The sequence below is a fragment of the Toxorhynchites rutilus genome, chromosome 3 (assembly GCF_029784135.1).
Source record: "Toxorhynchites rutilus septentrionalis strain SRP chromosome 3, ASM2978413v1, whole genome shotgun sequence".
In the NCBI taxonomy this organism is placed as follows: Eukaryota; Metazoa; Arthropoda; class Insecta; order Diptera; family Culicidae; genus Toxorhynchites; species Toxorhynchites rutilus.
Window position 1 is genome coordinate 255,500,056 of NC_073746.1, and position 62,134 is coordinate 255,562,189.

General features: G+C 40.1%; 3 protein-coding genes across 4 annotated transcripts; 1 reads left to right on the forward strand and 2 right to left on the reverse strand.

Annotated features, from left to right (window-relative positions):
* Window positions 1-26,768: 26,768 nt before the first annotated feature.
* On the reverse strand, window positions 26,769-49,578 carry LOC129774143 (transmembrane protease serine 9-like). The gene is made up of 7 exons (XM_055777840.1): window positions 49,028-49,578; window positions 48,647-48,972; window positions 44,535-44,714; window positions 27,803-28,103; window positions 27,491-27,721; window positions 27,330-27,433; window positions 26,769-27,274 (listed from the first exon to the last, which is right to left on the reverse strand). The coding sequence occupies exons 1-7, from the start codon at window positions 49,430-49,432 to the stop codon at window positions 27,082-27,084; spliced, it is 1,740 nt and encodes a 579-aa protein (XP_055633815.1). The 5' UTR covers window positions 49,433-49,578; the 3' UTR covers window positions 26,769-27,081.
* Window positions 39,458-41,756, forward strand: LOC129776884 (trypsin delta-like). Its single transcript, XM_055782797.1, has 5 exons — window positions 39,458-39,476; window positions 39,577-39,660; window positions 39,721-39,998; window positions 40,049-40,371; window positions 40,427-41,756. The coding sequence occupies exons 2-5, from the start codon at window positions 39,585-39,587 to the stop codon at window positions 40,617-40,619; spliced, it is 870 nt and encodes a 289-aa protein (XP_055638772.1). The 5' UTR covers window positions 39,458-39,476; window positions 39,577-39,584; the 3' UTR covers window positions 40,620-41,756.
* Window positions 49,579-53,374: 3,796 nt separating the features above from the next.
* Window positions 53,375-55,487, reverse strand: LOC129776883 (glycerophosphodiester phosphodiesterase 1). 2 transcript variants are annotated; one of them, XM_055782796.1, is made up of 6 exons: window positions 55,242-55,482; window positions 54,904-55,182; window positions 54,653-54,825; window positions 54,394-54,592; window positions 54,130-54,314; window positions 53,375-54,062 (listed from the first exon to the last, which is right to left on the reverse strand). In XM_055782796.1, the coding sequence occupies exons 2-6, from the start codon at window positions 55,147-55,149 to the stop codon at window positions 53,900-53,902; spliced, it is 966 nt and encodes a 321-aa protein (XP_055638771.1). In that variant the 5' UTR covers window positions 55,150-55,182; window positions 55,242-55,482; the 3' UTR covers window positions 53,375-53,899. The 2 variants fall into 2 exon arrangements, with proteins under 2 accessions (XP_055638771.1, XP_055638770.1); XM_055782795.1 differs by having other exon boundaries at window positions 54,904-55,487.
* Between the last annotated feature and the right edge of the window lie 6,647 nt (window positions 55,488-62,134).

Below are 62,134 nucleotides of genomic sequence, written 5' to 3' on the forward strand. Positions count from 1 at the left end.
GCCAAATTCACATACTCATCATATCCTGGCAAACAAATTATGAAAAAATCAATTTGTGTTTTATTATTATTTTGGATATTGTTTTAGAAAGCATTGAACTGTATTTCCTAAACTCTTTTTTGGAAGGTTTAATGGCCCTGAAAAGCGCCTTGTTTTATGGAATGGTTCCAATTTAGAAAACTTAGTACTCGTGGTTTTGAAAAAAACCATTTCGAACGCCCTCGATGCCGCCTTGTTCTGGATTTGCCACCAAAGCAGTTTGTATAAAGAACAAACTTTTTTCTTCTGCTACCTGATGCCGTTTTGCGATTGCGTTTGACACTCGCCACTCGCTGCAACTGCCTGTTGTTGTCTTGATGTGTTCTGTTCTGAATGCGGGTTGGTCTGGTGCACTAACGCGCTTGGCCTAGCTACCCTTGCTGAGCAATTGGCGGATACACTTACGGGGAACTGCACACCTGCTCGGTTCGAGTAAGACTTTGCCTTTCCCTTAACTTGTCCTCCTTTGTTACGTCCACGATGCCGATGCCGTACAACCACACGGGTTTACGGTTTGAAAGAAAATAAGATATTTTTTTGGGGTCCGCGTGTTTTATACTCTAGCGGTACACACTCACAGGATAGAGACAAATCGGCAGACTCAGCCAGAGGGGCGAGTCCAACGAGACGAACGAATGAGCGTTAAAAGGGAGCGATGGCAAAAAAATACATCACGGCGCTTCTGGATCTCGGACTGGAACGTCACCTTCTGGCGCCTTGGAAGGAGTTTGCAGATTTTACCTGTTTTTTCACACCTAAAAAACTAACTTTTGCTTCTAGCAGCCTTTCTGAAGGCTAAGTTAGTCCTCAATATAGTTTTAGTTTACAGATTTGCTGCAGCAGACGACATCCGTTTACTTCGACCGCAGTGAGCGGTGCTTACCGGCGTGCCGGAAAAGCGCGCGCTTTTCGGCGTCACCAACGCCACGCCCCCTTTTTTCTTTTGGGCAGTGTTGGCAGTTTATTTGTAGCGATTAGTGATTTTAAATATAAAATATAATTTAAAAAGAAGACGTGCACTTACGGACAGTGAAGTGACTGGTGAAAACAATTTCAAAAGCTTATACGCGATATTGGTGGTTTTACAAGTGCTCTGGTTAAAAAAGTGTGAATTTCTGGGCACATATCCCTAAGTGTAAAGCCCCCATAAATATTATATAGTGTTTTAACCCGAAGAAAACCCCAGTCATTTGCTATACCTAGGGTGTAGCCAGACAACTGCATGGCTTCAAGTAGCTCCGGGCCTCCGGGAGGCCGAGCTACAAACATGTACGAGGGTAAACCTACCCAACGTACCGCTCCAAGGTGGGCCGACCTATAAACGGAAATCTGCAAATCCTGCTACTTCGTGCAACAGGAGAGAACGTAATCCCGACTAATCCGTTCGTAGTAAGTAAGACGATCGCCAACGCTGTAGGAAAAAAATATTACACAGCGCGACCGCAACGAGACGACAAGAAGAGGACTCATTATATCCTTACGGCCAAGGATGAGGATATCATTGGTAAGCTCCTTTTAATTAATCAACTGATTGACGGAACCCCTATTGAAGTGATTTACTACCCAACCCTTAACCAACGTAAATGTGTTGTTACTTGCCGTGATGTCATGGACATCAAGGAATCCGAACTGGTTACAGAGCTTTCCGATCAAGGCGTGATCGATGTCAAGCGCATCACCAGGAAGGAGAATAATATTGTTGTGCCAACTGCCACTCTCATTTTGACTATTCGTGGAACTGTAGTTCCAGACTTTATTAATTTCGGATTTATTCGGGCTGGGACTAGAAATTTCTATCCCAACCCAATGCAATGCTTTAAATGCTACAAATTTGGGCATACAAGCAAACGATGCAAACGCGATAACCCGCTTTGCAGAAATTGCGGTCAAGAACATCCAGAACAAAAGGATGGAACTCAAACCTGCAACGCTTCAGCATTTTGCGTGAATTGCCAAGGGGACCATTCCTCTTCGAACAGGAAATGCCCTGTATGGCAATGCGAAAATAATATTACCAAAATCCGAGTCGACTATGGTATCTCCTATAAAGAGGCAAAGGACAAATACAATGGACAAATTAATGGACCAACATATGCAAGTGTCTTGCAAGACAAACTCTCCAACTTGCAAAAATCAGTAACCAGCTGCAACTGTAAATGCAACTGCGCTGCAACTGCCTCGGCCGTTTCGGCCTCTTCCAGCCGCGAAAGCACCCCTTCAATTGATACTACACTCGACACTACCATGACAGATTCGACAACTGATAGTTCAACAGCTGAATCTGAGAGCGAATCAGTCATCTCCATGGATACTTCCGATGTTCCAAACAAAAATAAAAATAAAAGAAAGATTGCGAAAGGCTCATCTTCAGATTCAGATCAAAAATCCGAAGATGAAACCCTAACTAATAAAGACAAGAAAAGAACAAGAAATGAACAAAAACAGACACCAACAACAAATAACAACACAACCCCAACAGAAAACAACAACAACAACACTCATCAAACAAAAAACAACAATAACAACAACAGCAACGCACATTCAACAAAAAACAACACAAACACAACAAACACCCCAAAGACTTCTACACCAAACAAAAACAACACCAATACCAAGAAAGCTTCTCTTTCCAAGGGTAAAGGAACATCGAACTAATTCTCTTTGAATAGTTCAAACATACACACAATCAAGACTTAGGAATTAGAGTTAAAAACACCAACACATTCACTCCAACACAGAAATTCGGGATACAATGGAACATCAGAAGTATCCGACAAAATATTTTAGAACTAAAAATTCTTATTTCGAGCTCTAATCCCACAGTCATAGCCCTTCAAGAAACTATGACACCAAACAATTTCAACAAACACTTCATCCCAAAGTACATCACATACTTCAAAGAGGGTCCCAACCCATCTAAACACGAAGTTGCAATCGCAATCAAGGATGGCACTCCACATGATCTTCTGGCAATTACCACCGACCTTCAGGCAGTGGTAGTACGCATTAAACACCCCTTTCCAATCACTGTCGTCAGCATCTACATCACTAATAATTCTAATCCGGCCACTCTACGAGGCCAACTGGACCATCTGTTCTCCCAACTTCCCGCCCCAATCATAATTATGGGTGATTTCAACGCCCACTCATACGCCTGGGGAGGCGCATACCTCGATCAAAAAGGATCTATAATTGAAGATTTTATCTCCGACCATTCCCTACTCCTTCTAAACAACGGCCAACACACCAGAATTCATCATACTGGTACTACTTCGGCCATCGATCTTACTATGGTATCACACAAACTCTCTTCAAAACTTTCTTGGAACATTCACGATGATACCTGCGGTCATTTTCCAATTCTCATCTCCTTCGGCCAATCTTCTCCAGAGTTTCCAACAAGGCCAAGATGGAAATTTGAATATGCTGACTGGGCTGGCTATCAATTTGATATTGAAAACCGCCTTTCCGCCAAACAAGACTGGACAGCCGAGGAATTCTCCAAAGTTGTCCTTGAGGTTGCAATGTTGCACATCCCTAGAACCAGTGGCATCCCTGGCAGGAAATGCGTCCCATGGTGGTCGCCTGAGGTGAAGGCAGCGATCAAAGGTCGACGTAAGGCCTTGCGCAAACTAAGAAAGGCCCATCCGGATAACCCCCATAAGCCCACTCTGCTCACAGAGTTCCAAAGGGCTCGCAACGAAGCTCGAACTGCCATTAATTCAGCCAAACATAATAGTTGGGCTAAATTCGTCAGCGAAATTAACCCTAACACGTCGACAAAGGAGTTATGGAGTAAGATTGGTAGGCTTCATGGCAAGAAAAGAAGCAAAGAGTATAATCTTCTTATTAACGGTCAATACACCAATGACCGGAAAATCATCGCCGAGGCGTTCGGAGATTTCTTTGCATCTGCCTCCTCCAATCAAAATTACGACCAAACCTTTCAAACCCACAAAACGGAATGCGAAAAAAATCCCATCGATTTTCATACCGATGTGGAATTTGACTTCAACAAAAACCTCTCCCTCAAAGAGCTCGATTGGGTACTGAACAAAGTCAAACAAGGATCCACCGGACCCGATGACATCAGCTACCCGATGCTAAAGAAACTACCTCATCTCGGGAAAAAAGCACTTCTGAAGCTCCTCAACAAAGTCTGGGACAGTGGAACCCTCCCCAGTTGCTGGAAAGAGGGTTTAATGATCTGTATCCCGAAACCAGACATGAACAATCATCTTCTCGACAATTTCCGCCCCATCACTCTTCTAAGTTGTGTTGGGAAAGTCATGGAAAAAATAATAAATCGACGCTTAACGACCTTTCTCGAGTCAAATAAGCTGATTGATTCCAGACAATTCGCATTCCGCCCGGGGAAAGGTACAGAAGATTGCCTCGTAGCAATCGAAAAAATCCTAAACGACGCAACTGAAAAATTACAGAACATAGATATCGTTTCACTTGACCTATCCAAGGCCTTCGATCGGGCATGGAGATACCCAGTGCTGAAAAGCCTTTTCAACTGGGGGATTCGTGGGAAGTTAGGCCTCTTCATAAAAAGTTTCCTTGAAAACCGGTCTTTCAAAACCATCATCAACAACCATAGGTCTTCTTTGAAAATCCCTGAAAACGGTTTCCCCCAAGGCTCAGCACTTTCACCTACCCTTTTCAACATTGCTATGCAATCCATCTTCGAACTAATTCCCGATCACATAAAGATCATAGTCTATGCAGATGACATAACTCTCATCTCTACGAGCTGCTTCGGCTTAAATCAGAGAAAGAGGCTTCAAAAAACCTTAGACTCCATCCAAAACTGGGCTCTAAAAACAGGTTTTAAAATTTCCCCGGAGAAATCCAAGCACATGTACATTGGAAAACATCTCAGTAGAAGAACCTATCTTCAACTTAACAAAATCCCGATCCCCACAACGAGGACATTGAAAATACTAGGAGTTACTTTTGATAAGAAACTCAACTTCTTACCACATTCCCAAAAGACCAAAATAGCCACCAGAATGAAGCTGAACATCATCAAGGCTATTGCAGGCAACCTAGCCTCTGGTCACAGAAAAACACTGCTGAATATTGTAAACGTTTGGTTGGTCCCAAAAATCCTATACGGAATAGGCACCTTCAGCCGCGGAGGGGACGGTGTGTTAAACACCATTCAACCAGTTTACAATAAAGCAGTCAGGATTGCAATCGGAGCTTTTCCCACTAGCCCCACTCTTGCCGTAATGGCTGAAAGTGGTCAACTTCCCTTCAAACACCTGGCGACAAAAGCCATCACAAATAAAGCCATCCGTCACCTGTCACTTCCCGACAGTGACCACAATGTCCCACTAATACGCAGGGCCAAAACATCATTCAACAACCTCACAAACAAAGACCTCCCCAATATTTGTGAACGGCAATCTGCTACGGGAAGAAATTGGAACGTCAAACCGCCGAACATTAACCTTGATCTTCTTAAGGCTGTCCGAGCGGGAGACCCTTCTCCAAAAATCAAAGCTTGCTTCAATAACCTCATTGCATCCAATTTTCAAATTAATCACCAGGTATATACAGATGGTTCAGTCAATGCCGATGGAGTTGGATGTGGAATTTTTGAGAGTAGATACATAGGTAGCTTTTCTCTTCCACCGCAATGCTCCATCTTCAGTGCGGAAGCTTTCGCTCTTTTAATAGCTACCCAAGAATGCACCCATGATTTCCTTCCTACCACAATATTTTCCGACTCAGCTAGCTGTCTCCATGATCTGCTAAGTGGAAACAGCAAACACCCATGGATAATACAAACAGAAGAGGCTGCTTCAGATAAAAACATCTCCTTCTGCTGGGTTCCTGGTCACTCAGGAATCCGCGGAAACACAGCCGCCGACATATTGGCCGGCAAGGGCAGCAAAATGGAACCCCCAGACATGCCCTGTCCTCCATCTGACATTGTCCGCTGGGTAAAACAGCAAGTCCGTGAAAGTTGGGACATAGACTGGATAAACAGCCGTCCCACTCATCTTCATCAAATCAAAAATTCCACTCTCCCTTGGGAGGACCGTCTCAATAGTAGGGAAAGGCAAGTCCTTACCCGTCTTCGAATTGGGCACACTAACTTCAGCCACTCACACTTGTTCTACAGAGCCGAAAAACCCCAATGTGCTTGCAACGTAGCACCCGTTTCCGTTAGCTATCTTCTATTAGAATGCCAACATACCAAAGATGCTCGAGCCCGACACAATATAGGTCAGAGTCTCCGAGATATCCTCAGTAGAGACGAGACCCAAGAAACCAATCTTATTGCGTTTCTGAAAGAAACCGACTTCTTTGGTAAAATCTAAATCGAAATACTAAATACTTTTGAAATTGTTTATTTATTACAGTTCGCCACTTCACGGTCATGTATGCGTGTTCATGTGTGTATATACATGTATGTAACTACATACATATATATACACGCATCTATTAATACATATTCTCACATATATATTCCATTTATTACATTACTTAACTGATTTCCTAACTTTACAGCCACACTCACCAAGGAGGATAAATTCATTAAATAAACCTCTCCATTTTTCAGCTCTACTATATACCATTAAATTCAAAACCACTATATTTTATTAAAACTGTATTTCATTTCATTTCACACCCACCCCACACCCCACTCCTCCCCTCTTTCCTTCCCATGCCACTCCCACCCCCTTCCACTCCTCTAATCCCACCCAAATCCTTTCCACTCCTTTCCTTCCCATCCTCCTGAGAAGGGCCTTTTTTGTGTTTTTTTTGTTTTTGGAACACGCCCTGCACTTGGAGTCTAGGTCATTTGTGCTTCGTCACTGCTCGGATCAGTAAATATTTACTTTTTATTACAGCATATATTAAATATCTTATGAAGCATAGGATCCCTTCCTACCTTCTTCTTTAACCGAGAGTCGAGCGGACAGATCTGATGAGTGATTTTGTTGGTTTCCCTTTCGCCAGTCCCCTCTGGACTGGTTTTATTGTGGCCCTTCACTGGGCTAGAGGCGAATGAACTGCAAAGTTTAAAGCCTCTTAAAAACAAAGAAAGAAGAAGAAAAATACATTCATTACGATTTGTTCACTCGTTTGATTCACATGCAGGCTAAAAAGGGTCCTTTTCAGGATGACAAAATTATCTTCAATCTAAAGAGTTTATTGTTTTGTTATCACTCGATATCCCCATCTTGTTTGGCTAAACCTTCCTGTTTAGCGATTTGTTGCCACTCGCCACAGCTTTCACAGTTGGAAAATTTCTTCCCATCCAGCTTTGTGACATGTTGTACAGTAAATTACATTCAATGCGACGTGCCGAAGCGCCACTCAGTGTCGCATTGGAGGCGATTTTAACCTGTAATTGAACATTTGCGATGACAGTGGTACAGTGTCGACTTTCAATGTGGGGTCATCATTTGGATCTCTATGTTTACAAAAATGTCCAACTAAATAAGTCGCATTACATGTCCGTCTAATTAGTTAAATGTCGAACTAATTGTAAATTACTGTACGTTCAATCTGGAAACAATTTAAGAATTGGTGAAAATTGAATAATCAGGAAAGTCCCCAACTATCAATAAGCTCAGAACAACTGCCAAATTCACATACTCATCAGATCCTGGCAAACAAATTATGAAAAAATCAATTTGTGTTTTATTATTATTTTGGATAATGTTTTAGAAAGCATTGAACTATATTTCCTAAACTCTTTATTGGAAGGTTTAATGGCCTTGAAAAGCGCCTTGTTTTATGGAATGGTTCCAATTTAGAAAACTTAGTATTCATGGTTTTGAAAAAAAAACCACTTCGAATGCCCTCGATGCCGCCTTGTTCTGGATTTGCCACCAAAGCAGTTTGTATAAAGAACAAACTTTTTTCTTCTGCTACCTGATGCCGTTTTGCGATTGCGTTTGCCACTCGCCACTCGCTGCAACTGCCTGTTGTCTTGATGTCCACCGAACCGAATGTGTTCTGTTCCGAATGCGGGTTTTCTTATCGTCGCGAGCAGCTTTGCCAGCTAACTCGATCACTTCGGCGGCCGAAACTATATAACGCCGGCTAGGTGGACTGGTGCACTGGTACTAACGCGCTCGCCCTAGCTATCCTTGCGGGGAACTCCAGATCAACACGGTTCGAGCGGGATTTTGCCTTTCCCTTCACTTTTCCTCCTTTACCATGTCCAGACATGGCTGCTTGGGTTGGTTTGTTGATATGTTGTGATGCGAACCGATGTGGTGTACGGTTTGAATGAGAATGATCGTTACGGAAGGAAGGAAGGAAGGAAGGTCTTGTATTATAGAGAGAGCAGTTCATTCGTCTCTAGCCTTGAGAAAGGCCCTTTGAAAACTCTACTCTACTCTACTCCAGCGCTACCACCTCCGCCCTCTTGCCTTGAGAAAGGCACTCGATCCCTCGTCGTCCAGCCCGTCCAGCAACGATGTTGTCCAGTCGGTGTCCACACAAAGAATGTGATCGTTACGGCAGCGGAGCGGGGATTGACTGACTGGCCGGCTCGAGAATTACGCATGTGTGAGACTGCGACCAATGTTTCGTTCATTTTTTTCTTTTTCCTTTCCAATCGTGCTTCATTCTATTTCGCTGCTGCTCTGGTTGCCCGTTTTGGTCGGTACGATTTGAGGAGCACAAAATGGACCAATCAAAAATGGGCACATATGGCATTTTGACAATGCTTGATATTTCACAATTATTCAATTATTTATCTCATGAAAAATGAAATGTTATTCGTTATGATAGATGCGTAGATATATTTCCTATCAATTGATGCAAAAACCTTTGCGATCTATTGAGAAATGCTCGAGTTATAAGCGTTCCAAATCTTGCATTTTTTCCTACTTGTTCAGTGCCTAGATTTCCATTTCACCCCCTATATCTTCCGGTTAGACGTAGTCCTACGTCAAAAAAAATTATGATAATAATATTAAACAATGAACAAATGAATTGAATAATAATATTAATAATAAATATGTGTACCTTAATATATAAGTTGTTCCAATAATGCGCTCTACTGCCCTAATCAAGGAGAGACAGAGGCTACGCGCTACGGAGAAAACACAATATGGCAAGAATAGCTTACGCAGCCACGTGATGATGAATCCCGTTTGCGACAGTCACGCGATGGCGATCCCGTTATGCCGAATCAGTTCAACAGCCGCAATCCGGTTCGCTGCAAGAGCGCTGCTTCCTTTGTTCCTTCGTTCCACTTCACAAAAGGTCAGGTCGAAAGCGGACAGCAATGACCTTCACTCGTACACGATTCACTCGTACCAATAGCACAATAGCAAAAGTGGCAACGCACAATACCGACACTGAACTTTACTCGTCAAGAGTTGGATAGCGAATGATGCCATTGATTTATGTATAAGTGAATGATGAAAAATTCAAAAAATAAGGAACATTTCTACTCCCTTTTTCCTTTTTCCATTTTTTTTCCATTTCTCTTTTTTTAATTTCCCAACATTTTTCTACTCCCTACTTTTTCTACTCCCATTTCCCTACATGGTCATTTGAATAAAATTGTTTAGACTCATTTCTATTCATTTCTAAACCAGTTTCCACAAGGCATTCCCTCCTCCCTTCCTGAGCATGTTACGTATTATTTGAATATTTGGATGCTTCCACAAACCTCATTAGTGGCCTTTTTGAATGGCTCTACTCTGACATGAAAGCTTCAGTAATTGTATTTTTGATTTTATTGTTTCATATATGAATTCCTAACATGTAGAGTGCATTTTGCGTGTATTAGACTGCTCAACCATATCTCACATGTACCATAACCCCTTTTTCAAATAACAATTCAAATATATAGTTCCTCCAATTTAGTGTTTCATCAGTCGTAGATCAATGTTATGGTGAGTGTTTGAGTGAGAGAAAGTTCAGGAAAAAATAATAATGTTCTACAATGACATCGTTGTTAGTCCAATTGGAGTCTCAAGTAGAATAACGTGCTTTGAAAATGAAAATGATGAAAGAAATTTTACATGTTATTTGCAAATGAATCAAGAACCTTGAGCGAAAATTGTGTCTGAAAAAAAAATTATATTATAATGACGAGTTTTGGCACAAATTATAATTAATTGACAGTAAAAGAAAATTTGAAAAGGCCAATTAGAAGATCAATCAGTGAAGAGTTCTGCGATTGAACCCACGAACGTTCGCTTAGTAAGAAAACGTGAATGTTTGAAAGAATTCACATCAAAAAAATAATTTTGGGTGGGACGGAGAGTTCGACGGGTCAGCTAGTTTCTAATAATAACGAGGTGACGGCTTGTTAGTTATGTTTTTGACAAATAACGGTGTAAATTTGGTTCAATAGCCGATGTTGGTTCGAAAAATATAACGCACTAGCTGACCCGGCAAACTTCGTCCCGCCCAACATTCGTTTTTTGTTATCAATAACTTCAAACATTCACGTTTTCTTACTATAAGCAAGTTCATGGGTCCAATCGCAAAATTGTTCATTGATTGGGCGCAAACATCAAATGGACTAACAGCACTTGTCACTTTGTAATTTTAGAACATATGGGAATTTAATTTTCCGAATTTTCCCTTTTTCCTTCAGAGTTTTCCGAAACTTTCCATTTGTCATGGTTGGTTGGAATATTTTTGGTTGAAATATGTGTAGTATTTTTATGGGACCCCCTCTCTATTCCAGAGAAGGGAGGGGTGTCATACCATCACAGAAACATTCCCCCCTCCCTCTCAGAAAGGTGGGAGGAGTGTTGAACCACTTTAGAAAACTTTCTTGCCACCACCTCCACATGCCAGATTTGGTTTAGTTTGCTCGATTAGTTCTTGAATTATGCAGAAATTTATATTTCATGTGTATGGCAGCCGGACAGACAGAAATCCATTCAATAACTTGATATATATATATATATATATATATATATATATATATATATATATATATAGATTATTTCATTTCTTCACATTCACAAGTTATATCCCAGTAACTTTGGTAATCCAACCACGTATATCAGTATGTGCAACACGAGCATATACCCCTGGCATCCTTCCTTGACAGGTCGCTTCGCTCCAAGATACGATACCTACTTGACGGCCTTCTGCGAACAAGGGACCACTACTATCGGAAGAACAAATAGATAGATTCAACTCTTTAGCGCACATCATTGTGTACTCAAAATCAGTTTCATAATAAATAATATAAATCAGTTTCAAATAATAAATGAAAATACACACGCTAGTAACCGGTGACCGGAATAAATCGCCACAGTAAACAACTGCAACAGAAACAACCGCTTAGAAAAAGTGTAGTAGGCTAGAAATATTTGGCGCGGGAAAAACATCATGTGCCTCACATTTCTATTATAAATTTATTCTCTTGTTCTCGTTTTTCGAAATTTATTCTGAGGACAATGTAATGGGGACGAAGTCCCCATTTGGCGAGGATAAGGAATCGAGGCGGCCCATGCCGCCAAGATGACGCAATCCGAGTCCACCGCCGACCCGCCGTCGGAAGCGGCGGTGTCTCGCACGCAAACCTGGGATCCACTGATTGCCCGGTTAGTTTGAAACATAGGATACGATCCTTTAGCAATGTCCGACCGAGCTCTAGCGAGCGTCGGACGGTATACGTCTGCCCGGGGCGTTACGTTTGCCTGGGGCGATACGTTTGCCCGGTTAATTCTTGTTTTGAAATACAATACCGCGCCACAATATTTATAGCCTACTACACATTTTATAAGCGGTGGTTTCTGTTGCAGTCGTTTTCTGTGGCGATTTATTCCGGGAACCCTAGTAACCATATCATCTTCCCAATAATTTCGGCAAACGCCTTGGCTCACAAGTGGTACATTAATCATTTGCAATATAGTAGCCAACGTTCCAGGAACATTCTGACAATTAAAAAAAAATAATGCTAACATCTATTAAAAATACATAGCTACATACCAGTTTTCAGATATGACTGAAGCGCCACAATTATGGTTTCATCGAATGCGTAACGATAGTTGATAAGGAAAATCCTCAATCTGAGCATCAAGTCCTCCAACAATGCGCCCCAAACTTGTCTACCATGTTGTGAACCATGTTCCGCCAGATCGAGCGGCAACAATCGTTATCCAAAGTGAAAGCACTAAAAACTTTCGCATTTTGTGTTCCAAGAGTAAAATCTCACACTGCCTTTTTATATGTGATCGTTGCCAATTAACGTTGCATGTTGCTTCCGTAGCCGTGTGATTAGCGATGTCAGTGTAAATTACACAAACGCGTTCGATCCTTGTCCAGATGGAAGGGATCTTCGCCAGAAAGGACTTCCGGCTTGAACTGGAGTATGCATATCTCTGAAATATAAAAAAACGCAAATAATAATACGTTGAGGAAACAAAGTTCCTCTGGAACGCAAATTTATCAAAACCACGCCAATCAGCATGAGGTATCCACGTTAGCAATGCACGAGAACCGATATCCGATATTTCACTACACACAAATGACTACTTGAATCAACTGTAAACAAAACGGCAATTTTCTCTGAGTGCGAATGCTAAATTGTTAAAAGTTCTGAAATAAAATGGTTGGCCTCGGGAAAATTGTCAAAATACTAGAGGTGGGTTATATCTGTGATATAATCGCAAGGTTGATATTTTGTGAATCTGCTGAACGTTCTTCTTATAAGTGTGTGAATGGATGAGTATAAGTGTAGAATTTTTTTGGTGTACAGAAAAGTACATAAAATTCGACTCTTTTGAACTAATTGGTTGTCCTGAAGAGGAGCAATGTCAAGGATACCACTCGTAGACATTATATCTTTCGAATAAAATGATCACTCAGAATCGAATCCTCCTTGAAAATGTTCAGCGCAAATAATACCCCCCTCAGCGCCCAAAAATTATAGATCTATTGTGGGATTGATGTACATTTGGTACTATAACTGCATGATATGGTGAAACATTTTCTATATTACACATTTCGTATTCTCCGCTATCGGATAAATAATCGATGACACCAATGGCACTATATATCGTTTTTCATTAGTGGTTCCGTTCAGCTTGACAGTAGAATAGAAACAGAATTGAAATAGGGAGAGCATAGTGCTTTGGTGAGCGAGCGAGATCGTTTTTCAGTCACTTTGCAATAAAAAAAAAATAGATTTCCGAGCCTGTTTTCGAAGCAATTTTTAAGCTATTGAAACAAGTTTTCTGGTCAATAATTTACAAGCATATAACAATTGGACCTTTTTTTCGAATGAAGTGATTATCATACCACTTCGTTCAGCCGGCAAAAATATATGACAGTTTAAAGCCTTGTACTCCAAATAAAAAACGTAGTCCTACGTCAAAAACGTAGTCATACGTCAAAAATACATGTTAGCCATTGATCTAAGCGTATTACACGTAAGTTATAGAATTAAAATTCGAGTTATGCATCCACAACACGACCGCTTTCACCAAATGAATTTTTATTTTCGATTATAAACCGTGATACATTTGTAGTGGTTGAACAAACCATGAACACCAAATTCTTTGTGAAGTTTAAAATCACAGACTAAACAACAGCTATCATGGTAGATAATCATTTTAAATCGCATATTGGATTTTTGGATTTTAACTGATAATATACAGGTTCGATCGAAAAATAAACACACAATCCAATGTACGTCATTTTACTGTGGGAAAACCCCGATACTTCTTATCTACAAACGATGAATATACCATTCTGTAGTTCCTTCCATTCGTTATCGTCTTGTTCGATAAAGTACCACGCGTATGCATCTATCAGTGAAGCTCATCGGCTGACAAGCATTTGTGTTTCACTTCATGTACAAACAAAGTTTTCTGGTCAATAATTTACAAGCATATAACAATTGGACCTTTTTTTCGAATGAAGTGATTATCATACCACTTCGTTCAGCCGGCAAAAATATATGACAGTTTAAAGCCTTGTACTCCAAATAAAAAACGTAGTCCTACGACAAAAACGTAGTCATACGTCAAAAATACATGTTAGCCATTGATCTAAGCATATTACACGTAAGTTATAGAATTAAAATTCGAGTTATGCATCCACAACACGACCGCTTTCACCAAATGAATTTTTATTTTCGATTATAAACCGTGATACATTTGTAGTGGTTGAACAAACCATGAACACCAAATTCTTTGTGAAGTTTAAAATCACAGACTAAACAACAGCTATCATGGTAGATAATCATTTTAAATCGCATATTGGATTTTTGGATTTTAACTGATAATATACAGGTTCGATCGAAAAATAAACACACAATCCAATGTACGTCATTTTACTGTGGGAAAACCCCGATACTTCTTATCTACAAACGATGAATATACCATTCTGTAGTTCCTTCCATTCGTTATCGTCTTGTTCGATAAAGTACCACGCGTATGCATCTATCAGTGAAGCTCATCGGCTGACAAGCATTTGTGTTTCACTTCATGTACAAACAAAGTTTTCTGGTCAATAATTTACAAGCATATAACAATTGGACCTTTTTTTCGAATGAAGTGATTATCATACCACTTCGTTCAGCCGGCAAAAATATATGACAGTTTAAAGCCTTGTACTCCAAATAAAAAACGTAGTCCTACGTCAAAAACGTAGTCATACGTCAAAAATACATGTTAGCCATTGATCTAAGCATATTACACGTAAGTTATAGAATTAAAATTCGAGTTATGCATCCACAACACGACCGCTTTCACCAAATGAATTTTTATTTTCGATTATAAACCGTGATACATTTGTAGTGGTTGAACAAACCATGAACACCAAATTCTTTGTGAAGTTTAAAATCACAGACTAAACAACAGCTATCATGGTAGATAATCATTTTAAATCGCATATTAGATTTTTGGATTTTAACTGATAATATACAGGTTCGATCGAAAAATAAACACACAATCCAATGTACGTCATTTTACTGTGGGAAAACCCCGATACTTCTTATCTACAAACGATGAATATACCATTCTGTAGTTCCTTCCATTCGTTATCGTCTTGTTCGATAAAGTACCACGCGTATGCATCTATCAGTGAAGCTCATCGGCTGACAAGCATTTGTGTTTCACTTCATGTACAAACAAATCATGTTTCTCAAAAGTTTCACAACATTTTGGTCACAAAACGTACTGTTTCACCACTCAAAGTTCACGAGGCACACCAATCATGTTATTCACACAACATGAAAATAGCCAAAATAGTGAAAATAACTACAAAAAAAGACGGGTGGGTAATGTCGGGGACATAACCGGAGTGACGTAGGACTATACAAAGGGGACAGCTTTCATTCAGGAGTTGAACTGAGACGAACTCTACGATCTGTCGAGAAATAAACGAGCTATAAGCGTTCTGAAAAACCAACAGTAAATACAAGGACGGATGACCTTCGGATTAAAGTCCTTTCAAATAAGAACAGATCAGCAGGAAATACATAGCTCATCATGTTGCTCCTTAGTTATGTTTCTATACAATGCAGATGTAACGTCAGTCAATTTTCAACATCAGTTATCAACTAAAGAAAGCAGTTCTTGCTACCGAGAAAATTCGTTAATGCCATCCTGCATACAATGTGTTGTAATTTGAAACCACTTTCAATTCGGGAACCATGCATAGGTTTGTGAAAACTGAATGATCAATTTAAAAAACCCCAACCACCAATAAGTTCAAGAACAAGCATAAACAAAAAAAACAGTTTATATTATATGTCATATTATGTCACTTTAGAATGCATTGGTATTGTGAAAAACTTTTAATAACTCTTCTTTGAATGGTTTAATGGCCCTGAAAAGCGCCGTGTTTTACGGTGACTGGTTTTGCCACCAAATCAGTCTGTATAAACAAACTTTTTCTTTCTTCTGCCTGCTGCCGTTTTGCGATTGCGTTTGCCACTCGCTGAAACTAGTTAATGCCACCGAACCAAATGGGCTCTGTTCTGCAGGCGGGTTTTCTTATTGTCGTGAGCAGCTTTGCAAGCCAACTCGAGCACTCCGGCGGCCAAAATTCTATAACCGCTATTAGGTATACTGATGCTCCGGCACCAATCCATTGATGCGAAGCGATGTTAAACGATGCCGTACAACCACACTGGTTTACGGTTTGAAAGAAAATGAGATTTTTTTTTGGGATCCGCGCGTTTTATACACTAGCGGTACACACTCACAGGATAGAGACAAATCGGCAGACTCAGCCAAAGGGGCGAGTCCAACGAGACGAACGAATGAGCGTTAAAAGGGAGCGATGGCAAAAAAATACATTCATTACGATTTGTTCGCTCGTTGGATTCACATGCAGGCTAAAAAGGGTCCTTTTCAGGATCACAAAATTATCTTCAATCTAAAGAGTTTATTGTTTTGTTATCACTCGATATCCCCATCTTGTTCGGCTAAACCTTTCTGTTTAGCGATTGCGTTTGCCACTCGCCACAGCTTTCACAGTTGGAAAATTTCTTCCCATCCAGCTTGTGACATATTGTACAGTAAATTATATTCAATGGCACGTCGCATTACCACCACTCAGTGTCGGATTGGAAGTAATTTTAATCTGTAATTGAACATTTGCGATGACAGTGGAACAGTGTCGACTTTCAATGTGGGGTCATAATTTGTCAAAAATGTCCAACTAAATATGTCGCATTACAGGTCCGTCCAATTAGCTAAATGTCGAGATAAGTGTAAATTACTGTACTTTCAATCTAGAAGCAGTTTAAGAATTGGTGAAAATCAACAAGCTCAGAACAAGTGCCAAATTCACATACTCATCAGATCCTGGCAAACAAATTATGAAATAATCAATTTGTGTTTTATTATTATTTTGGATATTGTTTTAGAAAACATTGAACTGTATTTCCTAAACTCTTTTTTGGAAGGTTTAATGGCCCTGAAAAGCGCCTTGTTTTATGGAATGGTTCCAATTTAGAAAACTTAGTACTCGTGGTTTTGAAAAAAACCATTTCAAACGCCCTCGATGCCGCCTTGTTCTGGATTTGCCACCAAAGCAGTTTGTATAAAGAACAACATCTTTTTTTCTGCTACCTGATGCCGTTTTGAGATTGCGTTTGCCACTCGCCACTCGCTGCAACTGCCTGTTGTCTTGATGTCCACCGAACCGAATGTGTTCTGTTACGAATGCGGGTTTTCTTATCGTCGCGAGCAGCTTTGCCAGCTAGGTGGACTGGTGCACTGGTACTAACGCGCTCGGCCTAGCTACCCTTGCGGGGAACTCCAGATCAACACGGTTCGAGCGGGATTTTGCCTTTCCCTTCACTTTTCCTCCTTTACCATATCCAGACATGGCTGCTTGGGTTGGTTTGTTGATGTGTTGTGATGCAAACCGATGTGGTGTACGGTTTGAATGAGAATGATCGTTACGGCAGCGGAGCGGGGATTTTTAAGCTGAATGGCTGGCTCGAGAATTACGCATGTGTGAGACTGCGACCAATGTTTCGTTCATTTTTTTCTTTTTCCTTTCCAATCGTGCTTCATTCTATTTCGCTGCTGCTCTGGTTGCCCGTTTTGGTCGGTACGATTTGAGGAGCACAAAATGGACCAATCAAAAATGGGCACATAGTGCATTTTGACAATGCTTGATATTTCATAATTATTCAATTATTTATCTTAAGAAAAATGAAATGTTATTCGTTATTATTTGTTTTATTATTATTTGTTTTATTTCATCCAACGTTTATAGTCTAAATGAAGAGTACTTAATTCTAATTTCTTCGTAGCCTTGTGCGAAACTGAGCTGAGTTCTCATTAAAATCAAACATATAAAATACGGCATTAAAATGACGCATGATCGCTCGTATTGGTTCATTACCACTGTAGTCCTGTCTCCATCGTGGCAGGCGAAAGAATTCGAAGGTCCTAAGTGCGTAGCCAGGAACGTTTATGTCCACTAGGGCCAGAAGGTTTGGAGCGTCGAATTCGGCGTTCAGCAGCTTAGCAGCAAAAACAGCTTTCGCATTCTTCCTCCTTTGTTCTAGTGTTTCCAGTCCTAGTAACTGGCATCTGTCCTGGTAGGGCGGCAGATTGACCGGATCGTTCCACGGCAAGTTGCGAAGCGCAAATCTCACAAATTTTCGCTGAATGGCCTCTATGCGATCGGTTGCGGTACTGTGATACGGATCCCAGATAATCGAACCCGTCTCAAGAATGGGACGAACCAGACTGACATACAGCGATTTCAGTGTGTAGGGATCTTTGAACTCTTTCGTCACCTTTCCAATAAAACCAAGCTGTCGTCGTGCCTTCGCAATTACTTCTGAATGATGGTTTCTGAATGTTAAGCTCGAGTCCAAAGTAATTCCGAGATCGCGCACCGTCTGCACACGCGTTAAGGGTGTTCCATTGATAACGTATTCGAATAGCAGGGGAACTTTCTTGCGATGGAAGCTGATGATGTTGCACTTTGGAACGCTGAGGGTCATGTTGTTGGCACGGCACCACAGTGCAAACGTGTCCAGTAGCTCCTGAAGCCGGCGACAATTATCTTCGTTATCAATGATCACGAAAATTTTTGTGTCGTCAGCGTATATAAGATAGCACCCGTTCTCCAGAAGTAAAGTTGCGTCATTCATGTAGAGCGAGAATAGCAGAGGGCCAAGATTGCTTCCCTGAGGCACTCCTGAGGGATTACAGAACCAGTCTGAAGTTGATGATCCAACCTTGACCGCAAGAGCTCTATTACAGAGATACGACTCCAGCCATTGAACAAAATTTCTAGACGAGCCCATTTTACGCAGTTTACGGAGAAGAATTGAGTGGTCAACACGATCAAAGGCTGCTTTCAAGTCGGTGTAGATTGTGTCCACTTGTTTACCCTGTCCAATATTTCTGAGACAGATCGAAGTAAACTCAGTAACATTTGTGGTTACACTCCTTCCGGGATAGAAACCATGCTGGTTTGTAGAAATGTGTCCTTTCGTTCTGTTGAACATAAAGTTGGAAACAATGATCTCCAGCAATTTTGAACATGCACAAAGAGACGTGATTCCACGGTAGCATCTGACATCTGTTTTGCTTCCCTTCTTGTGGACAGGAAACATGTAGGAAGATTTCCAGTCAGTCGGGAATTTGGTCAACGACATGGACAAGTTGAATATGCGCAGCAATGGTTTCATAAGTTGGACAGAGCATTTTTTAATAACACATGCAGGTATTCCATCTGGGCCGGGACTATTCGACGATTTTAGTTTCTTTACGGCTTTTACAAATTCTTCTGTTGATACCTCAAACGTATCCAGCTCAATCACGTCATATGGAGTGAAGTGCAGTGGGTCTACGGAATCTTCATTCGCTGGCGCAACTTCAAAAATAGAGCGGAAGAATTCGGCGAAAAGTTCACACTTCTCTGAACTAGTGTTTGCAACTTTTTGATTCAGATATAAGGAGATTGGAAGCCCAGTTTCCTTTCGTTTTGAGTTTACAAAATTCCAGAATGATTTTGGATTTCGTTTGAGGTTCCTTTCGATTGATTCAGAATATTTGCGGTAGAGTTGGTCGTTCAAATGCCTGTAACGGCGGCTAGCTATATGGAATACAATTTTATCTGGAAGAGAGCGAGATCTGCGGAAGGTCCTATGAGCGAGTTTGCTGCGTCGTTTCATTCTACGTAGTTCTTCGTTCGACCACGGCGGTTTCTGGGGTGGCCGGTTCAGCGGAACACATTGAGAAATTGCTAGACGAACAGATGCAGTGAATGTGTGGACCGCAGTATCAATATCGAGACAGTTCATTACAGAGGACCAGTCGATTTGATTTAATACAATAGACAACTGTGTGAAATCAGTTTTTGCGAAGTTATACCCTTGAAGATCGAAGACATCATTAGTATAACGCGTGGGAGAGCTGCAATTTAGGGTGACCATGAACGGCGGGTGGCATTCATCGATTGCAATGAGCGGGTCGTTCATACTGTCCAGCGTAAAAGCACCGTCTATTACTTCACTGACAAGTGAAAGGTCCAAAATGTTTCCGTATCGGTTAGGAAGACTATTGATTTGCCGCATATTGCAAGAATTAATACCGTCCAGTAGCACTGCTCCTGATCGACTAATTGTCGAGATAGCAACGTCTAGTGTGCAAAATGCGTTATCCGAACTGATCCATTTTAACCCTGGCAAGTTATAGTCACCAAAAACAATCATCATATCGTCTACGTTAGTCCTGGATGCGACTGACTCCAAACAATCAGTATGACGCCTCATAACCTGCACGTCGCTCGATTTATCCGGGGGGATGTATATGACACCAACAACAATTTTGCGATTTCCAATGGAAATACTAACCCACGCATGTTCTAGAAGAAGTTCGTTTACCTCGAAGGATGATGAAGGAATGTTCTTCCTGACTGCGATGAGAGCTCCACCGGAACGTTTCTTATCGCTAGTGAGCGTAGTACGGTCCCCTCGATATACGACGAAATTGTCGCCAAACAACATCCGGGATGGAATGACATCGTCGAGCCATGTTTCGGTGATTACAATGACGTCATATGGGGAAGCAGTAACGGCAGTCATGAAGTCCTCGATTTTGCTACGTAGTCCGCGAGCGTTCTGATAATAGAACGTCAGCCCAGGATTTTTCGAATTGTTAATGACGTTAGTAGTTGCAGGAGTAGATCTGGAAACGTTGGAACGATCAGGAGACGAAATATTCATATTGCATGCATATTTGCCTGAGAAGGATTGATGGGAGATCCCGTCACCAACCACGACCGAAGGGCCAGGACGACTTCGAAAGCAGGAACTATTAGAGGAAGAACTACCTGGAAGCACGACTTGGTCGGGTGGCTCAGGGACTCCCTTAGTGCTGTAGAAAATGCGTCCTGGATAAACATGACTACAGCTAGCAATAATGTCGTCTCCATCATGATTACCGTCGTGAAACTCAGTGTGAGCAATTTGCACGTTGGCGACGTCGTTGAGATTTGATGGATAATCAGGATTTTTGTCTGTTTGGAGTTGAACGTCACATGGTACCATGTTTGCACTGTAACACGAAGAGGGATCAAGCAGATGGATGTTACAGGAATGTGCATACTTGCCTGAGAGAGGTTGGAAGGAGATCCCTTCACCGACCACAACCGAAGGGCCAGGACGACTTTGAAAGCAGAAATTTTGATGGTGAGAACTACCTGGAAGCACGACTTGGTCGGGTGGTTCAGGGACTCCCTTAGTGCTATGGGCAATGCATCCTGGGTTTAACCGATGACAGCTGATGGTGGTTTCCTTGCGGCAATTAATGGTGAGTCTGGATTCACAGTTGACAGCCTCCGAAATTTTTGTGGGCCATAATCTTCGAACTGACGGAACATTATTCCCTCCGGCCACGTCGTGGCATCAAGTGCTTTGCTCTTCAAAGCAGGATCGAGACCAACTTTGAATGAGACGAAAGACATGTTGCTGGTATCCGTCCCTCTGGCTACCAACTTCATCACGACAGGATCGCTGTCCATCTCCAAATTTGCTTTCACCATATCAGAAATTGCGTCATTCGTAACTGCCGGTCGGATGCGCGACAAATAAAGCCAGAATTTGCTAGTCGGTTTTTCGCTGACAGGTACGGATATGATATCCGAGGTTAGCTGCTTCGAACCGGATTGGCACACAGATGATAGACGTACTGATTCAAATTCACGGGGTCGTTTGGCAGTACGTACCGACTCACTAGCGGTCGGCCATCTATTGTACTGTGGGGACTGCACCGTCAGTGCGGGCTTAGAAGAAATCTTCTTTATTTCCATTTGCAAATTGTTTATGGACTCCGAGAGCATAGTCAGTGGTGATTTTTCATCCGCAGTTTTAGTTATAGCTCGAAGATGCGAATTGTTGAACAAATCGGCGCATTTATCGCACATCCAATAGAGGTTTTTCCCATGAGTCGTAAAGTAATTCATGAGAGCGCGCGTCACGTTAGTGCAATTCATGTGGAACATGCAACCACAGTAACCATGGCATGTAACACGATCGAGGCCAGTAATAGGCCGGTTGCATTTGGCGCAATTATTTTCCATGCTTGATGAATGTGATGCAAAGCGCCTTACAGTAGACTACGATGTGCACGGTTAGCGTTCGATGAAAACTTGCACGCAACAATGCTTCGAAAGCGTAACAATAGGCCCAAAAGCTGTTGGCGAGGCGGTAGCGAGGAAGTTGTTTTGAAGGCAATTTCACAGGAGATGATAGATGATAGCACGTAACACACACGATCAATGTTCAGATTGGATCGAACTTCACTGAAGACGCAACAAGAAAAACTCTAACAACGTACTCGACAATGAATTATAAATTAAAAGGACTATTGAAACGGTAAAAACGTGAATGAAAATTTGCTCGGTACAGCATACGATTACGATAACACTAACACTCTCACACTGTTATGATAGATGCGTAGATATATTTCCTATCAATTGATGCAAAAACCTTTGCGATCTATTGAGAAATGCTCGAGTTATAAGCGTTCCAAATCTTGCATTTTTTCCTACTTGTTCAGTGCCTAGATTTCCATTTCACCCCCTATATCTTCCGGTTAGACGTAGTCCTACGTCAAAATTTGAGGTGGGCATACAACGACAAGGTTGACGTAGGACTACCGTTAGCTTAGTAATTATTTGTTTGAAGTTGCATCTGAATCAATTCTCATTGAATGAATGAATATGTTGAAAGATTTCTGAAAAGTTCAAGCCAGTACACGCATAGAGCTTCTTTCGTGCATGCATTCTGAGGTGAAAAATTGTGCACGTCCGTTCAACACGGTAGCAAAATAGAAAGCGGGTTGGCCAGAGCGAACATAATTGGCTCATCGGACAATCATCAAAGATATAAATATAAATATAAACACAGAATATGTAAGAAAAAATGAAAGATTCCGAATGCTTGTAACTCGAACATTCCTTACTGTATCGGAAAGATGTTTGCATCAATTGATAGGGAATATTTCTACGCATCTATCACAAATAATAAAATGCTATATTTCATTAGATAAACAATTGAATAAATGTAAAATGTTAAGCGTTATCTAAACGTCCAAACTACTTCGTTTTGATTGGCCCGATTAACGGTTTCCCCAACACAGCCATCATAACCAAGCAGCCTTGGGGAAATCGGCATTGCAAATACATGAAAGTATGGGGATTTTTCTTATTACCGAAATGTGTTCCCTAACACAGACTTCAAAACCAAGCAGTGTTGGAGAAATCGGCATTGCAAACACATGAAAGTTGGGGGTGTTTTTGTTCCGACTGAAATGTGTTTCCCTAACACAGGCTTCAAATCTATGGAGCGTGGGGAAATTGGCATTGCAAATTCATGCAGGTCGGGGTTATTTTTGTTCCGACTTCAATGTGTTTTCCTAACACAGACTTTAAATCTAAGGATCGTGGGGAAAACGGTTTTGCTAATAAATGCAAACTGCGAGTACTTTTGTACTCGCTTGCCTTTGTGCAGACTAGAATATGTTTCCTTAACACGGTCTTCTAAACTTAGGAATCTGGGAAAATCTAGCAGACATTAGAGGCGGATGAACTGAAAAGTTTAAAACCTCTCTAATTCATCATCAGTCATCAGTCAGTCAGCAGACATTAGAGGCGAATGTGTTGGTTTCACAAATATAAATAATTGGCAGATACTGAGGAGATAAACAACGAAGACAATGTTTCTTGAATTCCAGAGTGCAGAGCTTCCGCACGGATCAACTCAAAGTGTTCAATAACGTCGGTGTATAGACCAGCACGATCTTTTGACTTCTTGTTATTTGATTACAAAAACCATGTAGTACTGAACCTTACCTAACCATTACCATATACATTCCCTAGCTGTCCCACTAAAACACAATCGGCAATCAGGAATGGTGTATTTGATTGAATGTCTTCCCTACCTGATGTACGAATTTTAAGTACTCTAGAATTATATTTCAATGTTTGGCCGAAAATTGATTTTCTGGGACCTAGCCTAGCCTAGCCTAGAAAAAAATAATCAACGAATTTAAAAAACCGATCACGTATATTTTGTTTATCGGTCCATAAAATGACCTGTGCAAAATTTCAGCTCAATCGAACATGATTTTGACCCTCGAAAATCTCCCTCAGGCTAAGTCCCAAAAGGTCGATTTTCGGCCAATATTGTTGTTTCGAGATGACACCAGGGGTGACATTGCGCATTTCGAAACGAGTGATTTTTATTCGTTTCGACCACTTTGACTTAGCTTTGTTTACGAACCCAAAAATTCTACATTTCTCTACGAGGCAAATTTTGCTCTAAATCTAGTACACTGAAAATATTAATACGGTGGGTGGGACAGGATGTCCCATTTCAGCGTTTCCAAGTATGTTTCGACCAGTTTCGCGACATGCGGCCAAGCATTGTCGTGCTGCAAAAAAATTTTATCGTGTCTTTGCTCGTATTGTGGCCGTTTTTCCTTTAGTGTACGGCTCAAACGTCTCGGGGCTTCAATTCATACGGCACCCAATGCCCTATCTTTCGGATCCTTCCCATTATTTTTAAACAATCGGATATGATTTGCCGAGCTACTCCAAGTGTATCTGCAAGGTCTTGTTGCGTTTGTGACGGATCTTGATCGAGTAAAGCCTCCAATTCTTCATCTCCAAACTTTTTTGGCAGTCCGGAACTTTCTTCGTCTTCCAAGTCAAAATTACCACTTTTAAACCATGCAAACCACGTCTCACACGTTCGCTCAGTTGGAGCATGGTCACCATAAACTTCCACCTAAATGCGATGACTTCCCGCTTTTTCTTCATATTGAAGTAATGAAGAACACTCCCCGCAAAAACACTCTCGTTGGTACGGATTTCGACATTTCCAAAGTGGCGAAAAACTATGTTGTTTGCGCTTCAACTTTTTGACATATACTGAAAAAAAGCGCAATGACAGTAGCTTTCCAATGAATGTCTGGAAATTTTATTCGGTGGAATAATAATAAAATTAAGCCATCTATGGAAAACCCGAAGAAACTTACCGGTACGCCTAATAACTTGAAGAAGATACATAATATCAAATAAAATCAATTCGATTTGAGCTCGAATTTTCTCGAAACGAGTTACTCGTTTCGAAATGCGCAATGCATGAAACTTTACACAGGTCATTTTTTGGGCGAATAAACAAAATGTATATGATCGGAAATTCGATGATGAAATGTCTTCCATACATATATTACCACCATACCGTGGGGGAATATGGACAGATTTGCAATATACGGAGCGAAGAGTTTTATCTCTCATGAGAAGAATACGTTTCAACCAAGGCCTGGCAACTCATCACGAATGTCCGTTAAATGATGAAAAAATAGAGTTAATCTACCTAGAACTGGTATTGTGTTTTTCTGCAGTATAACGGGCATGCCCTCAACTGTTTTGCTTTTGATTAAAGTCTGCTTCCAGACAGTCCATCTTTGGCGATTTTATTTCGGTTTACAGATGCAGGGCAGATGAAATTTTTTCTGCCAACGCTAGTTTGGGTTTAGGATTGAGATACATCTGCATCACAAAATATTGGTGTTGATAAGCTCTAAAAGTCGTACGAAGACAATTTGGATGTAGGATTTGAAATATAAAAGTTAAAGTAAAAAAACGTTTTTTCATGGTTACCCTAATGCAACTTAGATAGAAAGCGTCAAAAACAACTTTGTGGGAGATATTTGTACTTTAGACTAAAACTGGTGCTCCCGTGGCCGAGTGGTTAGCGTCCCGCACTATCATGCCGGGAGTTCGGGCTCGATTCCCGTTCTGGACGGGGAATTTTTCGTCAAAGAAAATTCTTCCGTCTTGCACTGTGGTCACGCGTATTCTAGTGCTTGCCACTCCAGAGTACATTCGAGGCGTGTTATTAGGCATAGAAATCTCAACCAAGTATTACTAATAAAAAAGACGCAAGTAATGCTACGTTGAGAAGGCAAAACTTTCCACTGGAACGTTAGTGCCATCCAAGAAGAAGGAGACAAAAACTATCTTCAACAAAGTTGTTACATATGATAGAGCACTCATTTTTGTGTTATGGGTGACCAAAATTGTCGATGAAATAAAAAACCTAGCTTTCTTATCTTTATGGATATAGATGAACATGTTGTAGTCATAGTTATTATAAACAACTTTATAAAACAAAGCTTTGTTCTGTCTTTTGATATACATAATCGATTTGGCGCTTTTTTTTCTAAGTTGCATTAGGGTCACCATAAAAAACAGTTTTTTTTGCTTTAACTTTTACATTTCTACTTTTTTTTTACAATTCTACATCAAAATTGTTTTCGTACGACTTTTAGAGATTGGTGTTTTTCTACCCAAAATCTCATGATTTCCATTTTTCCTTTACTCAAACACAAAAAATAACATAGTTTTGAAAATCACATATCATGTAGAGTGAAATAAGCTCTTTTGAATGCCGCTAATAAACTTTGTTTATGTTTGCCCCAGAAAGAATGACAAACAATTAAAGAAAGCGTATTTTTTGGGAAGAAATATCAATAACTTCGAGTAAAGTTGAGATATTGACAAGTTCTGCATCGCAAAATGTTTGTATTAGTGGTTTAGATAGAAAAAAATAGAACAAAGTTTTTTTTTGTCTCAAATAACTGAGACTACAACATTGTTGCACTATGTTTACATCTGCCTATAAAGATAAGCGAAGATTTGAGTGTGATGAATGTGAGTTTGAATGTGAGTGTGGACATTGTCAACATATCCTTATATCCCTTCCTATTCCTGAAGAAAATATGTCACCCTTCTAATCTCGCGTAAACCGCGAGTAATCGGGTTTCTACATCATTAACATTAGAATTAACAAAAATGTTTATATATACTTGTAACAATACAGTTAGGAGTTTGGCTCCTTTAAACTTATGTAATTGAGCCTGTAAAAATAAACGATTTAAAAAAAGTCAGCGAAGATCAAGAATTTCAGACTTATGTAAGCATAAACTAAAGGTAATACTAGAATAATCTATTCCTATTTAATATATTAGGAATGCGAAGGAATTGTTATTTATTTATTGTCTAATAAAATCCATTCAACTCAAGGCCAGCTCACACGCCCGTCACATTCGTAATCCAGGAACGGATTTGAGGATCAGCTATGCGAGTATATATCCCTGGCTGGTTCCCTTGACAGTTATTAGAGCCCCAAGACGCTATACCAACCTGACGGCCATTGACAACCAGAGGACTACCACTGTCTCCATTGCAAGTGTCACGACCTGGCTCACTCGCACACAACATTCTAAAATGATACACATGATAGGGTAAATTATTAAGAAAGCCATCTACAATCTCACTCATCGGTAATCCAATCTGCCGGCCAGTAAAGGCGACAAGTATTATTATCGATTAGTGGGACATCAACCTTTTGCAGCATAAGTGGCAGAGACCCAGGAGTAGTCTAGAAAACCAAAAAAGATATGTTGATATGAATGGAAAAAATCATTAGTTAACATACAACTAAACCCCAACCGGAAAAAATAGCGCGTGTTCCCACTGGATAATTAGTCCCAACAACATCCAACTCTATCGGATTCATGTAAAGTCCATGCATAGGACGTGCAGTACGTAGAACACTAACATCATACACTAAATTCCAGTTGTCATAAGAAGGATGATTCACGATGAACTCGACCGCATAGATTTGTCCACCATCAATACGATTAACAGAACCACCCCACAAAGAAATCTTGACAAAGAGAGAAATGTTCACAAATCTTAAAATTCTTGTTCACCTTTAAATAAGACATAAAATAAATTGATCACATACGATTTCTACATTAGGCAAAGGAAAGGTGCAATGTGCTGCCGAGAGGGCCCAGTGATCCGAAATAAGCGAGGCCCCACAGCTATGTAGTCTATTTCGCCTCAGAGAAAGTTGGTATGTAAATTCTCCAGTTTCAGCATCAATTCCACCGACTATACGCTTAGAAATTGGTTCTTCGTGCAAAGCCTGATGCGTTCTGGGTAATCGATTATTATACTGCATCCAACTAATTTCCTCAGGTCCAGCTAGAACCATTACTACACACAGTGCAAGCACTACGAAGCTCTTCATTCTACTCGGATTTCAGGTAGCAACTGAAATTCCCAGCTTTGAGTATTTCGCTGTTATAGCTGTACCTATCAGGAAGAGATGGACCAATAACTCAATGAGTTGCCTAATTTCAATACAAGCAAATGAGGCCAATTATCATGTTATCATATTGTTATCAATAAAACATTGCCATACATGAGGCATAACTAGTGTTGGTTTCACTGAATTGGATTGACTCTAATGTAACCTACAGGTTTATGATTGTTTCATTATGCGATGAGTAGATAGGCACATGGCTGAACTGTTCGATTTGAAGAAATATTGTTATAACAATTCTTGTTATTTTCAAAGTAACCTAGAGGAGGGGATCCTATGCCGGTCCTCCGAATTGTAAATGTCAAAAGTTTATCCTCAAAATGTTTCTTAGCAAATTTTAATATGTTGTCTACCTGTTGATGTGGTTCACGAGTGTAATACAAGAGAAATACAGAGGCCTAGCACCTTTTTTCTACATGTTCGAAAATTGTAGTCCTGATGGACCGCCCCTATGAATCTCCAGAATGGCGCTACCTGCCTGTTTTTGAGTAATGTCGAAGAAAATGTGATAATTTAGTTATATGGTGACAATTGTCTTGTTCACTTTATTTTTGGATTTAAGTACCATCTTGTGTGTTGAATGTTCATCCGTACGTTTGGTGCGTAAACTTGCGACCACTGGCTGTGATTTTCGAAAGCCTGACAGAACGAAAAGTTTGCATACAGCACAATTCTGAGACTAGTTTGAAACGATTTTTTATAAAACTCTGCATTTTTACTTATATAAGATCCAATTGACGCAAAAACGCAAGCCTGTTGACAGTGGCGTCGAGTGGAGCTTTTGCACCCGGGGCGGAAGAGTTGATTTGCACCCCCTTTCCGCCAGAAAAGTAGAAACATTTGCACCCAGGCAGTATCAATGACGGAACGGGACTCAACGTATCAAACATGTCTGACCCATCGTTGACCGCAAATTTATAATTAATTTCAACTCTGATAAACCTCTCCACAAGATGCCACAGAAACGTACAAGGTAAGATACAGCTTTAAATTCACTGTGAGATTTGGAACCGATTCTTGGAAGTCCCATTTCATGATGAACTGTAACACATCCAGTGCAATCTCATTAATGACATCATTAGAATTAATTTTAGCGGCCTTCAAATGTCTACGGAGTCATTGTATCTCTAGCAAAAGCTGCCTTTCCAAAGTTTCGTAGTTGCCAGTTTGCCAAATCGACTTTTTCAGTTCGCTGTCAGGTTCTCATAACATGTGTCAAGCTTGAATTGCTTTAAAAATTTCGGCTTCTTCTTTAGACGATTTTGACCGTTCTTGTAATTCCCGATGAAAATGGCCAATGCACTCCAACATTCCTTTTTCCACCGTCGGACCGGGTCCAGAACGTCATTCGCCTGGTTTGCTCATCTTGTGAGAAATTCCCCTTTTAGTAGCAAATTTCCAATCGTTGGGTTTTAATAAAACCTTCTTAATAGCAATTTCGACTAGACTGTTCCTTTCAACAGCGAAAAACAGCGACAAACTTGTACGCTTCATTTGTTCGGATTCGCCGAATGAGATAGTTCCTTCGGTGTGGATGAGACGAAGGTGCCAAATTAACATGCTGTAATTGCAATAGCAGTTATCAATTGATGTGCGTGCTGTGAGTACGCTACTATCCGACTATGTCCACAATGTTACGATTTATCAGTTGAACTTGATAATCGCTCTCTTGTCATCAGTTACCACAAAGATCGACCCTCAAATAAATATACTACACTGCGTTTGATAATTATAGAACCACTCCATTCTTTCCACTTTCCAGAGATATGTAAGACATCGGTTGAATTGATGTTCACCTTGATCAAAAAGTTCCCAGAATTTATTTAAGAAATAAAAAAAACAAGATTATAATACAATATCAATATCGATATTGTCTCCTTCAAAGTATTCCCCACCGACTGCATCGCATTTATGCCAGCGTTTGATCAAATCCTGTTTATGCGGCCCGCCGCCTGATTTGAAAAAAAATCTTATGAGTGAAATTATGAATATAGTTGGAAGTTCTTCCATATAATTGAATAAAAAATAACTTTGTGAATAATTCTTGTTAATCGTGTGTATCCAAGCTGATCATTTTCTGTTTTCTTTTCCGTTTTTCCCGTGCTAATTTTACCTTCTGATAATTGTTCTAGTTAGTAAAGGGTGTGTCACATCAAATTGCGTCACGGAAAAAACGCTGTAGAAATTCGCCCAGTAGACCGATCCTTTTGAAAATTTTAGACAGTAAAATAAAAACTATTAAACAACTTTTGGCATTTTCTTTTTATTCATACTTCGAGCCCAAGCCCGTATGCTCGCACCTTCCTTTTTACCCCGTCCATAAGGTTCTGTACAACGTTAGGTTGTAGTTTTTTTTTAACAGAAATCCATTTTCTCTTGAAGTCCGCCTCCGATTTGACAACTTTTGGGTTCTTCCGGAGGGCCTGCTTCATAATCGCCCAATATTTCTCTATTGGGCGAAGCTCCGGCGCGTTGGACGGGTTCATTTCCTTTGGCACGAAGGTGACCTCGTTGGCTTCGTACCACTCCAACACGTCCTTTGAATAGTGGCACGAAGCGAGATCCGGCCAGAAGATGGTCGGGCCCTCGTGCTGCTTCAATAGTGGTAGTAAGCGCTTCTGTAGGCACTCCTTAAGGTAAACCTACCCGCTTACCGTGCCGGTCATCACGAAGGGGGCGCTCCGCTTTCCGCAAGAGCAGATCGCTTGCCACACCATGTACTTTTTGGCAAACTTGGATAGTTTCTGCTTGCGAATCTCCTCCGGAACGCTGAATTTGTCCTCTGCGGAGAAGAACCCGGCAGCTGACGAAAGTCCGCTTTGACGTAGGTTTCGTCGTCCATTACCAGGCAATGCGGTTTCGTCAGCATTTCGGTGTACAGCTTCCGGGCTCGCGTCTTCCCCACCATGTTTTGCCTTTCGTCGCGGTTAGGAGCCTTCTGAACCTTGTATGTACGCAGGCGCTCGCGCTGCTTGGTCCGCTGGACGAATGAACTTGACAAATTCAGCTTATTGGCGACATCCCGGACCGAACTTCTCGGATCACGTCTAAACTGCTTAACTACGCGCTTGTGATCTTTTTCACTGACGGAGCATCCATTTTTGCCGTTCTTCACCTTCCGGTCGATGGTTAGGTTCTCGAGTTACCGTTTTAGTACTCTGCTGACCGTGGATTGGACGATTCCCAGCATCTTACCGATGTCCCGATGTGACAACTCCGGATTCTCGAAATGAGTGCACAGGATTAATTCACGACGCTCTTTTACGTTCGACGACATTTTTCCAAATTTACGAAAAATTGACAGTGAAGCATGGCCAACGTGATCTTTACACTCTTATCTGATTATAAGCGAAAGCTGAAGATATAATTCCTAAAAATAAAATTTCTACAGCGTTTTTTCCGTGATGTAATTTGATGTGACACACCCTTTACTCAAAGAACTTTTTCGCGTTTTTGGTTCTGTTCTGCTCACACTCGCATGATTCAGTCAAATCGTGTTTGTTTTGATCGTTATTCCTTACCGTTTTTATTGTGATTTCGCACTCAAATATTTTTTACTTAGTGACTGTCCATTGACTGTTTGTTGTGCGAATGTAAAAAAGTTGTCGATATTATCGTTCTTACGTTTGTGTTGCAACTGTAGCTGCCTAAAAGTTTTCGTTTTGTTCATCGGATTTATCATCCACTTGTGCACAAAAACAATAAACGGCACCTCTTTGCTGTTCTTGTGTTTGTGCTGTGCTGTAAGCCTACCGATAGGCGAATAAGTTCGACGGTTATCATGGAGAAGAATTGTGCAAACTGCTGCCAAATGATAAACGGCATTGAATTCGTCACATGCCGTGGATATTGTGGTGGCATATTCCACTTGTAACTTCTGGGCTATTTCTCGTCACATCGGAAAAATCTCTTTTGGATGTGCGATGACTGCGCTGAGCTGTTCAGCAATTCCCATCTCCGCTCCATTACTAAGGTAGCAGATGAAAAATCTCCGCTGGTTGCACTCACGGACGCAATCACCAATTTGCAATCGGAAATAAAGCAATTGTCATCTAGGCCCACTTCGTTGACCATGTCACCCGCAGTGAAGCGTTGGCCCTCATTAGAACCTGTTCGAGCTGCCAAACGTCTTCGTGGACCTGATGTCACACTAAAATCGTCAGTCTGGCTCTAAGCAGATTGGGAATGATGTTGTATCTGTTGCCATCAGTGCAAAACAGCACCCAAATTTTGGCTCTACCTGTCTCGCATACGTCCCGATGTGACCAATGGGGAAATTTCAGCAATGGTGCGTGCAAATTTGCAATGAACCCAGGATGTAGTCAAACTGGTCCCCAAAGGAGCAGACATCGGCAACATGACCTTCATCTCGTTCAAAGTCGGGCTTGATCCAGCTTTGAAATCCAAAGCAATGGACTCTTCGTCTTGGCCAGAGGGCATCATGTTCCGCGAGTTCGAGGAGATTACTGTCCAAAAATTTAGGAAACCTCCCGTTGTCAACCTGACGCCAACATCCATCACACCACCGGTAGATGCAATGCAGAATTGATCGATGTTCCAATGCGTTATGATGAGGACGGTGGGAACCCAAGGGTTCCCATCACAGGCGAGTATATCCACTCTATTCTCTCGACCCCAGCATTCAATCAGTCTGTGTTGCAGCATACTTCTACTTCCATCGATGATGCCGTCTGGATTCATTACCAAAATGTAAGAGGATTGAGGACCAAGCTGGACAATATATTTCTCACTGCCCTCGACTGCGGTTATGAAGTTATATTGCTGACGGAAACTGGACTGAACGATACCATCAATTCACTGCAAATTTTCGGATCATCGTACAACGTTTTTGATGTGATCGATGTTCTCTGAATAGCGACAAGCGTAATTTTGGCGGTGTACTGATAGCTGTCACCAATCGACACGTGAGCACACGCATCGACACGCTTAACGGAAATCGGCTGGAGCAAGTGTGTGTTTCTGCGAATATTCGAGGCCATCGTTTCCTGATGTGTAACATTTACATTCCACCCGATAAAAGCCGGGACGTTGTTTTGATGGAAGATCATATCGCCACCGTCCGTGAACTATGTGTGTCCGCCATCTCCGAAGCTATCATTCTCGCTTGTGGCGACTATAACCAGCCGCGTTTAGCATGGTCTAACGACGACAACAGCTTACGTCTCGACAACCCGATACTTTTGACTCCGGCGAGCGCAGCGCTGATTGACGTAATGGATTTCTTGAACATGAATCAAATTAATGCACAACTAAATCACCTGCGCCGTACTTTGGAATTGGTTTTTGTATCCGAAGGAATCCATGCTGAAGTATTGACCGCCGTTGATTCCCTAGTGTCCGTAGATCCCCATCACCCTCCTTTGACCATTCGCTTCAACGCACCAGATAAATCAGTGACTTCCAGTGGGAAATGTAGAAGAAAGGAAAATAAATTACCGCAAAATTGATTTTGACAGCCTTTCTGCCCATCTGTCCGGTTCTGATTGGAGTTGTATCTACGATTGTACGAACGTCCATGACATGGCATTAAAATTTTGCGGCATCATTCGCCAATGGCTGATTGCGAACGTTCCTTTGAAACGGTGCCCAATTTCACCTCCTTGGAGTACGCCTCTCCTCCGGAAGGCGAAGCGTGTACGCAATCAATGGCAGCGACGTATGCGAACTCATCGATCCAACTTTACAAAAGTCAATTTCAAACATGCAAACGATGACTACAGGCATCTAAATGCTGCACTCTACAAATCACATGTATTAAGGGTGCAGTTTGGTCTACGTCGTGATCCAAAATCCTTCTGGAGCTTTGTCAATAGCAAACGCAAAAACCCAATAGTTTCGTCCAATTTAGTGTATGAAGACAAGGAATCCAGTGATGAAGCCGAAGCGTGCGACTTCTTCGCGAGACATTTTGCTTCCGTTTTTCAACCCGAGCCATCTAGCGATTCCGATGCTGAACTGGCTGCGTCTAACATCGTTGCGGATGCAGTAGATTTGGATACGTTTGAAATATTACCTGCAATGATCATCCACGCCTCCAAGAAATTGAAGAACTCATTTTCTCCTGGACCGGATGGTATCCCTGCATCTGTCTTCCGTCGCTGCATAATTGCAGTTGCAGAGCCGCTTGCCTTCATTTTCAGACACTCGTTTGAAAGAGGAGTGTTTCCCATGTGCTGGAAAAATTAATATTTGTTACCTGTACACAAAAGTGGGGATCGACGTAATGTGAAAAACTATCGTGGAATAACCAGCCTCCCCGCTGCATCGAAAATTTTTGAGATTATCGTCAGTGATTAAATTCTACATGCTACTAAGTCCCACATTTCGTCCGATCAGCACGGTTTCATTCCCGGTAGATCCGTAAGTACCAATCAGTACTTGTTTCGAAGCTTTTGAACAAAAGGCACAGGTAGACGTGATCTACACAGACCTAAAGGCAGCCTTTGATAAGATCGACCACAAAGTGCTACTGTGTAAACTATCACGGATGGGCGCATCGAACAGATTGGTGTCGTGGTTGTCGTCGTACCTTACTGATAGGAAGCTTCATGTCAAGCATGGCTCTAGCGTATCATCATCGTTTGTGAGCGTATCTGGTGTCCCACAAGGAAGCAATTCGGGACCTTTATTGTTCGTGTTATATTTCAATGACGCTGCATCTTCGTTAGGCTTCAAGACCAAACTTATGTATGCTGATGATTCGAAGATCTATGTCGTGGTACGTTGCATCGGGGATTGTATACGTCTTCAAAGGCTACTCGATGAGTTTGTTCACTGGTGCCGCAAGAACAAACTTGTTATTAGCATCGGTAAATGCCATGTAATGACCTTTCATCGATCCAAGGACCCAATCATTTTTGACTATCACATCGTTGAACATGTTCTTGAGAGAGTAGATGAAGTGGTAGATCTTGGCGTAGTGCTGGATCCTAAACTTTCCTTCCATTCTCATTATACCTGGACCATATATAGGGCAAACCGACAACTTGGCTTTCTAATCAAGATTGCCAAAGATTTCAAGGAACCGCAATGCCTAAAAGCATTGTATTGCTCACTTGTTCGCCCGATCATGGAGAATGCATCTGCTGTTTGGGCTCCTAATGATGTCACGTGGAACCTAAAGATAGAACGAGTGCAAAAGAGGTTTGTACGGCTTGCGCTCAGAAATTTACCGTGGCGTGACCCATTGAACCTACCAGCATATGCTGACAGGTGTCGCTTGCTTGGACTTGAAACACTTGATCGGAGACGAAAGATTCAACAAGCGTCAACAGACGTTTGTAGTTAAACTACTCAATGGCGATGTCGACTGCTCTTATCTCCTATCGCTTTTGGACTTTCGAGCCTCGGGTAGGATGCTGAGATACCGATCCCTAATGCAGCCGGGATTTCATCGTACTTTGTATGGATACAACAAACCTGTTTGTGCAATGATCCGCATGTTTTCGTCCGTTGAATCAGTGTTTGAATTTGGAATGTCCACGTCACAATTTGTTAATAGTATATGAAGACTGCATGTATTTTAAAACGTGATAGATTATTCATTAAGACTATTTCTGTCAGATGAATCAAATAATAATAAAGAATAAAGAATAAAGAATGAGTTCGTGCAAGTAACGGCAGTACAACCGGGCTTATACGTTGTCAGTTACTCGGTTGCGAGTGAACGTCAAACGACCGGAAGAATACGAACGTGCTGATACCACGAAATTAGACATTCGAGGCGGCGAGTACCAGGCAGCATTTTCGGTTCATTATGTAATATGGACGCCCCATCGGGTGCACGAAACCATGACGAACACACGAAGCACAATGTTGTCAACGTGAATTTACTTCGTTTCGTTTTGGTTCGATTTTCTTTGATCCGGACCGACTTGTTTCGGGTTGGGTTCGGCATGATTCGGATCGGTTTTCCGCATGTCGGCAAGCCCGGTTTGTGTCACACTTATTCGGCTTCACCGGGCGGCCAAGGCCGATTGGCGTAATGTAGACGCGTCTTAAGAGAGAGAAAGTTTGGAAGAAAATTCATTCGATTTTGATGTGCTCTGGCCATTAAAGGGCAGTCGAGTTCATTCACCATTTCAGTGTTTATTGGCAATCGCTTTTTATCACTATGGCGTGCGGGAAGAACAGATCTACGAGTTACTTAAACCATTTTCTATAAATGAACGATTCGTGTTCCGTACACTACAACAGTACAAAGAAACAGCTGATGTGGGTGATAGGCTCAAAAAACGATGTCCGAGGTCGGTACGGCTGCACAATGTTATCTATGTTGTTCATGAACGCGTTCAACGCAATCCTCTTCGGAAACAAAAGCGTTCATCAGTTGAAATTAATTTAAAGTGACCATATGACCAGAGGTCTAACGCGAGATACCAACACAAAAAAACAACGTTGTGTATATAAGTTATGTAAACATGAGCTGTACAAATATGCAAAAATAATTTAACCAGTCTCGTTTATTCGTGAAATTTTTGGCATGACAAATAATGCTCAATGAAACCTTCAGTATAAATATAGTTTTCCCCAAGAACTTTCAGTTCATTTTGTACATTTAATGGTACAAACTGATTACTTACGCTTTCACGGTGCTTAAACCAGAGATCGTCAATTTCAGATGCAACTTACAACTGATTGTAATATTGCCACTCTCAATATCCATCAGTATGGAAAACTGCAGTCTAACAACCATATTTCAGATCGTGTATCTTCGGAAAAGTCTCATAGAACTCTGGGGCTGTTATCAATAGACAAAACATTAGATTTCAATGGTTAAAATATTTTGAAAACTCGATTACCCAGAATTTTCGTATACTCCACCTCTATTTCCTCTTGAAAATCTTTCAGCGTTGACGGTATAAATATTAAAATGACTGTAAACCTTGATAATTATTCCTTCAACATCTACGGGAAGTTGACCCGCAGTCGCCTGAATTGTGTTGCTGAAGATATAAGCAACGCGTCCTCCAACTATTGTCGGTATTTAAGTTGATCCTTAAGCTTGTCATAGACGTCTTGGCCTTCCCTAAGAGGGCCGCCAAGGCTCGTGTTCATATTATCTGCCGAATATGCAGAGCAATGTGCATATGATATTTGATAAAAATTTGAAAAATTGATGTCGCGATGATTTCAGACGTATGATTTCTTAACGATTACACCCTTGTAGTTGAGTTAAAGCATCTGAAAAAAATACGAGAAATAGTATTACTCCATGCTCTTCATGATCTGCCCAGCAGAACACTGAATCAGAACATTCGTTTCAATCGGTTACAATTCCCACACAGATCACGAAATAATTTTGACTCATAGAGAAAACGATCTAGAACTAGCGACTAACTAAGTTTTGACAAACGCGGGACGTTTCGCGGGACGTAATCTAACGCGGAACACTTTGCTGAAACGCGGGACTGTCCCGCGAAAAGCGGGACGTCTGGTCAGTTTAAATTAATTGGATAAATTGATTGGTGCGATTTTTTTCTTTAGTTTTTCAAAAAAAACAAAAATTCGAAATCGAGAGAAAAATCGCTAAAACTATTTTTATTGGCACCTAAAACCATACTTTTCGTCTCGTGTTCCGAAAAAAAAACCAGTCCAAGAGTGTCGATTTTTGACAAAAAAAAATTTTCGAGATGACACTAGATCTCGGCGTTCATGCAATTTTAAGACATTTGGCATGAAATTATTTTTTTTCGAAAACCCCGATTTCGTTTACTCCCCTTTGGGTGATTTCTCGATTTTCAAAAAACTCAAACTTTGACCGTTTTGCGCCACTCTCCCTTAAATCCGATTGAGCTGATATTCTTCATAGGGTGTTTTTTCGAGGTGGTGAACATTTCTATGGGTTAACTTTTTGAAATTCAAGATGACCATTTTCATTGACACCCTAAAGTCTATAAGTGGCCACCACTGATCTAGAATGTCGTTATACACCCTTCTCTTCGAAAAAAAGACCCGAAAAACATGCTACAACTGTATGAAATGTAAAAAAATATGTTTGTTTCGAGCATGCAGTTGTGGAATGTTCTTATTCCGTGCCACAAACGATTAATACGTTTTTATGTTATTTTAAAGCTCTTTGCTAATATTCAGTTGCTTACTTTCAATTAATAACAGGAAAAAAGTCGAATTTCATTATTTATGCTGGAGTATCAAAAATCACTCTTTTTTGAGGAGACCGAATTAGATAACTATTAAAAATGAATAAAAATGAAGGGAACATATTTTCTGAAGTTATTTCAATCAATTATACCCTCTTCTTCAAGTGAATACCAACAAAACCTAACAAACACTCAATAGCAATATTACAGAGAAGTTCAACTTTCGGTCTGTGACACCGTGCGCGAATATACGATTTATGATTTTGCGCGCGAGTACAGGAGAGTTAATCATTGCTCTTGTAGCTCAACTTATTGTAGCTCAAGATAGTAAGCTTTTTTTATTATGGAAATTAAAAATGGTACATTTTTCATTATCAGAAAAATGGTTGAAAAATCGAACACTTTTTAAGTGAGGAGGTAAAGTGGTCACCTGTAGGGGACAAAGGTGTCACTCGCACATATTATGCTAGAAGAGATAAATTTATGCGTGTTTTCTTGGCCAAATTTGTTTAAATCATTGTTAAAATAGTAGATACATGTATGAAATGAGCTAGGCCTATTCACCTAGAATCGTAATTGAAATTTTCTCATACGTACAAAAACGTAGTAGGAAACCCATAACTTTATTCAAAATGAGGCTTGGTATTGGTTGGGGTGGCATATTTTTCCTGGGTCAAAACCACAAAGGTACCCCTTTAGGAACAGAAGGTGATAAGGTATATCAGCTTTTAAAAACAGAACATTGTCAAAAAAAAAGCCCAAGCGTTTTTTGTTTTAATTTTTTATTTTATGTTTTTTGTTTTTATGTATTTTTTGTATTTTGTTTTTAGCGACAGCTCCACTGAAGTACAGGGTGACTCAAAAGTCATGAAATCCTTCAAACATAAGATGACTATCAATACGGTGTCAATAGTCAATAGTTATACTACCAAACAAGCAGTTGACCACTTTATCCCACTGGACCACATTACCTCCACTACCCCTACATAAATATGGTTCCAATTAAAAAAATGAACGACTCCGCCGTGAAATAGCGTACCGCTCTTTCACCATTTTGCGTGATTCGATTTAAACGTGATGGTCTATCTACGACCGTTTACAATGAACAAAATAATCATCCGCGTGTAGGCTACTTCAAACACAAATCACTTTGCTTCGACCAGCCCTTATCAACACACAGGAATGATAAGGTGAGTGTACAATAGATATGATGATGCTCAAGTACGTATAATTTAAGATAATCCAATATGAGTATGAGCTCAGTGTCCTCTCGTCTCTGGTCTTAAACAGACATCACTATGAATTCGAACTGCAACTTCATTCGAATATTCTGGATTACAACATTTGCGTTATGGATAACAGCCGAGAGAGAAAGTAAGTAATCAACACTGGGATAGCCAAACATAGTTAATCAGGATTAATCCTCCCTATCAGAATTGACTATCGATGAGGCACGAATTCGAATAAATCGAATACCTTCGGTAATGCAAAATGTTATAGCATATGCCACAAATGAAGTACATCTCAAAATGATCTCAACCAACAATAGCAATAACAGAATCATCAATGGAACTGGAACAACAATCGAACAACATCCCCATCAGATCGGTCTCCTATATAAAGGTTCACACATCTGTGGAGGCTCAATAATTTCCGATAAATGGGTTCTCACAGCTGCTCATTGCCTCGATTGGTACCCTCTCCATTCGGAGGTGAGATATTATTCGTCTTTCGCTTTTGCTACAAGTTTTCTCTTTTCCAGATATCGGTACGTTCCGGAAGCACTTACCATGCCAATGGTGGAACTGTTCATCCGGTGTTTTATTACCATATACATGAAAAATATCTTCCAACGGATTATTCCTACGATGTTGCCACTGTCAGAGTGAAAACCCCGTTTAAGGATTCTGCACGAGTATCTATTCCACTGGCGACTTCAGAATGGCTGGATGGTGCAAACGTAACTGTCACCGGTTGGGGTCAAAACGAGCACAATTCGTACCCAGATCAACTCTATATGGTTACTTTACCCGTTGTAAATCGTGAGACGTGTAATGCAACTTGGTCAGGATTAATAACGGATGAGTATGACGATCCGGCCACCTAGCTGAGGTCATATGCAAGTATTGCTTCATTTCAGCATGTTGTGCGCTGGCGATCGGGACATAGATTCTTGCGATGGCGACAGTGGAGGACCTGCGGTCCAAGATGGAGTTCAATACGGCATCGTTTCATGGGGAGGAACGACTTGCGGTTCTGATAAACCCGGCGTGTACACGAACATCGCACATTCATCGATCACAAATTTCATCAAACGTACGACGAGAATTTAATCATGTTTCATGTTAATTCATGTTAATCATGTTAATTATATTCATGATCACTTCAATTGTGATTATTCGTCCATAGGAATCATTTTGTAATTATGAAAGAGGAGTTCTGTCACAATTATTTTATTTGAAAATATTTGCATATTTTTCTCAGTATAACAGTTACGTTGAATCCATGAAGCAATTCTGTAGCGATGTACCGGTTCATCCCGATGATTAAACATGAGAAACATATATCGAAACATAACATAAGCAGCGAAAAGGGTCATGTCAAATTTCAAAAACCGAATATGTACATTTTGTCTATTGGCCCAAAAAAAATGACCTGTGCAAAGTTTTAGCTCTATCGGACATGATTTAGGGGTGCCTCATATGGCTCAAAGTTTTGATTTGGATGGGATGGGAGGTTAGAGAATAAAAATGCTAAAAATTGAAAATGCAGCGTTGATAGGTGCGACCAGTGGCGCAGCGTGACCGGCAGGGTTGCCATCATAAAATCTGTGTTTTCGACTTAAATTTTTTTTATCCTAGTTTTTTCCAGAAAATCTGTATTGTCTGTAAATCTGTATTGAATTTTTAAGCCTAAATTTTAGCCATTTTTTTATTATCATTGTTTGGCATAGTTATTATACGATGTTGAAGGTATCCACTTAGCGCTAGTCAGTGGCGTTGACTGGGGAGTGCGGGGAGTGCGGACTGCCCCCGGGTACACGATTTTAGGGGGTGCAGAAACACCCTAAATTAACAAATACTTCACCATTCACCATACACTATACACAGATAGCGAAGAGGGAGGAGGTGCAACCAGCGCTTCCGCACCGGGTGCGAAGGCTCCACTCGACGCAACTGGCGCTAGTAAACACAATGCGTAATAAAAACACAGGTGCTTGTTTTGTAATAAATGTTTAAACAGTTGCATTTGTTTATGTTTGTTTGCATTGCGCTACGTAAATACCCATATCATAACATATTCTTGAGCAAACGATTCCAAAACTGGATAACTGTCAACGAATGAAAAGGGGACATTAATTTGGCATGAAGCTATGTGCTTAGGATAAGGACAGGTTCTGATAGAATTTTTTTATGCTTAATAAATTAATCGGTATGATTTCATTTATTGTTCAACCGTTTACCAATTAATTGTAGCCTATGGTTATTTGTCTACTCTCGTCCAGTTCAATATCTGTTTCGACAGCTTCAACTCCAACGAAGATTTTGTGAGTGTTTTGGATACTGCTTAAAATTTCCAAAGTCTGATCCTGCGACCTTAGATATGATGTATTGTTCTGGGCATATATTATCCAAAGATTAAGACTGAGAGTGTGCTCCCGTGGTCGAGCGGTTAGCATCACACCTAACATGCCGGGGGTTCGGGTTCGATTCCCGTTCTGGCCGGGAGATTTTTCGTCAAAGAAAGTTCTACCGATTTGCACTGGTACACGCGTATTCTAGAGCTTGCCACTCAGAATGCATACAAGACGTATGATATGAGGTACAGATATGAGGTACAGACTAGGGGGGCGTCGCTGATCAATGGTCAGTTACACCCCAATAGGAAGTATCCCGTGTCGGCCACACATACATAGTACTGGAGACTGCAACATCTCGATTATGAGATCTTTGTAATACTAACCTCGAGCCAACCGCGAGTAATCGGTTACATATTACTAACATAGACAAAAATTGTCAAAATATTGGACTCCCGGCCCCGTCAGGCTAACGCCACATGTATTAAGGCACAAATATATATTTTGGGAAAAAAGGCGTGCTATTTGACATATGAATCTCAACTAAGTACTCATAAAAATGACGCAAAAATACTATGTTGAGACGGCGAAGTTCCTCTAGGAACGTTTGTGCCATTTAAAAAGAAGAAAAAGAAGATAAAGAGTTCTGGTTTCTCAGTTAATCTGAGTGAATTCAGTAGCAAAACGTAGTATTTAACTTGTAAATCAAAGAAAAGGTTCAGGCTACTCTACTACATTCAACGACGGATTTCAGTGAGAGCCATCTTGTTGCAGATAAATTCAGAATATTCAATAATTTGAGCTCCACTATTTACGGAATTGAGTTAAACTCATTCGTTCTTTAAAAAATCACAAACTATCGCATCGTAAATATTTTGTGATCCGCATCGTACAGCTTGATAGATCTATAGAATGTATCTTTCACCTGAAACTTATTTTCATCAAAAATTTAAACGACGTAGCTGAAATTTTTATGGTTCCCAGCTTGGTAAACTAATCAATGATGTCTTTCCTCGAATGGCTCCTTTTAGTCCTATCATTGATTTGAATCTAGATTGAACGATTCAAAAACATTAGCCACCGCAAATGGGATGTTGTTTTCTATCACCCAAAACATTGTCAGATAAGATGCTTACGCTTTGTCCCCAAAAGAATAGTTTTCAATGTTCGGATTGTCAGAATCCCTAACCTGGTCGACTGCCCCATTTGTGTAGACCGCAATACCTTTTCCTAACATAGTTCCTAGCGCCTTGCGATCTACACAAATGCTTGGGAAATTAGAACGTCTCACTGCAATGCCATTCAAAAATATGAACTATTGGAAATTTTATAATTACTTATATTGTATAACATTAATAGGAAATGTTTAATTCGATTCCAATATAGATCGACATCTCGTAAATTCATCAAGCGCTCGAAATGGACAATTTTCGTGAAGTGATCGATGTTCAGTCTTTCATGTTATACTCTTAATAAGTTCCCGAAAGACGTAATCCTACGTCAAATCGTATCAATGGTTCTTTCAGCTATTCACAGTCCTTACTACAAGGAATTTCGAAGAAAAGTGAAATGAGAATGAGTACATGAGCATGAGCGCATATTTATTTTTCATATTCACTGTGCCTTTGTATTATTTTAATTATATGTTTTTTTTATTTATTTATTGAAAGGATTGATGTGCGACGTAGACTTTTGCATTTTTTCGCCTCGGATCGAACATGAGGAATCAGGACATTATGCTACCAATGAATATCAAAGAAAGAGATTCATTCCATGGTATACGTGAGGTGGCAAAAAATGATTGAATAAAATGAATTGAATAAAATCGATTAAAAGCAATTGTTGCATAAAATTGGAACCCTATTTTTAAAAATCTGTAAATTCTGTATGAAATCCCAAAAATTCTTTGTTTTTGAAATTCTTTGCTTTAAAAAGTCTAAAAATCAGATTATTCTCCCTGGTGCTCAAATGTTTTCACGAATGGAACAGAAAAGCCCGAGCGGCTCAAATGAAATCGAAGTGAAAATTACGATCGTCAACTGAGTTGGAAAATGTTGAGATTCATCAAAGTAAACCCTGGACTGACAAATAAAGCACTATTCGAAGAATCCGTCAGGACTTCATTCGTGAGGCTGAATTTCGTTGCTGCCGAGCAAGCAAGTAACTAAACAAGGCGTTAAAGCAGATTCTAGTGACCAAAACTGGTGTTTGTATGACCAGGTTCTGATGAGGTATCGAGGATGCCTGCTTATTGACAATGAAATTTACATGAGAATGGATTTCGGACAGTTTCGTTGTCTAATTTCATGATCATGAATGATATTGTAATTGAATTGAAAAAAACTTGAACAAATTCTCATTTAAAATAAAGAAAAAATAATCCAGATCGTGACAAAGGAGATAAACTCTATTCCACAGGAAATCTCTCAGAATCGTTAGGGGATTGTTTTACCACCCCTGTCAGATATGTGATATATTTTTTCAGGCCAAAGATCGAAAACTTTTTTGACATACTTATAAAAAACAATCTGAGCCAGAATTAATGGACAGGAAGATACATAAAATTTGACTGTATCATTGACCGACTGTTTTATTCCATAAATTTACGGAACAATATAAAATACTTGTGATGTCAGTCTTTTAATGCTACGCGAATCAAACACCGGAATACTTTCGGATAAAACTGCGAACTTCAGGATCCGAGACATTTGTGAACACTGCTGGCTTTTCTTTTGCGCACTCCGGTGAACCCCAGGACACAATGCCGATCTGGTATCCGTCACAGATTAGCGGACCGCCGCTGTCACCATTGCATGTATCCTGTCCAATGACCCCGCCAGCACAGAACATACTGAAAAATAAGAACACGAATATAATGCAATGAGACAACAACAATGTGACTTTTTCTTTAGTTAATAACTCAACAGCAAAAACGTTCCAATTTGAGTTTGCAATAGAATCCGATAGATGAGGTTGTGACCTATCTTCCAAATTGCCAAATACAGCTGGGAATGTGTTTGCAGTTAACCTATGACCAAAAAGGAGAATCGATGTAGAGAAATCGATGATGTCACTTACATTCCCTTTCATTTTGAGCCCCTCAATTAGAATGTTTGTTTCTCATTTTGAATTTTTATTCATTGATTCGCGAATCCTTTTCTACTAACATTAAACGGCTTTTACCCCGTAAATAGTTTACAACAGTCATTTCCCGCATGTTACATTTTATCACATCCTCTTTCCAACGATGCTTCCCACACCCAAACTAGCGTTGGCAGAAAACATTTCATCTTTGGCAGAAAAGATGCCATTTCCTGTGCATGAGAGTCAAATGCGCAAATAATGAGCTGTTTTAAAAGCTTAAAAATGGTTTGTATGTATGCGAGCAGACATCTCTTTCTGTTTTCTTTTCTCTTTTCATTTGAGATTGTGCCAAAAAAAAGTCCATATGACGTCAATGAGGATCGAACCAAAGCCGGCTGGAATGCAAAATTACTTTACACGACCAAGCTATCCATATAGCTGCCAGCGCTATTATAAAGGAGCGTGATAATATTACACCTCATCATAAAATGAAGTTGGAAGGTTTTTTCTAAGACGATAAAGAAGAACATGAACGAGAATATATCTTTCTCTGTCCGGGCCGTATATTTGGCAAACTATACGAAAAGCTTTCATATGCTTTCATTGAAATGTGTCTCCTGTTTCACTCGCTCATATTGGCTCTACCATCTATATTATACAAATGATATACATGTATTTGGGAGTAGAACATTTTATGTTATCTTTCAGCTCATTTAATGTAATAAATCGGGATGTCAGAACAAGTGCTAAAAATTAACTTTGGGTGTACTCCATACAAACAAAGTAGATAACATTGAGGAATGATGGTCATAGGCTGGATGATAGAATGGTCAACTTTAGAAATTTTCATTTTGTACGTCAGTTGTCCGTAGAAAGTTTCATGGCTGTACCATTCCAATATGTGAGACTAGCAACAATTAGCGGGGTACGGGTAGGGGAACGAGTAACCATAGTGTATCCAGGTCGAACACCAAATCCGTAAACAACCTTGATGGGATCTTGATCGTGATGATCCTGATAGGGAAAGAGCTTATATGATCGTCTGTTCACCATAGAAGTTTCGACTCGAAACAGCGTCTGTTCCCCATATCAGGAGCGACTAAGCCAAGCCAATTCGTAAAAATACGTACAAGAAAATTCACAAAGAAATTCGAGACAGAACAATCGAGCAAAGAACACGTACTAGATATTGGAGATTCGGGACATGGAGCAACAAATTTCTCAAATATCTTGAGAGTATGCGAATTCTCTCAGGAATATTGAGAGCCCGCAATTTCAATATCGTAGCGCTACAGGAGGTGTGCTGGAACGGTTGGATGGTGCGATCATTCCAAGGTGGTTATACCATTTACCAGATCTACGTTAACACACGCACAAGCTGGAAATAGCTTTCATCGTGATGGAGGAAATAGAGAAACGATTGAGAGCACTTTTTCAACATCAATATCATCAATCTTCACAAACCCCATCTAGGTAGCACCGGTGACGAAAAAGTAGAATTCTAAGCGCAGCTAAAGCGTGAATACGATCGCTGCCCAAAACACGACATCAAAACAAAGGCTGTGTGCCGCGGGCCAAAATGTGCAGAAACAAAAAAAAAGGCATCTTGAAGCTCGAACGCGAAGTGATCGAAAGATGGAGGCAGCACTACGATGAACACCTGAACGATGCGCAGACATGAGACCAACAAGGTGTTGAGGAAGACTACACCGGTGCAGTGAACAACGACGAGGTGAAATTAAGAAGTCCATTAATCAGCTGAAGAACCACAGAGCAGCTGGTAAGGATGGCCTCACACCGGAGCTCATCAAGGGAGGTCCGCTATCGGAGGAGTGGAAAAAGCGGTAATCTGTCCCATCCATAAAAATGGTGACAAGCTGTATTGTGAGAACTACAGTGCAATCACGATCCTGAACGCTACCTACAAAATTTTGTCCTAGAGCTCCACAAATCCCTAAAGTCCAACAAATTCCGTACGAATTCCACGTACGAAGTGTACCATTACAAATCCCTGATACAACCGGTAGTCCTCTATAGGCACGAAGCATGGACGACGCTCGGAGAGGACTAGCAAGCACTCTGCGAACGGAAAAAAATTCCCGGTGTCAGTTCCAGTTCTCAAATATCACAGTGTCTCCACAATCCGACAGTTGAATTAAGCCTCAAAAACTCGTGTTACCAACCAACATTTTATCTGACTGACTTATATAGATTACAATATTGCGTGTTTGCAGATGTTGTTACGCACTCTAACGCTACGAGGCCACCGATCGCAAGCTGAATCACGTTGTTTGCCATTTTTACTGTCCAGAGCCGTATATCATTGTACTGGTAAATGTTTACCATATCGTTCATTGCGTTATCACTATGCTAGTCTGAAAACGATGAGGGCGAAATATGATTACTAATGCATTCTCAGCACTTTTTAACGTAGTACTACGCCTTCCAATAAAGATGCCAAATCCGAAACATGTCACGTTTTGATGAAATCGTTATAATATAAACAACTGTTTTGCTACGAACAAATTTTGATGGTTTGAATAAAAAAAATCTCTCTAGTTTGTTTGATATGCTAAACATTACAATTTCCCAGTCCGTGAAAAATAAGAATTGACCCAACCGAAAGTATTCTTATGTTCCATACATTTAAATATGCTTTTCAAACAGAGCCGTCGATCACGAACACCTAACGAAGCGGTGTGGCACAATTGTTATATATCAATACAATTGCGAAATCACCCATAGTTAACATGTTGAGTGCCACGCTTTCATAGCGATTGGATGGACATTTTTAAACGTATTAGGACCATCGTTTCTAATCGTGGAGGAAGGTATTTCTGTTCGAAATGGAATGCTTATGTGCTTAAATGATTATATTATTTACCTTTATTATCATATGTTATGCTGTCAGTCACCGGTGACTGACACTAAATTTTCGTTCAGGTCGCGTGGCAGTCGACGTGTTAAGCGTCGTGCATTGTCACACTCAGGCTAGGCGCAAATTGAGAGGCGTATAGCGCTCGTGAGCTAATACGAGACGGTCAACACGTAGCGTGGCGGTGCGCATATTGAGTCGCAGTTTGGTGTGAATAACGTGCCACTCGCATACAATATCTGATTCACACAGAGTTGCGCGATATATTTATTTACTGATACAACCACCTTACCGGCACAACCATACAGTGCCAGACTCACGGCGCTATATGATTGCTCACCAACACAACCATCATAGCCGGCACGACAAACACGAGAAACTGTGGTTCAGCCACAGCGTCACGCGAGTCGTGTCTCACGAGCCCTGCGCCATCTCACGTCTCCTCGTCAATTTGCGCCGTTCTATCTGTTTTCATGAGCCACAAAATCAGGGACTATATCGCGCCAAGCTACTCGCGCTATACGCGTTTCAATTTGCGCCTGGCCTCAACCAAAAAAAAGAAGGAGTGCCTTTGCTGTGACAAACTAACAGTTGTTGACTGTTGACAGTATGGAAACAAATTACGAAATATGGCATGCGCGAGAATTGTTCTCGCGCCCATGCCCACGATCAACCTTTGACCTTTTCAAATTCCAGTAAAGAGCAAAATTCTAAATAATATACACGAAGGGATGAAAAAGAGAATTGAAAAAAATATATATTGTGGAGTCCTAGGTCAACAATATCTTTTTCACCCGAAATGTATAAAAATACCGTGAACTTACTTTTTGGTAATTTGTTCAATCCAGATCTTCATACAGGTAGCCCTCGGCTGTATCCATACTTTCAGTTCCTGGAGTATGACTGGTACGTAACCGTTTGCGGCAGATCCCCATCCAACCACGGTCGCCAGATCATAACTCAACTTAAGGTTTGCATCAGCCAGTGGAACCGGTCTTAGGAAATCCACGAAAAAGTTCTCCGCAATCTGAATTACCGCCACATCGTAGTCAAATGTGGCTGGTTCGTATTTCTCGTGAAGTACAAAAAATATTGCATGGAAAATGTATCCACCTGATAACCTATGAGGGCTTCCACCACGAAATGTTATCTGTGTATAGAATGATCATGAACTAAATGAAAATTTGAAATTTTTTCAAACATACCCAAGCTGGAGAGCTTCCATCGTCCAAACAGTGCGCGCAAGATAATGCCCACTTTTGTGACAGAATTGTAGCACCACAAATATGAACACCGGCATTCCGCATCGACAGTAGATAGGGATACGAAGTTATGGTGGTTGTATCACCACCGACTATAAAAGGTTGTATACTGCTTGAAAGAGAATACTGTATAGGCACGTCTAAGGCTGGTTCCGGAGGCCAGAGAAAATATTTCCGTAGTAACGTGAACAACTGAGGTTGTCTATGATGGTACTCCAAATAAATGCTGTCGTCTGTGGAATGCTCTGTTAATCTTCTAGTATCTTCTGAATTGATACCACTCTTCAACCCTTCACATATATTTGATGCACTAATAATAAATAAAAAACATGTAGTCCAAACTTCCATTTGTAGAGTCGGCCTGACAACGCGAATTTGGAGCGTGTTTGCCAATTTAAATGCAGTACAGAAATGAACGCAGCCTCGACTCGACTACGATGGAACCCGACTAATGTAAGTAATACACCTATATATTCGTCTATCTTAAATAAATCTCATGCTGATTATCGCAAATAATATAAATCTCAGTTATCTCAGTGTAGGTCAACAAAATACTAGGTAAAATATAAACTTGATAAACACCTTTTTTTGGACGTGCCCTAAAAACTCAAATTAAGAATCGTATGTACGCGTTGGACTATCAAATACGATCTCCAGAAGACGTTCATTCATTCAGTTTGTTTTCCATTGAGGATGTTAATCTACTAAACTCATTAACGAATCACGGAAAACTTGTAGTCAGAGATGCCAACCTTCCTGATTTTTCAGGTTTTCCCAGACTTTTCGGCACGTTCCCTGATATCCTGACAAGCACCACATTTTGCCTGTTTTTTCTGAAAGGATCCTGATTTTTCCTGATTTATGTGTTTTTTACTTGATCAGAATAAAAATTATCTGCAATAGGGTAAGTGTACCAATTATGGAGGGCACATGTCACCAACTTGAAGAAATTGGCGAATACTCTATTTTAGCTCAAAAGTATACAAAAGTATACTTTTTCTAGCAGTTTGAACTCTGTTTTTGAAGATTCTCACTGATATTTCGTTGATGAATTGACAAAATTGTATAAAAAACATGTTTGAAAATGCCACTTCCAAATGCCCATTATGGTAATAGTGTTCCTGGAATTATCGTAATAAGGGTACCTATTATGGTAATAGTCGGTGTCACATAGAAAAAGTGTTAATAGGATTCAACTAATACTTCAATAATAATCTTTAAATAAAACTAAGCCTCTAAATTTTATTCCCAATATGCAATACTATGTCGTTGATTCTACACTCGACAAAAATTATGGGAACGGAGCGCGAAATCGAAATTTTGATGTTATTTTAGAAATGCTGTAACTTCGTGAAAACCAACGCATGAAGATGGAATATACATCATTTTAAAGCTTCAAGTTTTGAGATGTAATACTTGAATGCTTCTATCTTTTTGTGTGTAGGTGTAGTGGATAACAATACTGGAAAGAAAGAAATCGATTTTTTCTGTAATTTTTTTTTTTTGATTAACACAGTGTTTTGTTAACCAAGTCAATAGTAAATCCAATTGAGGGGTTCAGAGGGAATGGGGTGCAAGTGACTTGATCGATTTCGCTTCAACAACTTTCTTTTTAGTTAATAACTCAATTGCAAAAACAGGAAGTGGGTTATATCTATGGTATAACCGCAAGGGTGACGTAGGACTATCGTTGATTTAGAGATCATTTGTTTAAAGTTGAATCTAAATCCATTCTGAATGAATGAATAAATGAATATTTGGGGGACTTCGAAAACGAGAGCGTTACGTTGGAGGCAGAAGGTTTTATGTATCCAATATTGGATACGAAAAACCTTGTTCTGAAGAATAATCTTCAGAAGCTATCCTGCTAACTGTACTTGATTGACAAATCACAAACCCAAATGTATTATATGGATATTTTATGGATAGAAAACATTAAAATAAACTCTTTCGCTTGAATGTAATTTTCAATTCCAAGGGGAACTGGCAGATTATTTTCCAGCAACGATTAGATATTTCCACATTTTCCTTGATTGAAACATATGTGACCAAAAAAAAAAAGTGTTACATGGATAGAAAACATTCAAATAAACTCTTTCACATGAATGTATTTTTAAATTCCCAGAGGAACTGGCAGATTATTTTCAGTAACGATTAGATATTTCCATATTTTCCTCGATACTGGAAGCCCACCAGTGGTTAATGCTAATTCGATAACCACCTGTTAATAGCACTTGATTGAAACATATTTGGTCACAGTGTTACATGGATAGAAAACACTCAAATAAACTCTTTCACATGAATGTATTTTTAAATTCCCAGAGGAACTGGCAGATTATTTTCCGGATCTTTCTCGATGCTGAATGGCATCCAAACGGAAAGAATTCCGTGCGTGTATGTGTGTGTGTAGCGGCTGCTTCGATGGTCACCTTCTCTTCTCCTGAAGGATCGGCTTCTCTGTGCTCCCTCACAGTTTCAAACAAACTGCTTGCGTTTGTTTGCGGGCAGATCTCGATCTTTCGCCGTCCAGCACCATCAGCATCGATGTTGTCTTGTCGATGTCCTCACGAAAAATGAATGCGTCTCACCACCAGAATATCGATTAAGTATGCTTTTTGTGCGTGATTGAATCGAGAGAAGGCGTGGTTTACGATGGCAATTTGGAAGGCAAACTAGAGGGGAATGAACTCTCTGAGCTCGGAACTTTCGGCGACTGAGCAATAATCGATTGCGGGCGCATACAATATTGGATACGGAAATATCCTACTGATGGGGAAGAATAATCTTCAGAAGCTATCCTGTTAATTGCGATTGATTGAAAAATCACAAAACCAAATGTATTTGGTCACAGTGTTACATGGATAGAAAACATTCAAATAAACTCTTTCACATGAATGTATTTTTAAATTCCCAGAGGAACTGGCAGATTATTTTCCAGCAATGATTAGATCTTTCCGGAACTTTCTCGATGCTGAATGGCATCCAAACGGAAAGACTTCTGCGCGTGTATGTGTGTGTAGCGATGTCTTCCCGGGGAACCGTTTATGGCATCACTCTCCTCCTGATGGATTCCTTTCTGGCCTAGGGTGCACAAACAGGCTCTTGGTGACACCGTTCATCCGCGCTTTCATGATAAACGAAGAGCTTCACCACAACAGCGACAACATGCTCCAATCGCTGTTCAATTAGAACTGAGTGGATTTCCGAGCGGCGCTCGCTTATATACCGATTGGTGATTTCAATAGCCTGTTTTGAAAGCAATTTTAAGACTATTGAAACAAGTTTTTGGATCAAAAAGTAACAAGTATAGAACGCGTAGACATTTTATCTTTCGAATGAAGTGTTTATCATACCATTTCGTTCAGTTGTTTAGGAGCTATTAACGCTCAAAATCTCGGTCTCCGGCGTAACGCTTTCGTTTTCGAAACATTGATTTTACACCCCGGTATAGAAATGAAAGACGTAGTCCTACGTCAAAATGTTCCAATGTGAGTTTGCTATAGAATCCGATAGATGAGGTTCTGACTTATCTTTCACATTGGCAAACACAGCTGGGAATGTGTTTGCGGCTAAGTCATAACCAATATAGAGAGAGTCGATGTAGAGACATCGATTATGATTAGGATCGACAAAGAAAAGATTTCTGATGTTTAAAAATCATATTAAAGCCTTTAAAAATAAGATATGTTCTCTAAACTAATGAAAAACTCACTTGTATTATCTAATAGGTGCTTTTGCGATAATAGGTATTTCTACCCTGTATTGATGATATCAACACAATTTTATTTTATTGATTTTCGCCTTTCATTTTCACTCAGGAATAACATTTTATTGAGTGGTTTCTATAGCAGTTTCGAGGATGTCTGGCATCTGTGTCGAAAAAAACGATGCTCTCACCAATACAAACAAAACCATTGCGGAAAATTAAAAAAAAATAACTTTCAGAGCACTAGCTCGATTTTTCCGACGTTTTTCATTATACATTGCGACGGCAGATGAAAATTTAATATCTTGTGAGTAATCGATTAGAGTTTGGTTGATATTACTTGATATGCGCAAAAACAATTATTTTCTACACACTGTTTCTCAAAATTATTGAATTTTTTGCATATATGGTGAGGGGTGAGGGAGGAAGATAAAAAAATAAGCTCCATTGTGGCAGCCATTTGAGGCTTCCTTCCACCTTCACCTTGAAGCAGGTCAAGTTATAGAACGACTACTGTACAATAAGAAATAGACGGATGTTTTATAAAAAAGACAAAGGGTTTGGATTTAAAAAAACACATCTCATTACTTAAATGTCAATTATTTTATTCGTATATTTTGATACAAAACAAATGCACTAGGAATTTTTCTCTGCAATACTATAGCGTTTTTTTCACATTTCGTTACAAAATACCTGCGATAATGGCAGGCAAAAGAAATAGATGTCAGCAATACATTAATTCGTGTCACAATATTTCTCGAAACTAGGCACTTAATAGTACGTTTTCGTTCGAGCATTCGAAAGCTGCAAAAAATAGAAAGGTTTCGGAGATAAACCGAATATAGAAACAGTCAGTACTGTGCAAAACATCAACAAAAAACAGTTTGCATGAAAAAAAAACTACAAAATAAATTAAATGCATATCCTACAAGAAAAAGGAAAGGAACTAAAATATCTAATAAAGCTTATAGTCCATAATTAAATGGCCACTGGGACTACGAACATTGTCACACAATAGATGCTTATAGAAAAACTATCGATTCAATATTCTTATTATTTCCGCTGTTAAAATAATTTTGGGAAAATCGTTTGCCGCTTTTTTGTGTTGTCTACTTGCGTTTCGCTCCAAAGATAATCTGGGGCTCAGAGCGCAAAGAGTCGGTCAGATACTGCGTTTTCGTGACCTGTTGGAAATATCGCTTTTCATTCGGCGAGTTAATCGTGTACACTATTGGCCGGACTCCAACATTGTGCCATAAAGATGATATTTGCCTAAAAAAAAGAATTCGAGAACGAATATATAGTCTTATTAGACGAACAATATTGCATTGCATCTTACGCATTGAACTCATCCTTGTGAATGAAGACCAAACTTATGCCAATGACCGGCGAAATAATGTTGCGGAAAACAGCACCGTAAACGGACATAAGAATTGTCGATGCACTGAGATACTGCTGGGTCCACGAGAATGATGATTTATCCATCCATAGTCCACAAACCAGGTTGGGGCAGTGTTGTCGCAACTGAAAAAAATCATTATAATGAATTTACTATAACATAACATACCATTCATTTTTCACGCTAGATTTCGATCATAATTACCTGGTAGATTGCTATCGGCGAAGAACAGCAAAACACTATTCGTTTGGTGAAAAGTTCATTGTTGGCTATCACTTCTTTCACATGGTCGATCATTTTCGTATTAATTTGAGACGCTAACAGAAACACTGTCATTTCGTTCAACTCTAAGATTTTTAATAACTTATCTAAAGTGATGACTTTTTCTGGTTGAAAATGTTGGCTGCAGAGACAAGCAATTGATTAGTTCGAGGGTTTTTTTGTTTTGTTTTTTTTTACATACCCTAAGGGATGATGCTCGGCTATATTTAAATTATCAAAAGTGTTCATCTTCAACTTATTGATAGGCTGATTGATATTAGCTTTCTCCAAAGTTGATCTGTGAAGTATTACTAGATGCCCGTCGCTCGTGATACTTAAATCTAACAATATATTATAGCATCTATGAGAAATACACTAAAAAGGAGGAAATAACAATTAGGTGATAAAGGACAACGTAAGCATAAGTTCGAGTTTGTAAACCGTGAGTCATACATGATTGATAGCGGCAATTGAATTTTCCGGTGCATCAAAAGCCCCACCCCTACTGACTATCGGCCAGTAGAGAACCTCGGAGCCGATTTCCGCAACACTTCTGTGGAGCATCGATTGCACGACGCCGCTTGCCGGGCATTTCAGTTTCACGAACTTGGAAGCAATACAAACCAGGAAAAACAGTAGCATAAGCCACGGTATCCCTACCGAGGCAAAATTGCAACATAGCCATAATGCATTAAACATAAACGTGATACATGTCGTTAAGAACCAGAATAGCTGATAAAGCATTTTCAACACTTTAAAGATTGTCGAAATATACATGCGAACAATCATACATCACATTTGAACTGATTGAGGGAAATCGATGATTGTTTTCGATTAGAGATCACCACATTTTTTCACGATTAGTTTTTTCTAACACAGAAAAATTCGGGAAAAAACTTTCGGCAGCCGATATGTTATTAGTTATTCCATTTCTGTCATTGGAAAAAGAGAGAACGAATAACACCCGTACTTCTCTTGCATGTTGAAGAGAATTGTATCGGTGCATTCATTGCGCATGCTATCATCACCATCGAACGTTAGCTAATTAGAGATTTTGCACAGTTTCATTCACATTGGCATTGACATCATTGAGCTTCGTGTTCCGTGGGCATGAAGCTAAAATTGCAATAAACTTTCAGGCAGATTAAACACATTTTAGAATGAAAATAATAAATGAAAAAATTACTTTCTGTATCAAACAAGTATTTTATGTAATAGATTGATACACTTTCGGTAAGTAGTGGAAAAATCTTGGACGAAAATTGTGTCTGATAATGATGTTATATTATATTGATTAGATTTTATTGAAAATATCAAGAATTTCAAAAGTAAACAGTTGATCGAGAGTTAGTGATATGCGTTTAAATATTCAGAAAACATAAATTGGTGATTTTAATACAGTTTTTAACAATTTTACATTTCTTTCAGACATGCTAGTCAGATAGAGAGTATTTTGTTTTAAACTAACTCAAAACTTCCATAGATGTCGACACTGTAGCTCGTAATCGCGAATATGTTTGAATCAAGGCGCCTAGAAATATATTATAAGGTGGGCCAACTTGCTAAAATCACTCTTCGGTCATCTTGGAAGTCTACTGTGTTTTGTTTGTAAAAAAAACACAATACGCTAGTGCCGAAGCTCGCTTGTAATCAGTCTAGCTCTTTCACGCTACAGGCAAATAATTCCCCTTCTGGTTTCTTCCGTACTGTTTTCATGATCCGCTCCCCTAACCAACTTAGTGACGAAACGGCCTCACCTTAGGATATACTTCTAGGCGCCTTGATTTGAATGTTTTGCCGGAGGGTGCACAAATGGCAATGACTTCACGTGCTTCGAAACCAGGGGTTAGACATCAATTGAATATAGGCCTACCCTTAGAAAAATCCTCGGTCGAAAACTACTAAATACATTTGGTAATGCAAAATTAGTAGAATGTATAAATTTTTTGTACATATTGTCAACAAACCCGCATCCCTACCAGAGATTAGTATATTTTACTCGATAACATTAGTAAGCTTGGATATTGTCATATGTGAAAATTGGTGAGAAAAGCGCGTATTAACCATTTTCATTGTTCCCATAAGGCAATACGGAGGTATAATAAGGATATAATTCTGATACGTGCATTTTCGGCGAGAAAATGTAGCCGATATTGGGCTTCCGAATCATGGTTCTGCTTGACATATGTGTTTATTAGTACGGTCGAAAATGACTATAGATTAGTAGTATTTACCAAAAAATTCGTTATATTTACTAATTATTTCTCTCAGTGTAAGACAAGACCGAGGCGCTTATATCAATGTATAACAGGTGAAGCAACATCATCACTTCAATAAGAAGGGTGTTACGGTTTGTGGAGCGGGGGTTGTTTGTTTTGTTATTGCTAGGATACGCTATTTTTGCATTTTCACATGCGAGAGTAGTGGAAATGAGAATGAAAATCTACAAAATCACCGCTTCTTTTTCATAAAATTCGCGAAAGCGGAACATAGCAGGCATCGTTCGAATAAGCGTCGTAGCAGTTTGTAGACAGCCGCCGGCAGCGATCTGATGCCGTTTGTAAACAATACCGACAGCAATTCCAATATGGCTGAAAGTGCATTTCATATGATTGTTTCACCTGGTATATATAGTGGCGCCTTGGACAAGACCAGACAATAGGGGGTCGATTTCGGACCAGTTTTCGAACCAGCTGCTGATTGGTCAATTCTAAAGGGTTGCCAATAATATTTGAAAGTGCACTTCGACAGAATGTACTCATGGTATGTAATCTCACACTAGTTTTCATGATAATGCATCACAGAAAAATACAAGTTGTTGTGAAATACGCAACAATTTTGCTTCACATTATCCAAATGTATCTAATTCATAAAATGTATGATACGTAAACATATGTTAGGGGCGTGAAAAAATAGTCTTCGAAACTTTGTCTCATTTGGAAACTTGACATCTCGAGTGGTTCGACATCCCTGTTGCTCGCACTTGGTCGAAGAGAAAGAGTAAGAAGCCAGTTGTCACGTCTTGTCTTAGATATAGGCTACCCAAAATCAAAATCAATATGGCGTCATATGTTTACCTACATATTATTTGCGAGGATTGAAATCGTTGAAATCACGTAGATAGTAAAAATAAAGAAAAATGCGCTGCTTTATTTCTAACTGCATGAGCGATTTTCATATTTCGGTTTCACATGGAGGTGTTCACATTTAACATGGAGTTTAAAGTTAGCCACTATTCGACTATATAACCGGACCGAGTTGTAAACAACAGTAATTGACAGAATGTCAGTGAACCGCAGCAATATTGGGTACACTGGCAATATGAGTGATTTGACGTTTTAGTCATACCCCTGTTCGAAACAACCCTTTTCCATAATCGAATGGAATAAATGTTTTAGTTATGGTGGCCGTGCACTGTTTGTCCGGAGATCAAATATTTGACATTTATAGAAATATAAAGTTTGGTTTGAAATTTGTACATTCCACTCCATTCATCATGTAAACAACCTAGCACAAGGATGCCAGATATGTACAGGTACAGGTACAGAAGAATCCCTATTATCCGTGAAATAGTCTGGTTAGGTCGCCGCGAATAACGAAAATCGCGGATAACGCGATATAGGCATAAAAATGAGGTGTAATGTAAATAAAAATATGTTTTATCAACACAGGAAACATTAAAATACCCATCTGCAAGATCGTGTGCACCAGTGGTCAGAGAACATGAAAGCTATGACCAAAATAAAAGAGCAAGCGCCTACGTCTCACTGGCAAATTTTGGGGAACTCAATAGAATCACTATGGAACTTGCTTTCGCGGATAATCGGGATTCACCTGTATATCTAATTTAGTAATAAATTGTATTCATGCGATATTTTCCTCAAAAAAGCTTCAACCGAACATCTAAATTGAAAGTACACAAAATAAAATGTTTTTCTAAGTGACATTTGATTATTTTTTCCAAATATAAAAAAACATCAAAAGTGGTTTTCATAATATGCATAATTTGCATAATATATGATTTATCGAACAAAACGAAAATAATAATTCAATAACTCAATTTTTATTTTCGTTCGATGATTTCGATTGTGCAGATATTTGTGAAAATCGTCTGGCAACCATCACTTGCGTTCACTCGCGGCAAAACACTCCACAAACACTTTCGCCGCATTCAAATCCGCATCACATCGCGTTTACTATGTCACTTCCTGGTGGTTTGCATTTTGCGTGAACGAAAGAGCTTTCCCGCAAACGAGCTCGCGCCCGCGCCCTCAGGTCCGAGCGGTTTGCATTTGATTTCCACATTCGTGAACGAACGAGCTTTCTGGCAAAAAAGCTCGCGCCCGCATCGCGTTCGCTATGTCTTCGGCCTTAAGCGGCCCATACATCTACAATATTATTGCACAACATAGGTGGTTGTGAAATAATATTGAGGGTGTGTTTCAGATATTGAAATGTTGTACAATATATATATATATTTTTTTATTTAAATCGTTTATTTTTACAGGCTCAGTTACATAGGTTTAAAGGAGCCGAACTCCTTACTGTATTGTTACTAGTATATATACATTTTTCCTTAATTCTAATGTTAATAATATAGGAAACCGATTACTCGCGGTCAACTCGAGTTTAGAAGGGTGACATATTTTCTTCAGGAAAAGGAGGGGATATGAGGATATGTTGACAATGATCACACTCACACTCTCAATCACACTCTCAATCACACTCATCACACTCAATTCTTAAACCTATCTTATATCTAATATGTATTTACATTTCATCTTATTCTTAAGAAGGGATCCGATCTCTCACAAAGGAAAAGGAAAAGGAAAAACTAAGGGTATAAGGACAATCACACACGAAGATCGATAGCTTTAAGGAATACATATATTTGGGACATGTAATCAAGGTCTAACCGAGCCAACACGTCTCTCACCGGCACATTGGGCTGCCTTCCTCGGGCCCGAAGGGTGACTACTAAATTCGATCTGGCGACAAGATACAGCTCGCACGACCAAACAACGTGCTCGATGTCGTGGTAACCTTGGCCACAAACACAAAGATTGTTGTCGGCAAGATTAATACGAAAGAGTAGCGCATCTAACGAACAGTGATTGGACATGAGTCGGGAGAAGGTGCGAATAAAGTCCCGACTCAAGTCCCGACTTTTGAACCATGGTTTGAGGCTAACCTTAGGGATAATCGAGTGGAGCCACCGGCCCAATTCATCTTCGTTCCTTTTGCGTTGCCAGTTAACTATGGTATTTTTGCGGACTAAAGAATAAAATTCATTGAAGGCGATTTGACGCTGATAAATATCGCCTTCAATTGCACCTACCTTTGCTAATGAGTCAGCCCTCTCATTACCCAGAATTGAGCAATGTGAAGGGACCCAGACAAAGGTAATGACATAACAGCGTCTGGATAAAGCACTCAAAATTTCTCGTATTCTATCAAGGAAGTACGGCGAGTGCTTTTCCGGCCTCACTGAACGGATAGCTTCGACAGAGCTAAGACTATCCGTTACAATGTAATAGTGTTCAACAGGTCGTGAGGCGACGCTGTCCAGCGCCCAGTGTATCGCTGCCAATTCAGCAATATACACTGAGCAAGGATTCTGAAGACTGTGTGAGGTGCTAAAAAATTCGTTGAACACTCCAAATCCTGTGGACTCATTCATAGAGGACCCATCAGTAAAGTACATATTATCACAATTGATATCCCCATACTTTGCATCGAAGATCGTTGGAACGATCCTCGATCGAAGATAATCTGATGTTCCATGGATATCCTGCTTCATGGACAGATCAAAATGCACAGAGGAATTGATGTAGACAGGAAAACAAACACGGTTGGGAATATACGAAGAAGGGTCAACCTGCATGGAGACGAATTCATGATATGAGCTCATGAATCCAGAATGAAAATTTAGCTCGATCAGCTGCTCAAAATTTCCGATCACCAATGGGTTCATAACCTTAACCGGATGAGGAACCGAAGAGATAATAAATTGAAGCGATCTTTTAGTGGGAGTAGGCCTGCCAAAACCTCGAGACTCATGGTATGCGTTGAGGGCATACATCCCAACGCGATACGGAGACAAAGATACTGAATTCGCTCGAGTTTAATGAGGTGTGTTTTGGCAGCTGATTGAAAACAGAAACTGCCATACTCCATCACTGAAAGAATAGTTGTTCGATACAACATTATAAGATTTTCGGGATGGGCTCCCCACCAGGTGCCGGTAATTGTACGGAGAAAGTTTATTCTTTGTTGACATTTTTTACTCAGATACCTAATATGGGCCCCCCAAGTACATTTAGAGTCGAACCAGACCCCAAGATACTTGAATGACATAGCATGAGTGATCGGTTTACCCAAAAGTTGAAGCTTTGGTTTTGCTGGTTTATGCTTCCTAGAAAAAACCACCATCTCTGTTTTCTCCGTGGAGAATTCGATCCCTAGCCCAATGGCCCAGGTAGAAAAATTGTTCAAAGTATCTTGTAAGGATTCTTGCAGGTCGGATTCGTTTGATCCTACGACAGACACCACTCCATCATCTGCAAGTTGTCTTAGGCTGCAATTTTGTGTAACGCAATTGTCAATGTCGCTTACGTAGAAGTTGTACAAAAGGGGGCTTAAACATGAGCCCTGGGGGAGTCCCATGTAAGAGACCCGACTTACTGCCGAATCTCCGTGAGAAAAGTTCAAATGTTTCTCACAAAGCAAGTTATATAACATATTATTCAATAGAGGCGGCAGACCCCGAGATTGTAATTTGTCTGACAAAACCTCTATTGAAACAGAATCAAAGGCCCCCTTTATGTCCAAGAATACTGAAGCCATTTGTTTTTTTTCGGCGTAAGCTATTTGAATTTCTGAAGAAAGCAACGCAAGACAATCATTCGTCCCCTTGCCCCTGCGGAACCCATATTGTGTATCTGAGAGTAGGCCACTCGTTTCAACCCATCGATCAAGGCGAAACAAGATAATTTTCTCCAACAATTTCCGTATACAAGACAGCATTGCTATTGGGCGGTACGAATTGAAGTCGGACGCGGGTTTTCCGGGTTTTTGAATAGCTATAACTCGTACTTGTCTCCAATCATCTGGAACAATATTATGCTCCAGAAACCGATTGAATAAGTTCAACAAGCGATGTTTCGCCACATCAGGGAGATTTTTCAGCAAGTTGAACTTAATTCTATCCGATCCCGGAGCAGAATTGTTACATGAAAGGAGAGCAAGAGAGAATTCTACCATCGAAAACTCGGAATCAAGATCGCACCTATCTTGTGGTATATCTCGAATAATTCTTTGCACTGGAGCGGAATCGGGACAAACCTTTCGTGCAAAATTAAAAATCCATCGATGGGAATATTCTTCGCTTTCATTGGATGAAGAGCGATTTCTCATGTTTCGAGCCACTTTCCATAATTTTTTCATTGACGTTTCTCGTGATAAACCTCCCACGAAATTTCGCCAATAAGCACGTTTTTTCCCTTTGATCAAGTTTTTAAATTGATTTTCAAGGTCCAAATACGTCTGAAAATTTTCAGGGGTTCCACGTTTCCGAAAAGCTTTAAATGCATTCGATTTATCTCCATAAAGCTTAGAACACTGGCCATCCCACCATGGATTGGGAGGCCTTCGACGAATAGTGGAACCTGGGATGGGTTTCGTT

What these genes read in the sequence shown, in the direction of transcription:
- LOC129776884 (XM_055782797.1), top strand. Translation starts at nt 39,585, where the DNA reads ATGAATTCGAACTGCAACTTCATTCGAATATTCTGGATTACAACATTT. An exon ending in GATAACAGCCGAGAGAGAAA is followed by an intron (nt 39,661 to 39,720) that starts GTAAGTAATCAA and finishes CCTCCCTATCAG; the next exon opens with AATTGACTATCGATGAGGCA. An exon ending in GGTACCCTCTCCATTCGGAG is followed by an intron (nt 39,999 to 40,048) that starts GTGAGATATTAT and finishes TCTCTTTTCCAG; the next exon opens with ATATCGGTACGTTCCGGAAG.
- LOC129774143 (XM_055777840.1), bottom strand. Translation starts at nt 49,432, where the DNA reads ATGGAAGTTTGGACTACATGTTTTTTATTTATTATTAGTGCATCAAAT. An exon ending in CTTTGCCTAATGTAGAAATC is followed by an intron (nt 27,722 to 27,802) that starts GTATGTGATCAA and finishes CTCTTTGTCAAG; the next exon opens with ATTTCTTTGTGGGGTGGTTC. An exon ending in TTTCCGGTTGGGGTTTAGTT is followed by an intron (nt 27,434 to 27,490) that starts GTATGTTAACTA and finishes TTGGTTTTCTAG; the next exon opens with ACTACTCCTGGGTCTCTGCC.
- LOC129776883 (XM_055782795.1), bottom strand. Translation starts at nt 55,239, where the DNA reads ATGATTGTTCGCATGTATATTTCGACAATCTTTAAAGTGTTGAAAATG. An exon ending in CAATTGCCGCTATCAATCAT is followed by an intron (nt 54,826 to 54,903) that starts GTATGACTCACG and finishes CCTCCTTTTTAG; the next exon opens with TGTATTTCTCATAGATGCTA. An exon ending in CACAAGGATGAGTTCAATGC is followed by an intron (nt 54,063 to 54,129) that starts GTAAGATGCAAT and finishes TCTTTTTTTTAG; the next exon opens with GCAAATATCATCTTTATGGC.